We start from the raw sequence: 72,089 nt of genomic DNA, 5'->3' as shown, positions 1-72,089 counted from the left end.
TCGATAAAAAGTTAACCTTTCTACCCCATATCAAAATGTTAAAATCGAAATGTTTAAAAGCATTAAATATTTTAAAAGTTGTCGGCAGCACCGACTGGGGTGCTGATCGCAACATTTTACTTAATTTATATAGATCTCTAGTTAGATCTAAACTAGATTATGGCTCTATAGTGTATCGCTCTGCAAGGAAGTCCTACATACAGGTTCTCGATGCTGTGCATCATCAGGGTTTGCCTCTCTGTCTTGGCGCATTTAAAACCTCACCAGTTGAGAGTCTGTATGTAGAGGCTCATTAGCACTCACTCTCTAACAGACGTTTGAAGCTTGGACTTCAATATGCTGTCAAACTAAAAGCCTACTCAGATAATCCTGCCTACAGCTGTGTTTTTAATCCAATTTATGATGATATTTTTGCAAAACATGAAAATAAAATTCCTCCGTAAGGTATACGTTTAAAACCACATTTAGCTTCTTTTGATTTAAAATCTGTTGCTCAAGTTGAAACTTGAAAATGTCCTCCATGGGAACTTCCCAAACCAAAATGATATTTGATCTCCGTGAACACAATAAAAATAAAACAAATCCTCTTTTAATTCAGCAACACTATGCTGAAATCAAAGCCAATTATTCAGATTTTTCAACTGTCTATACTGATGGATCAAAAGATGGTGACAGAGTTGCATCTGCTGCTGTCTTCAGGGACAGAGCTGCAACTCTCCGTTTGCCATCTGATGCATCGATCTTTACTGCTGAAGCAGAAGCAATAATTTTGGCTTCGAAATTTATTGCTTCTTCAGATAAATCCAAATTTATTATATGTTCTGATTCACTTTCATGCTTACAAGCTATACAAAATACCAACATTAAAAACCCAACAATTCTCAAAATTTTATATGTAATGAGAAATTTAAAAATTCTTCTTAAAGAAATATTATTTCTATGGGTGCCGAGTCATGTTGGAATCCTTGGAAACACAGCCGTAGACCTTGAGGCAAAGAATGCCCTGGGTGACCCTTTATCTAACTGTGATATACCATATACCGATTTTAAATCTAATATTAGAGAATATCTTTTTAATATATTGAAAAATGAATGGAGTAAAAAAGATGGTAATAAATTACATGAAATTAAACCTAATTTATGTAAACCTTTCAATAATTTTATGTGCAGAAAAGATCAGTGTGTTATTTCTAGATGTCGTATTGGTCATACTAGAATAACACACGAATATCTTTTAAAAAATGAAGTAGAACCACAATGTATACCTTGTAACTGCAAGTATACTATTAAACATGTTTTAATCAATTGTATTGACTTTGCTGATATTCGTAAGAAGCATTTCAATGTCAATAATATGTATGATTTATTTAATAATGTTTCATTTACAAATATTGTTTCATTTTTAAAAGAAGTTGGAATATATTCTAAAATATAAAAATGTTATTATATTTAAAACGATTTTAAATTTTATCACGTTATCTTAATGTTCATTTTTATTTGTAAATAATCAATTTGCTTTAATCTAGAATTTTAGTTTATTGAAGGGCCTTTATTCTGATTTTAAGAATATGCTTTAAATTGTTAAAAATATTCGATATAGCCTTGTTGTGCTAATGCGGCGTAAAGCAACCAACAATCAATCAATCTTGTCATTGTGGGACAGATATTGAGGATGTCTACCATTACTTCTTCGTTGTAGAAAAACCTTATTCAATAATCTTAACTGGCTATCCGAAAACTTTGTTTAAGATACAAAACTATTAATTTGCGGACACTTGGAACTTTCGAATGAACAAAATATTCAAATTTTCAAACATGTTCAAAATTTCATAAAAAGGTCAAACAGATTTCTTATGCCTTGATAGAGCGTTATTGTTACTGGCACGGAACATCCTCGTCATCATCAATTCACACGTCATCGTCACTGAATTATATGACTTTTCAAACTTTCTTCTCTCTCCTCTTCTTACCTATGAAATTTAGTATTATATTCTATAAACTGTTTGCTTTAAATGCATGTCCATTATATTATACTATTATTGTAATTTTATATTGTATTATGGAGTAGACTTCATAAGTATGATTTACTTTTGTCTAATCCATTTTGCTTTTATTCAGCAAATAAAATATGTGTAAACTAAAGATAAATATACTAGAAATAGCTTGTATTGGATATTTACTATGATATCATATAACAAGAATTAATTTGTAAAAGCTTCTCAAATCTTCTTAAAGATAACAAACATTTTTCTCTTTGAATTGTATTACATTGTGATTTCGGGGCCTTTTATAGCTGACTATGCGGTATGCTCATTGTTGAAGGACTTACGGTGACATATAGTTGTTAATTTCTATGTTATTTGGTCTCTTGTGGAGAGTTGTCTCATTGACAATCTGCTTTTTTTTTTTTTTTATATAACACAACTTTAGAAGTTTATTTTCTATTATAAAATGACTTCATTTAGGGTTTAATTTGATGAGTTGCAAGGAAATCAAATGTTATTTCTGAGGGAAAATGTAAAAAAAGATTAAAAAATCATACAAATTGCATTTATCACTACTTACGACTTGGTGTAATTATCGGTAACAGATTGGAAGCAACTGCATTGAGATTTATCATATATTAATCACTAAATATTTTAACCAATTATTCCTTTCTTTATTATGATCGATCATATTCGTAACTTATCCCCTTGCCCCAACCTCCTAAAAAAGATAAAAAAACATACTGAATATAAGCAGTGGCGGACCAGAAATGTTCATAAAGGGAGCTTTTTTCCATAAAGGGAAGGAGGGGGCGCCTCCCCTCTATCCACCTTTAAGAAGAAAAATGAAAGTATATACAATGACGACATATATAGGTATAAGAAAATGTTGTAAAGTGCCAATGAGACAACTCTCCATTCATGCCAGAATTTGTAAAAGTAAACCATTATAGGTCAAAGTACGGTCTTTAACACTATATTTATAGTGAACCATATATAGTGTTAACATATTAATTTCAACCGGAATAATGACCATAACTGGACACTTCATGGATATGTTTATCCCAAAATACCTATCTATAGGTGTAATACCATCAAATCATAGTACATCACATCCGGTTGCATACGAAAATAGGTCGAAAAAAAATATTCCCTTGAATTTGACAGTTGTAGGTAATTGATCTTACATTTCATTGCAGTAAAACATTTCTGGGTCATACACATATATCTTGGGTATTTCAAAGCACCATTATTTTTTTTATTTGGGGTTTCAATAGAATATTTTGGAAACTTGAGGTTACATGGTTACTAAAGCTTGTACACAGGTTAAAAAAGGGGGGAAATTTGATTGGTTAACTTCCAGTGATGGTTATTTTCTTATATGCAATCAAATGTTATGTGAAATTTTTTTATAGTATTGGATAGATAAAACTTTACTCATGCCAAGTATTTCTTTATGTGAAACAAAGATTAATTCTGCACAATTTTTTGAAAAGTGCAAATTTAACAAAGACTAATAGGGGAAAATCAATGGTGGTATTACACCTAATATGGGAAGCTGTACATGCACCTTTCACCTTGTGAGTACTCTCATGTATTAAAATTTCTTGCTATTTAAGTGAAATATTACAAATAATGAAATATTCTGAGTGGATTGAGTCTCCAAAATACATTTTATGAGAAAATGTCCTTGAAATAGGACTTTACCATGAATATTAGTTGACAGAACAAGCCATACTTAGAGTTTTGGGGAGCTTTTTCTCCTTATTTCTTATATTCTGCTATACTAGAAAATGTTTCCTAAGAAATACTTTATTAAATAGATAGTTTTCAGTAAATGAAATTATATTTAAAGTAGTAACAACAAATTATTCACCAAAAGAGAAGCTTTTTATGTCCCTCTCTGGAACGCGTTGTAAATTTAAGTTTTACGTAAGGACTTATTGAAACCTCCTTGGAGACAGTAAACTTTTATACGGATAGTTCATTCAGCTTGAATACTTCAATTAATCATTTATTATAACACTTCTATCATAAATGAGTGCAAGTTACCCCAAAATTTTTATTTATGGGCCTAAAAAGTAGAAATTTTGAGGAAATGAGAGGTATAAATGGACCAAAAGAGACCTTTTAAGGAAGACAAAGAGGTCCATTAGTAGTATTTATCATCCTAAAGTCATCTTTTGTATCATATTCAATTGTGTGTAGGCAAATGAGATAAATATTTGATCATTTATTGGTCCACACTATATTTTATCATGATGCTGCTTGGTTTGGATTTTTCGAAGAAATTTTGCTCGAATCGCTGTAGATGTCGTCTTACATTATACTAGATTTTTCTCAAACTATTGAACTGATTATTTCAAAACTTGACAGGAATGCTTGAAATAACCAGTATTACAAAAGAAAAAAGTCACATTCAGTTTATTCAACAAAAAAGTCTTCTTTAGGTGTAATACCACCAAATCATAGTACATAACATCCGGTTGCATACGAAAATAGGTCGAAAAAAAATATTCCCTTGAATTTGACAGTTGTAGGTAATTGATCTTACATTTCATTGCAGTAAAACATTTCTGGGTCATAAACATATATCTTGGGTATTTCAAAGCACCAATATTTTTTTATTTGGGATTTCAATAGAATATTTTGGAAACTTGAGGTTACATGGTTACTAAAGCTTGAACACAGGTTAAAAAAGGGGGGAAATTTGATTGGGTAACTTCCAGTGATGGTTATTTTCTTATATGCAATGAAATGTTATGTGAAATTTTTTTCTATAGTATTGGATAGATAAAACTTGACTCATGCCAAGTATTTCTTTTTTTGAAACAAAGATAAATTCTGCACAATTTTTTGAAAAGTGCAAATTTAACAAAGACTAATAGGGGAAAATCAATGGTGGTATTACACCTATAGATGGACTGGTCTATGACGAGCGAACGGGTTAAACCCCGACCAGTCAAGTGAAATAAATAAAGTAAATTCCTTTGTGCTCTAATAAATATAAAACAGAAGATGTGTATAGGTAACCGTACGGCCTTCAACAATGAGCGAAGCCCATACCGCATAGTCAGCTATAAAAGGCCACGAAATGACAATGTAATACAATTCAAACCAGAAAACTAAGCTCCTTTGTGGTCCTTTGTACACAAAGGATTTCCATTGCAGAGTATAAATAGGGACCGCTTAATTTACGCTCTTAGAGAAACTAATATTTTTAATGAAATGTAAAGGGCGTTGCTACCTTTAAACAACAGTTACATTCTCATAGAACTACAGCTATGTTTTGACTTTTCAGATAAACAATAATATTTGGGGTTAGCAATGTACATTTTTTAGTTTATATGTATAAAATCATGTGTAAGAAATTACCTTTTACAACAACGCGTATCGCGGCATAACTTTTTTTGTTTTATTGAATTTTTAAACTCGTTGTAAAACACTTTTTTTTAAATTATGATTCCGGTATAATGGAGTAGGATTTGAAAACTTAAAGTTTGACCCTGAAACAAAAATGGACACTGTTTCAATAAGACAACTGAATGTATGACTCTTCAATTTTAGATAACCGACTTGGGGTTGTACGAGGTACAGTATGGGTCAAAGAAGCAAGTTGCTACGACAGTTGTTTTGGCCAGTGGGACCGAGATGGACATGATGGCAAACAAACTTGACAGAGAGATTTCAGAAGACAACAGATCACCAACCCCATCACCAATCCATAACCAAGATCACCAACTCCACCACCTAGTCCTCCAACGCCACCACCTAGGTCTTCATCCAACAGACCATCTGACAAAATGCCAACCCTACGTATACCAGCAAGGCGAAGGAAGAACACCAACAAACAGCAAAAGAAGGTTAGTTTTTACTTTCACAAATGGTACTTTGTACATTTACTGAGTAATAAATAAATGGCTGAACTGTAAAAATAATGTGTACGGCGAAACTGTCTACATTATCAATAATGCTGGAACTTAAAAGTTGGTAAACTAAAGATTTTTACAATGAGCAAAATCCTTGTCGTATAGAAACCCCAAGGTGACAAAATGTAAATCAACTGAATGGAGAAAGAATTAGTGATCAATGTGTTATAACCCTGTATTAACCCAACCCGTCATAAAGTTACTGTAATTTGGAGGGGGAGTGGTTAAAGTGTATTTTTTTATGATTATGACCCAGCCGTAGCGATGGGGTATAAAGTTGTATCCCTGTCTGTCCAAAAGTTGGTTTCCGTTCTCAAACTGGTTTGCTTCAACCAAATGTTATGAAACTTATACGAAATGCTTATTAAAGTGTATTTTTTATGATTATGACCCAGCCGTAGCGATAGGGCATAAAGTTTTACCCCTGTCTGTCCAAAAGTTGGTTTCCGTTCTCTAACTTAGGTTTGCTTCAACCAAATGTTATGAAACTTATACGAAATGCTTATTAAAGTGTATTTTTTATGATAATGACCCAGCCGTAGCGATGGGGCATAAAGTTTTACCCCTGTCTGTCCAAAAGTTGGTTTCCGTTCTCTAACTTAGGTTTGCTTCAACCAAATGTTATGAAACTTATAAAAAATGCTTATTACAACAAAACACAAATATTTGAATTTTGTTGTCGTCACTTTAACTGTTTAAACTGAATTTTGGTTTTAGTTCTCTAATTTTAGTTTGCCTCAACCAAAGGAATGAGTGGTTGATGTTGACGTAAGGTCACCTTTAAGCTTGGTGTAGCGTTTTTCACATGCACGAATTATATAACTACAGATGTATAACAAGATATTTTGACCATTCTTACTTAGCTCTGAGTGATTCATATTGAATGATTTCTGTTATTGGATTGTTTGTTGAGTAAGCATCCCCTTTATTAATTCTAACATAACAAGTTGAACGAAATTTGTATTGTCCAGATAAGTAAAACCATTTGGACGAAAGTGATCGGTGTATCCTTTGTCAATTGAAGAACTGAGTCTTGAAGCATGAAACTTTGTAAAGAATAACTCCTTGTCAAGATGCCAACTTAAGTTAGGATTTGAGTTAAATATCTCACTAAACAGGTCATAGAAAAATGTCTTTACCTAACCGCTATCAGGAATGCTTTTAGCATTTTGAACTATTGTGGACTCACCAAAAGTATTGTACATAGGGTCCTCTTCAATACAATGTATGCAGAGTGGAAAATCAATTCATATATAGATAAAGCTAAACTAAAACACCTCACTGATCAATTACCCTCACCATTTAAACTTATGGGCGACTTCAATGCCCACAATCCCTTGTGGGGAAGCAAGTCTCATAATGCCAAAGGTAAGATCATTGAGCACTTTGTCTCTCAAGAAGGATTATGCATTTTTAATGATGGATCTAATACTTATCTTCATCCTGGAAAAGGGTCTTATACTGCTATTCATATCACTATTTGCGATCCCTCTCTTCTGGATTATTCATGGCGTGTTCATGATGATCTATGTGGAAGTGATCACTTTCCAATAGTACTTGAACATCTTTTAACTTCTGCCCAACAGAGAGTACCACGTTGGAAACTTGACAAGGCGGACTGGCCCTTGTTTGAGAATCTCTGTCAAGCGGAACTTCAGTCAAAGATGTTTGAGACTGTACAATATCCAATTTTAACTTTTAACACAGTTTTAACGTCAATTTCTGACAGAACTATTCCTAAGACCTCGGCAAATCCGAAACATCCCAGCAAACCATGGTTTGATGACGCTTGTGATCAAGCAATAGGTGACCGTAAAAAATCTGAAAGACGGTTCAATCAACAGCCAACGACGAAAAACTTGAGTAATTTCCGTATTTTTCGCGCTAAGGCAAGGCGGACTTGCAGGCAAGCACGACGAACGTCTTGGAAGAAATTTGTCTCCGGGATAACATCTCGCACTCCTATGACAAAAGTATGGAACATGATACAAAAGATCAAAGGTAAAATTCTAAAGCCACAGTAAAACATTAAAAAAATGGCAATGATTTATCAACATCTGAAATGGATATTGCGAAATCTTCTTCTAAGAACTACAGCGAAGATTTTAAAAAAGTTAAAAAACAAAATGAAAAAATAAAGTTGAACTGCAAATAAAAAAATGGTGAAAATTATAACAAACTCTTTTCTCTTGAAGAACTTAAAACATCTCTGTCAAAAGCCCATGATACAGCTTGTGGGCCTGATAATATTCACTACCAACTCTTAAAACACTTGCCAGATTCCTCGCTGGACGCTTTTTTGCAGCTCAAGAATAACATCTGGGAATCTGGTGATTGACCATCGATCTGGAAGCTTGAAACCGTCGTGCCTATTCCAAAACCAAGTAAAGATCACACGGATCCTATTAATTATCGGCCAATTGCTCTTACCAGTTGTGTCTGTAAAACACTAGAACGGATGGTTAATGATCACCTTGTTTGGTTCCTGAAATCAAATGGGCTTTTAGCCAATATCTAGTGTGGATTCCGACAAGGTCGCAGTACTCTTGAACATCTTGTTCGATTAGAATCACCCCAAGGGTGACTGGGGAATAGAAGTATGGTCACCATTGGTCTTCCTCATACAGATCAGACATGGTTGAATTAACTCTAACATTAAATTGTCTGTTTTAACTCTAACATTAAATTGTCTGTTAGACAGAAAATTCGAAATGAAATTTGGCATATTGCCTTTCAACCCCATATCAAACAGATCTTTTAAAATACCATACTTCAATGCAGTATCATAGGCCTTTTCAAGATCGAAAAAGACCGACACCACATGTTCATTTTTCGTAAAACCATTACGGACAAATGATTCTAATCGATTGATTGATTGATTTTTTGGTTGCTTAACGTCCAGTGGCAAATATTTCATGCATATTCAGGACTAGAGCAAGTTAACAACAAATACAATAGGTAGGTTCTGTAATAGGGGCTTCCAGGATTAAGGTCGGAGAAATTTAGACTGCCACGGGAAATGTGGGTATATTGGATAGGGACAGAAATTTAGCCTTGCAACAGGTCACCTACGGACCCCTCAAAGAGTTGTTGCAAGGGTTCTTAACGTGCAAAGAGCGTGGCACTCTCTTTACACGAGGCATCGGATTTAACGTCCCCATTTTGACCGGACGTGACTGCAAATTTGTACATCCCGTACAGCCAAACGGACGCCCCACTTTGACGAGGGTTTTACCGCCGGTCGGAGGAAGACCAATGGTGATCATACTTCTATTCCCCAGTCACCCTTGGGGACAATAACTCAAGAATGCTTTCACCAACTTGCAAGAAATTGAGGTGAATTGTTTATATCTATTGACATGAGCTCCCTTTCGATTTTTATATATTTTAGATTTTACGTTTCCGAGTTACGGGGTTTAATTGATAAAAAAGGGGGATTTTCCAGTTTTCGGAAAAAAAATCAAAAATGCTTTCAGCAGTTCGTATGAAACTTTGGTGAGTTGTTTATATTTATTGATGTAAGCTCCGTTTAGAATTTTATAAATTTTACATATTAGATTTCTGAGTTATGGGGTTTTATTCATTATAAAGTGGGATTTTCCATTTTTCGGACAAAAAATCAAAAAATGCTTTCAGCAGTTCGTATGAAACTTTGGTGAATTGTTTACATCTATTGATGTAAGCTACGTTTACATTTTCATAAATTTCTAATATGACTGAGAATTAATTGAACTTTATTTGTTTATAGTCTGACAACAGATTTACTAAGTATTGCGCAACAGCACAGTGTATTGCACAACAGCAAGAAATCATTCATATAACCAATTTCAAGTTCTTTGACTACATTTATTCAGAAACCTATAATAAGTCAAATATTTAATACAATCCAAATTCAGACCTGTATTAAGCTTGAATATTGTGTCCACTTCTGCCCCAACTGTTCATGGTTGGATCTCTGTGGGCGTATATAGCTGCGCTCAGCGAAGCAGTTTATTTCATAAAGAAATGATACTAACCGGATACTATTTACTAGGACAGTTTGATCGCTAAAATATTCTGTAGACAATTTGTGGAAATGTTTTGTATTAGTAAAATTTAGTTTATCTTTAGGCTCGTGCATACGCACTGAAACGTCAGGAAACCAAAGTGTGACGGACTGGATGACGGATAAACAAGAGGATCACTATTGACTATATATTAGCAGGGATATTATAAAATATTATGTATGCATTTTACCACTATGTTCTACAGTACTTGCAACCTTAGGCGTTACTGTTTGACGTGAACTTGACTGATCGGTGACGGATGTTTGACTGATCGGTGATCGATGACCCATAGAATCCGTCAGATACGTCAAATTAGCTATGTGAGAATTACCGTGACAACGGTCAGCGATCGATCAGTAAAGTAATTATATGCACGGATCGGACGGATACGTATATAATTAAATTTCTTATGTAAACCGAACTCCACAGTATCTACATTCGATAAACGCGGACCTCTACGAAGACACCTTTACTCGTTAATTTGTAATCAACATGGTCGCAATAGCACATAAAAAATATAAATAAATTACTGTTCACGCATTACATGTATATTGTATTACTTCATATTTTCTTATTTTGAAAGAGAATGCAATCATTTCTTTATCGTTATGGAAGTTATTGACCGCCATTGGATTTTTGTACTTTTTGTAGTTCAGGATTGGTTGTTTTTTTCATAAAATTAAAAGAATATCAGAGAAAATATACTAAAATGTTGTTCGCAATTTATAAAACTACTAGTTTTTCTTCTTTTGATAAAAAAAACCAATGTTATTTGTTACTAGTTGTTTCAAAGGCCTCAAGATAATTTTTTTTTTTAGTATTTTAATAATGTAAGGAGAATAATACTGATGAACCGCCATTTGAATTCAGTACTTTCTGTACATCAGGATTTGTTGTTTTTCATAAATTATGCTGAATTTCAGGGAAAAGATACTAAATATCAGTTCACGTTGCTTAAAAATGCAAATATATCTTCTTTTATATCAGAAATAATGCAACTTCAATTGCAATCAGTCATTATAAATGCCTTTAGATAAGTAATTTTGTATAGATAGATCTTGACCTGATAAACAATATTACCCCATGTCAGATTTGCTCTAAATGCTTTGGTTTCAGAGATATAAGCCAAAATCTACATTTTACCCTTATGTTCTATTTTAGCCATGGTGGCCATCTTGGTTGGTTGGCCGGGTCATCGGACACATTTTTAAAACTAGATACCATAATGATGATTGTGGCCAAGTTTGGTTAAATTTGGCCCAGTAGTTTCAGAAGAGATTGATGATTGTTGATTGTTGGTTGCTTAACGTCCAGTGGCAAATATTTCATGCATATTCAGGACGAGAACAAGTTCACAATAAATACAATAGGTAGGTTCTGTAATAGATTAAGGGATAAAGGTCGGAGAAATTTAGACTGCCACGGGAAATGAGGGTATATTGGATAGGGACAGAAATTAAGCCTTGCAACAGGTCACCTACGGACCCCTCAAAGAGGTATTTTTTTAATAATTCTTACTTTTGCAACCAGTAAACATAGGTGTCAGTCTAAGTTTCAGATTCCCACGTTCCAAATAAACAAGAATTCTGAGAGTATTGCATGGCAATACATAGTCCCCTACCGGGTAAAAATTCATTATACTGGAACAAAATGCTAACTTGTTCTATAACTTGTCATGGTGTAAACAAAAAGAAAATATCAAGTCAATATCTTCAAGCACGACTAAAACAGCGTGGAAAACTGAATATATGAGTGATTTTTTTCAAGTCCAAGGACCATAACTCTGGACAAAATTATCAGACCGAAACAAAAAATTGAACTTGATCTGTAACTTGTCATGATTAAACTATATACCAAATGTCAATCAATATTTTCAAGCATGATGAAAAAAAGTGTGGAAAACCTATAACACTCTAACATTAGATATGATTGATAGTTCTCTAAAATTAGATATGATGTTATACAATGTATATCTATTTTCAAATTACAATCAAATATAATTAGTAGTTCCAAATATTTTTTCTTTCATTTGTCACAAACTTATATAGATTTGTAACTTATCTATAAAATGCCAACAACTTTTACCTACACAATGTAATGTAATGAAATATATACCTTAATAAAAATAGATTTATTATCTAATCAAAGAATTTCACTTAATAAAAAAAATATATATATATACATGTAGTATTCAGAAAATTAGTTTATACAAAATAACATATAAACCTGCCACAAAATTCCTCAAACTATTTATCAAAGAATGTCTTTTAAAAAATGAGTTATCTCCCTTTGTACAGATTATATGGTTTAACATAGTACTCTAACATTAGTTATGGAGTTTTTTATGGACCATAACTCTGGACTTAATCATCAGACCGGATCAAAATTGGAACTTGATCTATAACTTGTCATGATAAAACTATATACCAAATATCAAATCAATATCTTCAAGAACGAAGAACAACTGTGGAAAACTGAGTTGCCGGACGACTGACGGATGGACAGACGGACGGACAGAGTGCAAACCTAAAGTCCACTTCGACTTCGTCGGTAGGGGACTAAAAAGAAACTATGGTTGGTTGTGAGAACCATGATAACGGAGTTTAACTAAGACAGATATAATTTTAACTGCAAGACTGAGCCCTCTTATAGCATACCCTTATCTATATAAAGTTACAATTAATGGGAAAATTATACATTGGTTCTCTGGTCCATAAAAATCATATGGTTGCTCACTTATTAACAATAATGTGAGCAACAGTCAGGTCTTATTAAAAAGCTTCGCATACGTACTCCGTCAGCACTAATTCTGAAAAAGACATGAGGTCCAAATTTTACTTAATTGGTGTATATGTCAAGTATAAGTGAATGTATGTTGATTTCAAAGGGGAAATGCCAATACGCAGATGGTTCTGTCAAGATTGAGGATGTGCTACAAATCGTCACAGGCTGTAGCATTGTACCACCTGATGGATTTGATACCAACTTTACTATTCATTTTACAAATGCTAAATGCTATCCAAGTGTGTCGACTTGTTCTTTGATCTCACCTTGCCAATACACTTAAGGGATTATAACAAATTTAAAGAGGTTATGATGGGGCAAGGGATTATAACAAATTTAAAGAGGTTATGATTGAGGCTATTATATCTGTACCTGGATTTGGGTTGATTTAATTTGTACAAAGTAATGAAGATGAAGATACGAATGAAGTAGCAATCACATCAACTTAAAACTTAGTATTAACTTGCATTAAAACTTTACATTAATGAATTCTAAAATATGGTTGTGAATCTAAATTCATGGTTCACCGAGAATATAAATAGTTAAGGATGTTTATTATGAAGACTAAGTAACATTAACTTGAAACTTTGTATACATGTTCAGTCTGATACAAACGTTTTTAATATGGGTGCTTATGAGACAACTCTCCATCCAAAACAGTATGGTGATAAAATAAGATTGATTGATTGATTGATTGTTGGTTGCCTAACGTCCAGTGGCAAATATTTCATGCATATTCAGCACGAGAACAAATTAACAATGAATACAATAGGTAGGTTCTGTAATATAGGCGTCCGGGATTAAGGTCGGAGAAATTTAGACTGCCACGGGAAATGAGGGTATATTGCCTTAGGACAGAAATTTAGCCTTGCAACAGGTCACCTACGGACCCCTCAAAGAGTTGTTGATTGATTGATTGTTGGTTGCTTTACGCCGCATTAGCACAATAAGGCTATATCGCGGCGAGAGCTAATTCGAATATTTTTTACAATTTAAAGCATATTCTTAAAATCAGACAAAAGACCCTTCAATAAACTAAAATTCTAGATTAAAGCAAATTGATTATTTACAAATAAAAATGAACATTAAGATAACGTGATAAAATTTAAAATCGTTTTAAATATAATAACATTTTTATATTTTAGAATATATTCCAACTTCTTTTAAGAATGAAACAATATTTGTAAATGGAACATTATTAAATTGATTGATTGATTGATTGTTGAGGTCTTAGGAATAGTTCTGTCAGCAATTGATCAGTGAGGTTTTTGAGTTTAGCTTTATCGATAATTGAATTGGGTGGAATATATATATAGAACATAATGTAATTGTTTTATCTAATGATAAACGAATTGCAACTGCCTGCAGATCCGTGGTGACTTGGACTGTGCTATGAATGACGTTGTCCTTCACAAAAATGGATGATCCGCCTGCAGCACGTTCATCTGCCTTAGAAAATGTGCTATACATGTTGTATCCTTTTAAAGATACATTGTCACTTTCTTTTAAATGAGTTTCTTGAAGACAAAATGCAGTAGGTAAAAAAGACTGAACTAGAAGCGTTAACTCGAGAAGATTTATTTTAAGACCTCGGCAATTCCATTGGATGATATTAGTCATGATTTGTTAATAGACGGGCGAATGCTATCGAGTTTGCCAGCATTCTTATTTCGCTCACCCTGAGATTGTAATCTTTCGGGTGGCGGAACACTTTCGATTTCCATTTCTGATTCGTCGTTGAGTGTTGAAAATCTGTTGTGTGAGGAGAGTCGTCGATCTCCAAGACCATGCGCAGCTGGTTTTACTCCGCCTCGACCCCTACCCCGCGACCTCGAATCAGAAGACTTCTGAGAGGATGTATTTGCTGGCTTCTTTGGGACATCCTTCTGTTCTGGAGAACGAAGAGGAGACGGGGCTTTAGAAGACTTTGTACTAGATGCAGAAGATAAACTAGTTTTATTAGATGCAGATGAAGGAGGACTATTGGAGATGGAAGAATCATCTAGGTCACTGGGAAGATCCCAAACAGATTCACCGCCCCAACTGTCTGATTTAACTGTATCTTTTTTATTTGATTTCTTTTTTTCATTTTTTTTAGATGATGACATTGAGCTCTGTAAGGAAGATTGAGTTGACTGAGTACTGGTTTTAGAAGGTGTTGGTTTTCTCGGAATTAATATTTTATCGTTAGGTTCTGTTTCAACAGGCAGCATTGTAAATGTCTCAGCATCAATTGGCCAGGTCATGCGAGTTTGTGTATTCTCGTGACTGAATGAGCGGACAACTTTGCTGGCGTACGATGGCCTGTTCGAAACAAGGAGATCATTCGAAACAGAAGCTATCTGGTTAGCTTCTGGGTTACTGATGTTTCTTTCTGTTTTAATTTTGATAATATTTTTTTCCTTAAGGTAAACAGGGCAGTCCCTAGATGATGAAAAATGGGATTCACCACAGTTTACGCATTTAGAAGATTCAGAGCTACAGGTTGTTCCCTCGTGTCCTTCGTCAGAACACTTGAAGCATCTCTGCGTACCACGACATTGTTTGCTTCCATGACCAAACTTTTGACAAGTGAAGCATCGAATTGGGTTAGGGATAAACCTGTCAACTCTGATTCCGAAGCAACCTAAAGTAATAGATGGAGGAGGAGTTGGAGTTCTAAATGTCAAAAGATATGTATTTAATTTGATTATATTTCCATTCTTTTTTATTTGAAATCTAACAACATCAGTTACACCTTGGCTTGAAAGTTCCTCACAGATTTCTTCCACGGTAAGGTCACCAAGGTATTGACTTCTGTCTCGAATGATCCCCTTACAGCTGTTCAAACTGTTGTGAGGAGAGGCAGAAACAGGAAAGTTTGTAATTGTTGTCAGTGTAAGCAAACTTGTTGATTGACTTTTGTTGGAACATTCAACCAACAAATTGCCTGATCTCATTTTTGAAACTTTTTTTACAGTACCAGCAACGCTTTGAATTTGTTTGTGAATCACAAAGGGAGATATTTTGGAAATTGGTTTTTCATCTGTTCCTTTTATTACAATAAATCTGGGCCAACTGTCATCTTCCTGACAGGGCACTGAATCATCACATTTTCTTTTTTTATGTATTAAAGCTGATTTAGAGGGTTGGTTTTGTTGTGCCATAGGAAATGAGAAAGATTCACCATTCTTGTCATCCACCCACCTCGGAGTGCCTACAAGGGCGATGCTGTGTTTCCGTGGCGAGCCGGGGTCAAGTGCTAATGCTGAAAACGAGCTCCAAGTATAACATGTATAACGTAGCTGGTCCCCAAAATTAGCACCCAAGATCCACTGCGGAAAGCACCAGATGTTCCAAGAATGGTATACTCAAGCAGAGCGTATCCATCAAGCGAAATAGAAAGCGTACCACTTGATTGACCCATGAGCCATCGCCTTCTTCAGTTATCCGAAATATAAATAGCTTTATTTAAAACACATGTGTATATCATGAAAATTGTTACAAGAAAGCTTATTGTTGAGGATTAACTGAAGGGCTCGACATGACCAGCCGATTGATCGAACCGGGTCCATCCGACCTCCCGTTTAGATGATATTGGAGCCAAAGCAGCTTATTGAACTATAGTCTTGTCCGTCCGGGTATTTTCTGACCGTAAGGAGTCTGGCTACAGCCCTCATCCGCAAGGATCTCGTCAACCACCGACACGGGTAGCAACCCACGGCCAACGGGTTGGAGAGCCTATTTTATTCAAAACATCGGGCAACTCGTACGATGTTCGGATCACTTTAGTCTGGTCTCTACCCTTCGACCTGTCCAGCATGGGTAACCCTACCAGGAGACGAAGCTCCAACTGGCATAGCTCTTGGGGTCACTGAGACACGCAAGCCCCCCGACCACGACAAGGATAGCGATCCACCGGGGGGCAAAGAGTTGTTGCAATGGTTCTTAACGTGCAAAGAGCGTGGCACTTTCTTTACACGAGGCATCGGATTTAACGTCCCCATTCTGACCGGACGTGGCTGCAAATTTGTACATCCCGCACAGCCAAACAGACGCCCCACTTTAGCAAGGGTTTTACTGCCGGTCGGAGGAAGACCAATGGTGACCATACATCTATTCCCTAGTCACCCTTGGGGGTGTTAAAATAAGAAATTACGTGAAACTTGTATGTTGGCCTGGTTGGTTAAAAAAACCATTGAGACGTCTCAAGCCATTCATATTGGGTCATTTCCTGAATTTGTTGTTTTCGCAAAACACATATTTTAGCAAGAAAAAAATAGCTGATGGGCAAAACTATAATTGACATAAATTTGAAATAATTTTAAGAAAACAAATTCAAACATTTCCTCATTGCGGCTTACATTGAAAACCTACTGAAAAGAGCGATAATTTTTACCAAACCTCCAACCTGCAATTGAACTTTCTATGCAAAGTGATAACAGTATTTACTAGATTGATTGATTGATAGATTATTGGTTGCTTAACGTACAGTCTCAAATAATATTTCATGCAAGTTCAGGACGAGAACAAGTTAACAATAAATACAATAGGTAGGACTTGTAATAGAGGCCATATGGGATGATGGTTGGGGAAATTTGGACTGCCACTGGGAAATTAGGGTATATTGGATAGGGACAGACATTTTGCCTAGTAAAGGGCCACCTACGGACCATCTAAATAGTTGTTGCAAGTGTTCTAAACGTGCAATGAGCGTGGCACTCTCTTTACATGATACATCAGATTTAACGTCCCCATTCTGATCGGACGTGGCTCCAAACTTGATACATTCCACATTTTCAAACGGACGACCCACTTTGACAAGCCTTTTACTGACGGAGAGAAGAAAACCATGTGACCATATTTCTATTCCCCAGTTACCCTTAGGGGTTGCTATATACGAGTATAGACGGTCTTTACGCAAGATTGGTACACAAGTTTATTGTGTTTCAGTTCTTACAGCAACACTTTATGTACAGTATTAATATCACACAAAACAGAGAGAAAAAAACCAGAACGTTTAAATTTAACATTTGGAAATATAAGGATTTTAATTTAGTGTTGTTTTATTTTTAGGAGTAAGCCAAAGCAAATGACGATAGTGTGGAGAAAACTGCAATGGAAGAAAGGCAGAGAAGTAGTTATTCAATCAAAACCCCGAGTTTCCATTGATCAAAGAAATGTTCTGTAAAATGAGTTCTTCATCTACGTCACCCGTGATTTCTACTTCAACTTCTCCAGTAACTACTGCAAATTGTCAAGTAAACTTCTGTTGAATCACCAGTAAGTAAAGCACAGCTACCACAGACAAACACATCAATTCTATTCGATGATGGAGACGTTTGTTCAGCAAGTGGTGGCAATTATGTGATTTTTCAACTATACCAGGCAGGAATCGATGAACAGGAGATAATGGGCAGAACGGGGCACAGAAAATGTGCATTTTTTTGTTCGGTTCTATCTTGAAATTAATGAGTAGACATTTTATTTTTTGTTCTCTGTCTGGCGGAGAAAACCTGCAGAGATATAAAGATTTGTACTATATAAATGAAACCTTATTAATTGACATTCGTATGTGTGCTTTTTAGGGGCGTAATCTAAGAGACGGAGCTGACCGATGCAATATTGGTTTTAGTGTTATTGGTTATTTCATGGCTGTTTTCTCATTAGTGAATCATTACCTTTCATGCAATTTTATTTGGTTGCTTTACTTAACAGCATACATTTTGGTACATGCTTGTCGTCTTTATGTTATTCCAGAATAAACTCAAAACAATACAGAAGATTCATGTTATAATGTCATTTGAATTTGCAAAGTTGTGTTGACCGTTCATGTACTATAAGAATAAGAATAGAATAAGAATAAGAACATTTTATTTCCAATTAAAGGGCCCTATAAAGAGCTTTCATCACATTACATACAAGTACATAAGATTAGACATAAATTAGAGACATATAAGAAAACAACATCGTTTAATACTATTAAAAAATGCTATAACTATACTTTCAGCAGCACAAACGACAAAATTATTTCGTAATTACGATGTGTCACGTGGCATTTGGCTGCAAAAAAAATATAAATTTAATTACTTGACGCCATCCGCTTTCTCTCAACATGAGATACGATTACTCTCAAATAAATATCAATGCGAGTTCGTTTATTTGAGATGAAAAATGTCGTTTTCCTTGTGAAATAAATGTCTAATCTCAAAGAGATAACGGGAAGAGAGCAGAATTGAGGTGGTAACCTTATTTCTTATAGTGCTCTCTCAATACGAGACGAGTTGTCCCGTTATTCAATCTGGAACTCTCATTTGAACAACTAAAGCGAAGCCAAATTTTATTTCCTCATTAAATCGTGACATGAAACGTTTATCGGGGTGATTTTTTCTTTAATTCCAGTGAATTTTATAATTTGTATGTGATTCAAGATTATGGGTCATTTAACACTCACCTGTGAACTACACAAGAAGATAATCATTGAAAATACTTGAATAACGTGAACATTTCACAAGGCTTACGATATGGCATGAGGCAACACAGACGTTCGAAAGTTATCTTTCATATCCATTCAAAGAAATACCTTGGTGGGGTAAATTTAAACAATATTAATACAGAAAATACTGGCGAAAAAAAAATTTGGTCATTATTTGTCTCTGACCGGCAGTAAAACCCTCGCAATAGTGAGGATGTGCGGCATTTACAAGAACTCGGCAATGTCCGGTCAGATTAGGGACGTTAACTCCTATGCCCACGTGTTTAGAAAGACAGTGCCACGCCTTTTGCACTTAAAGAACCCTTGCTTAAGAAAGATGGCTTTTTGTTAGTGTAAATATCTGTCTATATCCTAAAAGTTTAATAACCCCGAGGAAAATTCAATATGGGAAGTCCACCATTGAAAGACGAAGCCTCTCACTTGTATGGCAGTCGCACAAAATTCCTTAATATTGACAATGTGTGAATAAAACATAGAGAACTGAGTTTTACTGTGCGTATTGTCGTGCGTTTGCTTTTTCTACATTGGCTAGAGGTATCGGGGGAGGGTTGAGATCTTCAAAAAATGTTTAACCCCCCCCCCCCCCCCCCGCATTGTTGCGCTTGTCCCAAGTCAGGAGCCTCTGGCCTTTATTAGTCTTGTATGATTTTAAATTTTAGTTTCTTGTGTATATTTCGGAGTTTTGTATGACTGTCACTATCACTGAACTAGTATACATTTTTGTAAAGGGACCAACTGAAAAACGCCTCCGGGTGCGGAAGTTTCTCGCTGTATTGAAGACCCATTGATGGCCTTCGGCTGTTGTTTGCTCGAGTTGTTGTCTCTTTAACATATTTCCCATTTCCAATCTCAATTTTATGGGTATACATGTCAAACATAGAAGATACAGCAGTCACCACAGCAAATACAAATATATAAATAAAGAGAAACATAAAGGCATATAAACGAAGCACACCAGCAAAAACGAATGAAAAGAACACTTAAATTGTACCAAAGCACTAACACAGAATGACAGGATGTATAAGTACCATACCACGTGAAATGGACATCACCATAAAGAGACTAAACAGTGCAAGTATTAAAGTACACTATAAGATGATCAACAGTGTCAATATAAAAGTACACTATAAGATGATCAACAGTGTCAATATTTAGTATCCAAACGTCAAGACCGCTGTGTATGAATGGTAAGGTTAATATGAAATGAACCCGTATTTTCCCGTGGCAGACTAAATTTCATTGTGCTTTATGTGAACAAAATTTTGTGGAATTCGAAGGAAACGTCTCAAAGATGCTGCGTAAAACAAACACCAATTAATCAATCAATCAAACTAAAAGTATTTAACTTCTCAATTGGGTGAACAAGAGATGATATCACTGGCTCTCTTTTAGGTGTCAATTTAAAACGTAGTTCTGAAGCCGGTGTTGAGGCCATTCATATCATACCATTTTGAGTTGGGAGTTTTTTCATCGTTCAGTTCACTAACAGAATTTCTTATGACATGCGTAAATCTCTGTCTCGATCGTGTCATGTGATATCATGTCAAATATCGTCATGTGATTTATAAAATAGTGCAATTTAACCGCCTAATACATACGAGTTTATTTCTTCGTTGAACAGAAAAGGCCGAGTAGTTCCGATTGGAGACGTTTTCAAGCTTACTTTCGTCAAGCGTAAAACTGTCTTAGGGAGGGGGAAAAGACCAGTTATAGAACGATAAACAGATAATATATAATCATCATACTGGCATACCTGAATTTTTTACAGTTAAAAAGATAGAGGACAATGTATCAACGAACAAGTCAGCTCGAGTCTGAAAAGACGCAACATCAAGTGGTTCCTGAATGTCATGAAAACCTTACACAAAATCAACAGGTGCATGTTAGGCCACAGCTGTTGGTAAAAAAGAGTGCTCTTCATCTTCATACCTTTGACAGCATCCTCGGAAGATTTTAAGCAAATCTCTTATGTCCAAGTTTGTTTCCAGTTGATGACTGTGATACATACCGTATGAAAGCTTACATTGAAGAAAAAAAGGAGAAATACTTGTGAAAGAGAACAAATCTAAAATTAAAGAACAATATAAAAACACAATTTAGGAACACTGTTGGTCAATGAACTATAAAATGTACTGTTAAAAGGATGAGGCAACAAAACAATAAAGCTGACTTACTAATTTGAGTAGATAAGGGGCATAAGAAGAGAAATGTAATTAGTTGGATTAAATTGGTTGAACATATATAAACATCAGTAAATTTCTTTGGCAATAAACCGGATTCAGTTAAAATTATTCTTTTGTCATTGGAATTCAATGTGTTGATATCATTTACATCGTCAGAACACTCGCCTTTAGTGCAGTTTGTGCTAAAATTGCAAACCATTTCGTGTGTCTGCTGTTAAAAGATACTTTCAGTTTCAAGTTTAACACTAAAGACTTGTTCTTGTTATAGTCGAATTTTACACTCATGATAACAAATTTCTACATGATCAAGGGTAATTATTTGTCGTATTTGAATTACTGGTAGCACATATTTTATTTTTGACATATAAATGCTATTAGGTGGGAATTGTGTTCTCTGTAAATTTTTAGGGATTTCATCGGTGCAATTTGACGAAACACCAAGTTGGATTTTAAAGGGTTCTACTGAAAATGAAGTGTATGGTTACCATGGCAGTGAGCATATATAACAGTTGTGTTTCTACATGGCTAAGCATTCATTCTATATATGAACGAGATAAGAAGCAGAATGGGTAGACGGAATACAGAAATTATATAGTCTAGTATATAAAATAAATATGTTCGTTTGAACGATGAAAATTTTGAACAAGATCTAAACCTTATGTATACATTTTGCAGGTATATTGAGAGTGTACACTTCTCCCCGTTGAATACTGTCCTTTATATGATGGACATGTTTTCATATTAAATATTGCCCTTTCTTTTAAGGATACTATTTCACATATATTGACAACATATCGTGGGTAAATATCGTCCGGATATTAATAATAACATTAAGACCAAAGACACAATTAGCTGTAAGCGGACAATATTTCAGGATGTACTAAGGTGAGGTTTTGGAATTTGTGTCAGATGTTCGGACTCCTTGGTGTTTTTCCATACGATACAATGTAAAATATTTTGCCCCATAACACCTATTTATTTTTTAATACAAGACTTAATAGCTCATGAAAGGTCATTTGACAAAATATAATAAGATTCTTGATTTTCTTTCTTTTGATTTGAGACCCAAATAATACCAATGCAAATATAAGGTAAAAGTCCGAGTCAGCCTTTTCCCGCCATATTTTATAAATCAAATATCTCGAAAAGGAGCTCCATGACCTATCAATATTTTTAGCGTATTTTGATCCTCAACTAATACTCTTGCAGCTTATAGTTGCAATTTTAAATTCTTGATTTATTTAATTTCACCTAAGATCACCTAAGTACATCCTTAATCCTACACACAAACGACAAAATTATTTTGCAATAATTATATGTCACATTGTGATGAAATATTTCTTCCTATATATTATGTCTTCCTTGGAAATTTAAAAATGTGATATTTTTTCCATATTGAAATATTTTAATGTAATATTTTATCCATTACCATAATAAAAATAACATGGTAATGGAAAATGTATTACATAAAAGTATTTCCGTAATAAGGAAAAATTATCAGATAATAAATTTTCCCAGAAATAATATTATGGTTGATTATAGTAAAATGGACACCAGCTGAACCACAAACAAAAATCATTTATTATCTATTTACATTTTTGAATTTTTTATCGTAAAGATGTTCGTTTAATACATAAGATCACTTTTTCAAAACAGGAAAATACTCATAAATACTATTCCTTCTGTTTTTGAGGGTACATTGTCTCTTTGGTCAGGTAGCCTCTTCGGTTTCAAAGTTAACTTCACCTAGAGGTGGCGGTGTAAAATTTAACATTTCATTGAAATCAATATCAAAATCAATGGCCTCATCTTGATGTACTATTAATATTATACGGAAGAAATATACATTCACAACGTGACATAAGCTGCACAAACATTTATTGGATTTGATAACATGATTATCCGCTTCCCTCCCGACATATAAAACAATTTCTTTCTATCAAATTAATCAACAGAAGACAAAGTGAGACTTGATTCTGAAAGAAAATAGCATTTTCAATAAGTAACACATGTCTACTCGTAGAGATTTAACGGATCATAGTCGGTGTCGGAATCCTTTGTCTTCTCGTATTAATACGATTTGGTCCGATTACTTACTATGGAACAATCATTTAAGCAACTAAAGCAAAGCGAAAGTTTCTTTCATATAAAATACCGTGGCGTCAAATCAACCACTTTTAAAGCTGAAACAACTTTTAAATCCTGAATCAAAGGTTTTGACAGTAGTTGATGACTAAACAAATAACATCTACAAGGAGAAGTTGTGACACAAAATGTTCCTCTTTTATCTTGATTGTATGGACACCAAAATCAATAGTTCCATTTGGTTCTTTACAGTCATGTCTGCATATTTCTTTATTTCCATTGAGGTGTTGATCAGGTCCACCTTATGATAATAACTGATTTGACAAATGAGCTAGTGTCCTCATTCCGGCTTATATCAATCATTCTATCAATGAATAGACACGATTTTGGCGACAATCTATTTTATTTCATCATTTTGATCTGTTTGTTGAGGTCTTGGGCTTATTATGTGATCAGATACACTTTATTATATTCACTAATATGACAAACGAGCTGGTGTCCTCATTTCGACTTGTACCAAGAAACAGTGCCTGATATTCAGTCAGCTGACGATATATATTTACGCCTTTAAATCTAAATGTTGGGTCGTTATTTTTCTGTAAGCTGCTTTTTGAGCCTTTAAGCTATTCTCATCAATGACATGAATTCTAGAAATTGATAATTTTTCAATACTAAAATTTTGTAAATCTACATCTACAAAGCCTATAATATTTGGTGCATTTGGCAGGTGTGATAAAAAATGAAAACAACACGTTATGATTTTCATGCGTCTGAAGCGCAAGCCAATATTATTACTTTTATTTGGATCATACAAACAGACCATCAGGACATCATCCACATTTTGTTGATAGAAGCCAGTTTATAGCACTTTTAATACCTGTGAACTGTTAAGCATGACATTTTTGTAATCATTTCCTGCACGGTCTTCATTTTCAATGTCATAAGCTTTGTCGATGTTGTAAATGGATGAAGGTCCCAAACATGAAATGAGAAATATTTATAATGTTTTCTGTATTTGGAGTTTATGTGTGTGCTGTTTCAGTCAATACTATGGGCCGAATTTGCGGTAGGTGCTGTTATGCGAAATCATCCACTGGATTTCAATTGGTCTGGTCAATCTGATGCTCTGTACCAGGTATCATGTAGGCATTTGTGTTAAAGTTAGATCCATTACTGCTATCATTGGTAAAGAAATACCAGGTTAAGTTTTTTAGCATCACTTTGTGTTCCTCGTCAAGACCGTAATTGTCATATGTTATGATTAATCAGATCAACTATCTTCCTAGATTTATACTTTGACTGATTGACAACCATTCTCTCCTCCGCGAATGTTGACAACATTAATCATTCTATCAACGAATAGAAACGATTTTGCCGACAATCTTTTTTTATTTCATCATTTTGATCTGTTTGTTGAGGTCTTGGGCTTGATATGTGATCAGATCCACTTTATGATATTAACTTATTTGACAAACGAGTTTGTGTCCTCATTTCGACTTGTATCGAGAATCAGTGCCTGATATACAGTCAGCTGACGATATATATTTACGCCTTTAAATCTAAATGTTGGGTCGTTTTTTTTCTGTAAGCTGCCTTTTGAGCCTTTAAGCTATTCTCATCAATGACATGAATTCTAGAAATTGATAATTTTTCAATGCTAAAATTTTGTAAATCTACATCTAAAAAGCCTATAACATTTGGTGCATTTGGCAGGTGTGATAAAAAATGAAAACAACACGTTATGAATTTCATGCGTCCGAAGCGCAAGCCATTATTATTATTTTGATTTTGGATCATACAAACAGACCACCAGGACTACATCCACATTTTGTTGACCGAAGCCAGTTTTTAGCACTTTTAATGCCTGTGAACTGTTAAGCATGACATTTTTGTAATCATTTTCAATGCCACAAGCTGTGTCGATGTTGTAAATGGATGAAGGTCCTCAACATGATATAAAAACTTGTACAGTTTCTTTATGAGGAGTCTATGTGTGTAGTTGTTTCAGTCCAAAAACGTCTAATTTATTATGCTCCCAAACAGTTTTTTATTTGTATCTATGAAAAGGATTTCATATTTCATTTTTTAATGTTTAAATGACATATTAACCAGACCAGACAGAAATGTCATTTTATGTTCTATTTTATTTCTTCATGAAGGTCAACGAATACATGTTTTTTTTTTTAATATTTTAATGACGTACTTACCAGACGAAAAAGACAGCAATGACACTTATTTTTTTTTTTTAATTTTTATTCGCCAAGTAGGTAAAGGAATGCCGGTCTTGATATTTTAGTAATATACTAACCAGACCATAAGATGATAACGACAACCTGTCGTCATGTAAACGGAACTATTCAAGAAGTTTGAAATCCCGTCTTTCTACTGCGTCCACTTTCTGTGATGACGGAAGTTAATTTTATAATATCCCCGACACTCCTCATCCAGTACATTTGCTTAACATCAAGGTCCGGAAACGTGATCATCTGTTTCAACATTTGATGTGTACACAGCTCTTTTTCTCCTCAATAAAGCGTTTTCTCAAGTATATCTCTGATATGAATGATTGATGCAAGTCAAAATGCATGTTTTCTGTTTAGCTATTCGGTCTTCAAGCATTACAACACAAATATTTAAAATGCCTTCATTCTATAAATCTTTAACGTAATGCGAAAATTTTAAATTCTCAATAAAGAAATTATATTGCTAAGGTTGCAGAGATATACTGGAATCTACGGAAAGACGGTTGTTGATTTTGTCTATAAGCAGGAACATTGTTTTACTTATAAAGTTAATGTTTTATTTAATTTTCATAATTGTCAATGTTGACCATACTCCGCCTACTATTTTATATGTATTATAATAGTATACCCAGACTATCATTAAGATGTTACTGTCGTACTACAGCAACAGTACTGGTTAGTTGCATTGAACAAGGGGGATTACTGGTATAACCAATCCTTGTCGCCGATATCTTGAAACTATGCAGACACATGCAGTATTGCTCATCATTGGTTGTAGATTCAAACTGATACATGTATGTTAATGGTATATTTAATTTTTAAAATTGTTTATGTCGACCATCGGCCGCATTTCATATAAATGTTACTAGGATTGGATACCCAGATACTATCATTAAGACGTAACTGTAGTGCGACACCAACACTACCGGTATGGGTCACGTCAGAAGGACTACTGGTATAACCAATCTCTGTCATCGATATCACATTAACATCAGGTAAATGTAGAAGTGAGCACCATTGGTACAAGCGTACATTAACATTGAAGTCATGCAAAGTTCTTCCTTCTCAACCACAAACTTCCCTGTACTTTTATAGTTTGACAGATTATTGATTCCAACACTGAAGTTGACGTCATCAAACTTTGTTATACCTCTCTACGTTCCACTGAATGAACGTCGAGCTGTCATGGGCACTGAAAAAAAAAAATTTGAATGGTTTATAAATTTTATTTCAAATCATGCAACAAATTATCAAAAAACAATAATGTAAAATTTATTTGACATGTGTTTTTTCCTGAAAAAAACCTATTGAATTCATCTACAACAATAATTATGCGTACCAACGGAGTACTGGTATGTTTCTTTTGTCTCTCAAGTAATTGCAGTTTGTGAAAATCGTTCAATTTGGTTGTCAATACCAGCATAGGATAAACAGTAAAATATAATATTAGACTATAGAACATACCATTTTAGTATGTATATTAAATTATATTATTGTTTAATAACTACTACAGTATCTACACATCTGACACTTATATACATCACTTTCATTCAATTCGCATACAGAAGGTGTTTGGTGGTCAGCCATGTCGTTGAAAATTAAAAGGCCTAAAAATTGTTTGAGAAATCACCCCTTTTCTTTAACAATGACCTGGGTTTTTTACCGGAGCATAGTGACAAACTCCTTGAATAAGGATAAGTGTAAGTAAAACCGTCACATCCATTTCTTCAGTATCGGCCTAGTTCTTGCCAAAATGCCATAGCTGAAGTTTAGACATCCAAGCTGTCAAAAATAATTATGTATGGATAGCAATCACTAATCCAAAAGCTACTGTTGCAATTATTCATTTTATTGTACTTTCAGAAGTTTAAAATCACTAAGAACTGTATGCATACTTTTGTTGTCTGTATATCCCCGGACGATGGAACATTGTAAGCACAGGGTCCCGTATGTATACCTCACATCGTTATACAAGACTTAACTATATTCTGTTGATTTAAAAAAAAAGTATTTCAAGTCTACAAAAATGGCATCCTATAGTGCTTGTCATTTCCTTTAGTATACTAAGTCTTCTCGGTGTCCATTTTGTACCAGTTTTTGTCGAATATTTTAGCTTGCTCTGAAGTAGCATACCCTTCTCATATTCATTTTCTTCCTCATTTTTGGAGTGTTATTAAATTTTGCTTTAGCTTTTTGTTTCCTATTTCATATATTTAGCTTTTTTTCATATTGTTTGTTCTTGGTATCGGTGTGTGTACTTTTGAGCTAGCTGTGACCGGAACACGATCCGACAAGCATTAAGCCATCATGGATTCACCCTGGGCCATAGTTTGATGACGATACAGTGCTTTTGGCTCTGCCTTTGACACTTTTTACTGAAGGTATTACTTCTTGGAAATGAACGCCTTATAATTCTGTTGACACTTTAAGGTTTTTGGGGATCAGTTCCAAGTTTAGTGCGCTCTAACTCGTTTTCTTAATTCTGTCTGCTATTCGAAAGTTAGATTAAACTTGAAATCTTTAAGCAAATAGATGCTTTTGATAACCAAGGATCTTCTATCTCCTTGCAAACAAAGAAATGTATCTTACAGATACAATGTACACTTTGACAGTGGTGTCAGTAAGGTTTGAAGAAGCAGGCTAAATTTCTAAAGTTGCCGGCAAGTAAATGCGGAAGGCCGGGGGTCTGGGGACACATACATTTTTTTTTTAAATGTTGCATAATCCTGCATTCTGAGTGTCTACTGAACCCTTTTTTCAAACCACTGCAAACATGATTTGTAAATAAAGATAATGTAAATGATTAATTAAAATTAGTAGCATGATTACTGATTTAATTAATGAGGATAGATGAATAATCAGTTACTTGTTTTAAATATAAATTTCCTGTTGAACACCTATTACATAAGACGCTAACTTGTTTCCACCTTTCACAAATCTCCAGTCGTTTTTCTCAACTAGCGTCTTTAAAGTGCGGAATCTTTCCTCTATAGTTTAAGAGATCAGTTGCTTCAAATGGCCTTGTTTAAGTAATCCACTCGGCTGGTAATTCAACTCTCGTATAAAAGCGTTCAAACAAAATGTGCTTAGCTGTATCCCAACATCCTCAGTTGACTTTGCTAAAGATAAAATGATTTTGTACCTGTTATGCAGGTCTCGCGGAATTGTATTTTTAACCAAATATATGACACAAATTGTTATAAATTTTTGGTGGGACAATTGTCTATTGTTGTCCTGGCAAATATTGATTTAATTCTTTCCTGCATATCTTTTGAAGGTCCTCTGCAAAAGTATGTTTTCCACACTCATTTGACAAGTTTTGATCAAATCCGAGCATCAATGCATCTATCTTATGGTGGTTTCCAAAGTTTACATTGGATAATGCTATCATGTCTAGAATGGATTGCTTTCTTCGTATGATTACCACCTAAGGTGTCAATCTTGAATTTATTAGGTTAGGCTAAATCATCTATATCAATTTCTTTCACTGATTCACATGTAGTTAATTTTCCTAGCAGTATCTTAAAACAATCTTTTCTGTGTGTTAAATATGCTTTAAGCTGATCAACGTGATCTTCGTCAATAGCACGGAAGAGCCTTTTGTCATCTGGTGAAACAATATTAGAAATATGAACTGATAAGCATTCGACTGTAATTTAGCTAATAATATAATCAACTAAGTTTTTTTTTATTCTATATTATTAAAGTACCATGCTTATGCGTGTTTCGTGCTATTTTTGGCCTGCAAATTATAGTAAAAGGATGTTTAAAGACTATAAAAGTGATAAGAATTTTTATTCCAGGGGTATTTACTAAATGTGTTGGTTTTAGTAAAGCTCTAATGTTAACACTTGCACCGTTTAAAATGACAATTACGATGGGTTTTTTTTTTAGATAAATAACTAGAATGTGGACTCCATGATCATTATACGTTTCGGGTGTTCTCTGGTAAACAGGTTGTTCAGTTCATGATATCAACATCTGTTGTATCTGGCAAACGTATGATACCCCAACTTGCAGTTGAATCCCATTTACGGCCTCTGTTGATCATTTCCTTATACCATTGATTTCAACTTTATTTTGGCATCCATATCATGGATGATTGGTACATTTTTCTTTGATGAGTTTATTCACAACTTGAAACTGATTTCGGTTTGAAATAAGTTTGATAATGCCAATAATAAAGTGGGTCCTTTTATAGATTTTCGGACCCGTCTGGATATGTCGGATTTAATGAAGGACGTTTTGGTTGAGAAGGAATACATTTATTACAATTTTATTGGTTTTCGCATTCATAACAATTAATTTGTCGATCAATCATGGTCTATTTTCTAGTCTAGTGTAACGGGGCTTTATTCTTTACGTTTTGAGACTACTCATTATTTTGGATCTATGTATCCGGGATCGTAATCCATGTTGCCCGTTAACATAGGGAACCAGGTATTGAATATTTCACTGTAAGTTCACTGCTGTCTATAACAGTACATGTATAATATGATTTCAAAATTACAATTTCTAATTAACGTTCGTACTTACAATTTAGTACTTCAAGCTACTACTCCAATATAATATTTCTCACAAGATCGTGCTATAAACATCTATTATTAAATTAGATTAAACATTGTTTCATGGTCTAAGAGTATTTTGATAAACTCATACATGTTATTCCGATTCTACTGCGCAACTCATTAAACTGTTTAAGTGTTGAACATCAACACTTTGATGTAAATGACCACGCTACAAAACTCCCGGCTAAACAAAATTCGTTTTCACTCATAATAAATGAAATAGTCAGATAAAAAACTATTACACAAGTAAAATAATAAAATAAAATATAAACTTTTTCATATACTTAAACTTCGTTAAAAAAATCTAAACTAAAAATAATAAAAATAATGATAATTGTTATGCCATATAATTTATCAATTTACGTCGTGAATAGTCGTGGAAAACATACAAAAAGACTTTAAATCTAAATTAACAACTATCCCTTCATTTTCAAACTCTTGATATTTGTAACTACAGAATGAGACACTAAACAAAAATCATAAAAATATACAACACATAAGTTTGACAATCATTAATCATACATTCTGTCGTCAAATTCGTTTCAGTTGCTTGGCACAATTTATTAGTCATGTTATATCTTGAACTATGTGTGGCAATATAAATCATCACTATTATTTCCTTAACCAGTACATGGAGAAGATATCTGGGAACCAATCTGTAAAAAAAGTTCTTTCAGTATTATTTTTTTACTTATAAATTTCTATACGAAGAATAATCGTTCAATCCTTCCTTTTATATATGATAGACAGGTTGGCAATCACAATCAGCTATACACAACATGGTGAAGATTTTTTTTTAAATATCCCTTTAACCTCCAACACATCAGAACCAAAGCAAGAACACTCTACCATACCATCTGGACTTAAACTTAAATAGCCCTTTTAGGTGTCATTGTACAGTCCAGTTTTTTCGACTTTTAAATTTTGGTGTTCCCATTGTAATAGTATACTCTTTTACTTTCCTCTGGCTACATGTTCCATGGTCCTGTCATACTTTAATGCTGGGATATTACTTGTTTTATCTTTGAAGCCAAGGATCTCACTAACTAATGATTCTGTGTACGGCAATATTTTTCTTCAATGTTTGTAATTTAGTAAAAAAAGTAACATTCTAGAACATGTTATTTCCTTTCCTTTTGTCAAACCATTCTGTATTTTCACTTTGACACGTGTTTCCTGCAAATGTTCTTCCTTTCGGCATCTGTGTACTAAAGTTTTCCAAGAAGGTCATTATTATCGTGACAGTTTTCAGCAGTCTCTGGTAATGATAAAGACACAACTGTCCCCTCAGTAGTAGTGAAAGTTTCAGAAAACAGAAACTCAAAAGCAGTGGATGTCCAACAGAACATGTCGGGTAATGTAATGGAAACACCTGCTTCCTCAGTAGATTTGAATCCAATAAAAAATGTGTGGTCAACTTTAAAACAATGTCTTCAGAGTAAAGTGAAGCCAACCACAAAAGAAATATTGATATCTGGTATCAGACAGTTTTGGGGAGCTCTGACTGTAGAGCAATGTATGAAATATATAGACCACAATCGTATAGTTATTCCAGTGGTAATTTTAAATGATGGTGCGACTTCTGGATACTGAAGAGGACTTGTTTAATGGATGAATTTATTTCATAGATTTATGAAAAGGGCAATAATGTAACTCCATTGGCTTGTTTCATTGTGAAAAACAGTCATCTCTTTATAATGTTTATTTCTATTCAAGATTAAAGTTGTGATTTGAAATATAAGGAAATTGGACATTAAAAACGTATTTTTAATTTACATATTTAATAATATAAAAAAATGCACTAGGATTTCATGTTGATTGATACTTTTGATTGCATGCTATTAGTTTTAAAAAAAAGTACTAGGATTTCATCCCAGATTGTTTAATAATATGTTAAACCGGACGTTCTTTTGAATATAACGTTTAATATTCTTAAAATTATCAGCCCCTCACAGGTTTTGAGTGACTAAAAACTATTTTCCGTTTTCTTAGTGCCCATCCACAATCTATTCATCTCATTGTTCATTTATCTCATTTAATGATTCTTGTGACTTTTCTAAATTTCTCAGACTGATATCAAACTTCTGCCCATTTTAATTTGATTTCATCATATGTTGATTTTCGTTTCAATTTGTACAAATTACGACCGAACTCTTATTTGATTTTGTAGTTTAGAGCAGTTTAGGTATTGTTTGGTGCAGCCGATTTCAGAACAATTAAAAACTGAAGAACTTGAGTTAAATAAATTTTCTGAATCCTCATTCCTTGTGACTTCCTGTTCTAATTCTACATTTTCTTCTGATTCAACTAGATTGGGTATTTTCCTTGGTAAAGTAACACTGCCTGTTTGTGTACTTTCATTTAATTCATGTGTGATTATCAAATCTGTTTGTTCTTGATCACAATATATTTTTTAATCTCAATAGAAAAGAGACATTTCATTGCAATCAGCCATTTTTGTCAGCCGTTTCGGCATTATGTTGTATATATACAATGCAAAACAGTGAAAGTTGGACCAAAACCCAGATTTGTCATACTTTTTAGAAAGTCCCAATCATAATAATAAGGGGTAGAGGCAGAGTTAGGCAGACAAGAGGAAGAGGGCAGGGCCCTGGAAGGCATACAGAAAAAGGGTCAGCTCCACCCATTAGTGATGACACAGCTGAACGATAGAGGCATGAGAAGGATGCACAACTGGGGTAATTGCTTTTATTCACATCAATTATCTGACAGTACGAACTTACAATCTTTATCATCATTTCAAAACCACAGCATTTTATTTTAAAGATGTTGTTGCATTTGTAATGTCAAAAAATAAATAAATATTTGTGCATACATAATATCTTGTATACATGGTTTCCTCAAAATAGGATTTTTTTGCGAATATAATTAAAATTTAATATAATTGTATACATTTTTTATCGTTGTGCACAATCCTTTTCATGCATTTTGTGGGGCAGACTATAGATTTTTATACTTTTTTTGTGTATTCTATGCAGTTCTCCTCAAGTCAGATATTGTTTTTAGATAAACTGCCACAACTCACTACCTTTTTATGTCCAATCATAGGGTGTGTAATTAGGAAACAATGACTTATTTTTATATTTTTGCACTTATTTATAGGAACGTGTCAGTCAGTTGACGGATGAGGCTCGTCAGGAGTTGATTAGAAAGATGGTTGAGAAACATCCCCAATTTGTATTCGACATCCTGACGGTCTCCGCCATTCAACACTAGAAAAGATACCATCACCACCAAAATATGACTATATGTTGAAAACTTCGATCAGAAATATGGAAAAAATAATGTACTACCTTTCTTTTCAGGACTCTGATTGTCCTGGATCAGGTGTGTTGGCGGTACCCCAACGATACCGCCAAGATGTCTTTTGAGTCGGGGACGATGAAGATTACAGCAGAGGGAAAAGGCATACGGCATAAAGGCAGTTCAGCTTGTGGCACCATGGATACTTGAGGGCTGGCAACAGGAGAGTAATACCATCGTGTTGAGTTAGGAAGATGAGGGACAAATACCCAGATCCATTCGGCCAATACAGGGGTTTCCTGGGTGGGCGACTTGGGTAGAAAATATATATAAAATTATTAACTGAATGTATGTGTTCCCTTTTAATCATCCCAAATACCTGTTGAAATTCTTGGTCAGCGCCAATACAAATTAAAAATATCGAACAAAACATTTAAGGATTCACCATAAAAATTCCAAATACAAAAATGCGACACAGAACATACCAAAGACCAATTAATTTATGACCTGACTTCGGTATATATGTAAGCTTATTTTGATTGCTATAAAATTGCTATCTAGTTACCATTCTAGTACCCAACCGGTAGCCCGTTAAACCCTGTACATTGGGGACATAAGTTTCATTAAGCTTTTAAACTTGACTTTTCAAGATCATGAACCAAACCTATATACAACAAGCAGTCTAATACAAAACAACAGCGCTGCCAAAGTTATGAACAGAACATGAATCTGCACAGACAGAGGGACAAATAAAGTGTCATTCCTATGTACCCCACCCCTTTTTGAACTTTGTTCGCTGAAAGCTACAAAACAGGACTTAGCGCCTTGTTCCGTGATAATTTGAATTTTTTAAATGTATTGGGTGTGATATTGTCCCATGTACATTAACTTCAAATCCCTATTTTCTATGTACATGATGTAGGAGCATATTTCATATGAAACTACTATACAAAATGTACATGTACTGATTTAGTACAATGTATTTTTAAAAGATTTTAGGTTGCATTTAAAAGTATACAGATTGTCTACTTATAAAGCATGACTATAATAGTCACCAGCATGCATTATATGTGTATAAAACCATTGAACCTTACATGTGTGTATTAGCTGGAAACAGAAATACTGATAATGTTTGGCCCAAACAAACTTTCAATGTTTGTGTCAACATCCTATTGTTGCCTGTGAGGCTCAACACAGGACTTCAATAAGTTCACGTGTATTTTGTTTCTGTAGGAACTTGTAAACATGTTAATGGTTTGGTAAATAAATGATTTACATTTACAAGACGAGTCAAAGGGTTAATTTGATATGAACATCAGGTAAATATAATTTAAAAAAAAAAATACAATGTACCAAAAAACTCCGTCAACAAAGACTAAGATTTCTTCGCTTTTTCCTGGGCATCCAGTGAATCCACGGAATGATATGGGGCAGGATTGTGACAAATATAGCAGGTCCACCTTAATTTCTTGCTATCAACATGTTCAACATCCATCTACAAAAGAAATCATAATTCATATCCACTATTGATCAGCTTTTTAAAGCAAGGAGGATGGATGAGATAATTATAAAAGGAATGTAACTAACATCTGAAAAAATTACTTTGTATAGACGACTTTGATTCTATTTACGCTTCATAAACCAAGAAAGAGTTTATGTCCCGTGGACACAGGCGTCAACAGAATAACCTCAACCTCCGGTAACACCACCAAATGTAATACGGACCGAAACCGCCCTTACTACAAAAAGAACTCAATTTAACGGCAATTAAATAGAAGATAAAGGAAGACGGAAATTATGTAACAGATCATGGACTAGAAATGACCGAATTTAGAGGAAAACTTGAGGCGAATTCAACATCGACAATAATCATCTCTAAATATATTCACTGAATTTTCTCGGAACGAAAACACAAGCCAAACAAGTAAAAAGTTGAAGAGCATTGAGGACCAAAAATTCCAAAACGTTGTGCCAAATACGGCTTAGGTAATCTATTCCTGATTCAGGACACTAGTATACATCTCTATTGATGTCCTCACTATGCCCCTTGTGTAAATAAAATAATCGGTGTTCTTTTTTCTGGGATGTCCGTTGCAGCATATACAGATACATCCCTGTGTCAAATATCAGTTGCAGTGATGTTCTAGCTAAGTTTGGCTTTTTTGTAACATTTTTGTAACACAACTCCACCCAATTACGTGTTCATCTTTACCTGCAGTTGTGGGAAATCAAAAAAAAAAATTTCCTTTCCCAATCCCTGCATCATTTCGAACCTTTTCATCTGCAAGGATTCTTATGGCATCCAAACAATCCTGAGGTATCAACAGCGACACGAGCTTTCTTTTTCCTGCTTGGTATACAATCTTTTAATTCGCATAATTTTTGCTCAATATGGTCGTCCACCTTTTCCACTGAATCTTGAGAAAACCACACCCAATTGTTTGCATCATCCCATTCTGATAGCAAAGGCCTAGCAGGTTCCCCTCCTCTTCGAGCATTAAATAGTGTTAACCTGCATACAAGTACATCTCTAATCTCAGCATATTCATTTGAAGTTATAAATTGAAATTTGGATTTCACGTCTTTAATTTTATTTTCTAGCTATTCTTTCAACACCTTTACATCAACCTCATCTGGAAGTCGAGCTAGCATCCTCAATTCTTTCTGTCTAAGCACAGTTATTTTATATTATGCATCCCCAAATATACCTGGCCTGCAAAATTCCAGTAGATTGCCGAAGCACTTAATCTCATCAACTTCTGCATCTTTTTTTTTTTTTGGATGAGAAATTCTCCAATAGGATATTTAACAACTCTCTTTACAAGTTAGCCATATCCAATTTTGATCCCTGCTTTTGGATGCCCAGTTTCTTCATTTATTGTCTGGGCTAAAATTGGCAACTCCGATGAATGAAAATTGCCTCTGTCATATCTGACATGATTGATTTTCTTTTTTCTTCTTTTTTACTTTTCTTTGCCTCCACATTTCTATACATCTGCAGCCCAAATGAAGTTATAAGATTGTCTGTTTTACAATAACTTCCTACTTCAGAATTATAGAATTTTGTTAGAATATCAAAGTTAAATGAAGAGGTAAATTTTGGGGATACAATATGCACTGATCTTGGTATACAACGGTTGTATTTCTTGTGTTTTCCTCTTTGCTAAAATATGTGTCATTGCCTCTCCATTTACAATAATACTATGCTTATATATTTGTACAATTTGTCCTGGATGAGGAGATAAATCGAAATTGTCAGAATCATATGTTCCTTCGTTATTGCACCAATAAGATAAAATATAGGATGATCTAACACTTCTGCTCGTTTTGCAACCAAACAATGTTCCATTTGAGAAGTGATCTAATTGAAACCATTGTTTCGAAGGATGATAACATCTAATTGAAACCATTGTTGCGAAGGATGATAACAAACTAAAGCTGAAATTACTAAAACAAAAAATATGTTGCAATTGCCCAAAATAATAATAATAAGCTTCATGAAATAAACAAAGATACACAAGGAGAAAATATTCTGACTCAAAATCAACCCATAAGTGAAACTGATTCTTAGTTTTTTCTTTCAGTTTTACATTTCTGATTCAATGGATGTGAACGTTTGTCCTGTCCTAATACTTTCAACTAAAATAAGATTGTTTTGTATGTAATTACTGAATTCTATTTGGATACATGTTTGAATTCAGGCTGGCTACTGAGAATTGTCAACAAGGTTAATACAATATACCTAGATCGATAAGGTAACAGAAACATATTATTCATATATATATATCACAATAAGTTAGGCCAAAGATTTCTAATGAATTAAAAAAAATATATGATAAATGAAACCAATTTTACCTGAAAAGAACACATTAAAATTCTGTTCAATTTCATAATAATCAAAAAATGAACCGCATCTTTAGTACCAAAGATAGTGCACTGTCCAGTTCCCTATTGCAGCCTACCCCACAGACTGAACACACTATGGAATCTACGGTCTCACATTGTAATAATTCAGTAGAGGTAGGGAGCATGTAGAAACAGAAACAATTCATAAATCATTTTTTTTACTTAGGCAACTGAATGTTATTTTCTATATCAAAACAACACAAGTAGTTTGAACATGTGTCCTTTCAAGCAAACGATCTTGAAGGAAGAGTATACTGTAATAAAAAAAATAATTGTAATATCCATTGTTCATTATCAAAATCAATACCAGTATTTGTTACAAAACATTTTGATTTTGAATAATCTAGCATATTGTTATAATCTGTCTAAATAAACAATTACAGACTGATTGATAATTTTTAGTTGTGATGATATCACAGCATCCCTAGGCTTTCCTTTAGAGGGATCCTGTCTAATCTTTTGTGCGCCTTCCCTGAAGACAATCTCGTCATCCTTCTTCAGTTTTCCCCACTCACTGGACAAATGCTTCATATACGAAGGTCCATCCATTGTACCTAGAATAATTAATTAACAAAAGGTTCCAGAAGATATCAAAGTCTAAAATGTTTTGCTTTTTGTTTTGTTTTTTTTTTGGGGGGGGGGGGATGTCTTGTATGCAATAATTGCATTTGCGGTCATTAAATCAGTTATCATTAAATTAAAGCTGTTAAATGTCTAAAAGTAATCAAACTACAAACTGTATGGCAATGTTCTGTGCACAACATAAGACTCCACAGTAAAAACCTAAACAAAATGTTTATATCAAAAACTTTATATAAGGTATTCTACATCCTGACAAAGCTTCTGTTGCAGGTTATAAAATATATGAAGTAATAACAACAATTATAGTTGCTACATAATCAATAAAATTCTTTAAGCACTTATGCATAACAGTATAATGATTCATAATATACTAAAACAGATCATACTTATGTATAGCAGTATAATAATTCACAATATACTAAAACAGAGAAACTATAAACAAATCCCGTTTGATAGTCTTTCCAAACAAGGCATAGGCATTTGTATCACAAGCCATCACAGCCTTCTTCTGCTTGGCTTCTCCATTTATTCTCCTTTATTTGGCATTTCTGTTGCTTATCCACTACTGAAATATTTTTTCTTCTTCAAAATTTACATTGATAGACAGCAGGAAGGTAGATGGAATATTTCAAATAGTGAAGAAACTAATTTCAAAATAATATATAAAGTATAAATAGCATTCAGAATCAAATAATGTTCAAGAGACCATATGTGTAAAAGTTTTACATGGAATACCAATTTAACATACATTGCTAAAGGTAAAAATATCTCGTATATATTATATATCTTATAACAGTATAAACTGTATGATATCATATACACTTTACAAGATATCTTATGAACTATATGAGATATCTTATCAAGTTTATTAAAATACTTCCAGTTAACATAAATAGTAAAATGGAATGTAAGAATAGGTAAATGATCGAGGTGAAAATAGCAACCCTTTTTGTACATCAATATCTGCACCCCCAAGGGTGACTGGGGAATAGAAGTATGGTCACCACTGGTCTTCCTCCGACCGGCAGTAAAACCCGTGCTAAAGTGGGGCGTCCGTTTGGCTGTGCGGTATGTACAAATTTGCAGCCACGTCCGGTCAGAATGGGGACGTTAAATCCGATGCCTCGTGTAAAGAAAGTGCCACGTTCTTTGCACGTTAAGAACCCTTGCAACAACTCTTTGAGGGGTCCGTAGGTGACCTGTTGCAAGGCTAAATTTCTGTCCCTATCCAATATACCCTCATTTCCCGTGGCAGTCTAAATTTCTCCGACCTTAATCCCTTAATCTATTACAGAACCTACCTACTGTATTTATTGTGAACTTGTTCTCGTCCTGAATATGCATGAAATATTTGCCACTGGACGTTAAGCAACCAACAATCAATCAATCAATATCTGCATCTGTTTGGTCAGTTGAGCCTGAAGGAACATGAAAATGATAAAGATAAATTCAATGGTATTTTTTAGCAATCTTTAGAAAAGTCTTTTGATAAAATTACTGGGCAAAAATATTAAACCAATTTGATTTCCAAAACTAAAGTAGACTCAGGAGAGCGACATAGGCTCTTGAGAGCAACTAGTTCTTGTAGCCTGTGGATTCTTTCGTTCCTTGCGGTAGTATGTCCTCCTGGTCTTGAAAATATCAATTTGTTCAGTTGCTTCGTTCTAAAAAATTTGCATGACATCGGTAAAAAATTTTGAACAGTTCTTAAGTCGCTTCATTCATTGTTGTACGAAGTGTCTGGTGCCGCTTTTTTAGTGTGAATGCAGTCATCATTTGTTTGTAAAATGCAGAGGCTTCTTCTGATCCAAATTATGGAGCAAATGGTGCTGCACTTATTCTAGCATATATCGGGAGGTTGTCACCTTCGTTTTCCCTTAGTTCTCTCAACAGGATAGTAATATAGTTCCTTTTTTCCCAAAATTTTCTGTTTTCCCAGAGGACGGAACATCTAGTGGTTGCAGTCTTTCCAAACTGGTTGTACAAGTTAAGAGAACTCTGAAAAGTCCGATTATTGTCGTCTGAAAGTGGTGCTCTACTTGAAATGTCACAGAGAGAGGTCACAGAGGTGGAAGTAGATGTACATCATATATTAATTTATTGCAGGATTTTGTTTTACCATGTTTATAAACAAAAATGCAGTTATTTTCTATTATACACCTGTCTTAAATGAAAATAATATCAAGAATGCAGGAGTCTCTTTTTATATTTCTTTGTTTTTCTATATCTTTTTTTATTTTAACAAAATTGAACTCAAAGGGCTTAACTATATTACAATGAAACCTGTCAAAACCATCATTCCTACATGTCATGCTATCATTAGTTTTTTTTTCTCCATACACACTTGTCATAAACTACATGAAACATTAATAAAATTTATATACCTCTGTCCTGATTTTTCGACAACACTTTCTCCGCACACACTGTGCATAGCACTTCTTTCCATCCCTATGTTATTGAGAATTCTATTTCAACTGGCATGAAAGCACAAATGGCAACTGTGACACCTCTGATAGACACTATTAAAAAAAACATATGCATGCATTCAATTATTCTCATAAAAAAAAAAATCTGAAAATGAAGCAAGTCATTTTTTTTTACCAGAGAACAATGTTGGGTAAAATTTTACTCTACATTGTTCTCTGGTACAAAAAAAAATGACTGGCCCTCAATATAACAGGACTAATACTAGTATCATTGAAAGATTTCTACTTCTTTTAAATTATAATAAAGTTCAATACTTTCAATTACCTCCTGTCTCCATTTGATCATCAGGAGGTAGAGTAGCGTTCGGTTTATGTGATTTGTTATTTACTTCTTTACTTCCCATGGTTCTACAAACTTTTATTGGAACATTGACCCCATATTAGCAGTAATTACAAATCACGAGAGTTTTCTACATCAAATGATTCCAGATCCTACTCCTTTGACCACTTGAGGTTTACTTGATCCTTTTAAAGTTTGTAGTTGTGGTGTCTCAGTACAGTGTGCGCTTACCTCACTTGATGAACAAAAAAGAAATAAAATGATCTTCGAAAGTTTTCATCTTTGTCTGATTTGTCATTTTCTAAGACAAAAAGTTAAAACACATCTTTGGCAGAGTTTAGAACTACTAAGAGTGCTCCTGTGACTGATGCCTTTACAACGCATGAACATCCGTCTGCCCACTTCCAAAAAGTGTCTAGCGGTGCTAACTTAGCTTCACTGATATCTAGAAAATGTAGTTTTGATTTATATTGACTGATACGGCATTCAGTAAATTGTATTATTTTTGTTATATTTTGGCCCCCAAGGGTAACTGGGGAATAGAAATATGGTCACTTGGTCTTCTTCTGACCAGCAGTATAACGCTTGCTAAAGTTGGGCGTCCGTTTGGCTGTGCGAGATGTAAACAGTTTGCAGCCAAGTCTTGTCAGATTGGGGACGTTAAATCCGTTGTCTCTCATAAAGAGAGTATCACGCTCTTTGAACGTTAAGAACCCTTGCAACTACTCTTTGGGGGTTCGTAGGTGGCCTGTTGAAAGGCTAAATTGCTGTCCCTATCCAATATACCCTATTTTCCGGTCCAAATTTCTCCGACCATCATCCCGGATGGCCTCTATTACAAGACCTACCTATTGTATTTATTGTTAACCTCTTCTCGTCCTTAACATGCAATATTTGACTAGACGTAAAGCAACTAGCAATCAATCAATCTTTATATATAATAACACTGTACAGCTTATTTGAGGTACATTAATTTATAAGGTTTAATAATGAATGTACCAAATAGTTTTACATATAGTTATTAGTGAAAAATTATCAAATTGAACAACAGTTATAACAAAATTTTGACAGGACGTATGATGGGACCTTGATAATGAGAGAATAAAATAATTTAAGACAATCCAAGGTTACTCTCCCTATATTTTATTCCTTTGATGGATTTGATTTAATTGACGTTTTATGTTAGCTTGATTTGAAGAAGAATACTTCTTCACCCTATCATATGTATAAGATTGTTTTTTTTTAGAAAATGACACCTGCTGCAAACTGTATTTCCACATCTGTATTTTGTGCTCAAATGTATAGCATTCTAAAAGAAAAAAACTGGAATCCACCGACTTCCTTTTCTTTTCGTAAATAAACACGAAATGTACGGGTTAAAAAGATGCTTCAAGTATACGTGACTTCACTATTTCCCATACATTGTCTATTCAACTTCACAGGACTGAATTTAATGCAAATTGTGAGTTTCGTGCGCTACTAACGACAACATTTGACAGTTTGTTCAACAAAATCTTGTATCGACTTCAACCTATCCCGGACTGTTTGCCTCACTTGGATTAGGTCTGTTGAGAAGGTCTTTATCAGAAGTCCTGGAAAAAAAGATATGTAATTAAATAAAACAGAAGAGAATGTATCTATATATATATTAAAGGAATAACAGTATTGTATTTGAAGATTTGCTGGTGTCAATTTGGGTTTGATAGTCTTTAAAACTAAACAAAAAACTGAGCTATGGAAAGCAGTCAGTGAAATACATTAGCAACATGTACGCTTCAGTTTTGAATAATATGGTTTTGAAGGTTTTTTGTTAATCATATAGTGTTAATTTACATGTTGGATTTCAAGAAGTCAACAGTGTTCACCAAAAAAAAAAACATCAAATGAACCAATAAGTCATAGAATTTGACAGTTACTTATCACATGCTGCTTGATTAGGTTTAATGCAGTCTTCACAATCACAGACCAAAAAGTTCAAATAAGGGTTCTTCCATTAAAATTTTCAAAACATGAATAGGTTATTGAGGTGACCGCTACATAAATTCACAGGACAATAAGTGACAATTATTTTTCGCGTTACACAGGTAATGGAAAATAAATTTGTCGGTTAAAGTATGAATCGGTGCAGTTATACGATTTATACATGTAAGCTTTTTAACAACTTACCGTGACGATAACCTGTACTTCTGTAATATCTCACAGATCGAATCGGCTGGACTTAAAATTCTTGCCGTCAGCTTGGTGTTCCAGTTTTCGATTGACAGATCCGGAACGAGGCTCTCTGTCTTCCGGATCTGTCTCCCTCTCCAGTGGAGCACCACCGACCCTACCCCGAGGTACTACACTCCCTCTGACTTTATAAAAAAGGAATGAATCAAAAGAGGGGAAAAGGGGGGGGGGGAAGGGGTCAATTCCGGTGGCGATCACACATTGTGGATAAAAAAGGGTTGGGGGTGGGGTACAATAAACATGGGGACCCTTAAATTACTACAAACGGAAACCCCCCCGGTAACACTAGGACCATAGAACCCCCTAGTAATTTTCCCCTGGAGCAGACTATATACAAACTCAATTTAAATTCAATTTTAAATTCATTACAGATAGCCAACGGGCTAATAATTCATTAACTGTAGCCAACGGGCTCTTCTTGTCCTTACTATATACACAGGGGGACAGAGGCCAGCCTACGTGGTCACTCCGTACAGACGGCAACCATTGAGGCGTGCCAACCGCAGTATCTCCCGTGGAGATTCTGCCCTCACCTCCCTCACTGCCTTAGCCACCTCAAACAAGTGATGAGGGTGGCCATGTCGTGCGTTAGGCGGGGGAAAGTAAGGTGCGTCACTCTCCAGGAGGATTCGATGCGGTGGTACCATCCTCATGGCGTCCTTCTGCTCGGTGTTTAAGGAATGGACGCCCATTCCAAAACCAAAATATGCATTGCAGAAGGAGCTCTGCCACTCCCTCACCTGGTCTATCCCCCCTGGAAGCAATGAAGGTGGACGAGTTGCACCGGATTGATTACCAGGCCCGTCATCACCTTCAAGACCTCACGATGAGCCCGGGCGTGAACCCGGTCCAGTCGGTCGTCTCTTATGTGCAAAACCACAGGCTTGTTAAAGCGACACGACTGGAGCGCCCACCTCAAGGTCGAGATCTGGCGGGCCTGTAATCTTTCCTCAACCGTGAAATCCACCCCCACCTCTCCAAGGGCGGACACACTGGGGTGAGCTACCAGCTGGTGAAACCGGTGCTGAGTGGCATCTTCAAACTGCCCGGCACTCTTTGGGTGGATCCCCACTGCCCCCACCCATCCCGGTTCCAGCCTAAGCGGCACACGGGGACAGGTCAACCTTAGCCGTAAGAAATCCCCCAAGGGTGTCCGAGTAGGCATTCCCAACTTGATTAGGTATCTATCTAGGTGCATGTGGCTATCGAAGGCCTCTGGCAGATCCCTGCACAATCGGGACTCCACTCCCCTACTCCCTGATGAATTCCCCGTCGGCGGCGATCCCCGTGCCCCCACAGACAGAGATGAACTTCTAGACCCTAGACCTGATAGTGCCCGGGTAGGACTGGGACACGGAAGGGACATGAGGGAGGGAACGGACCTTGGAGGAAAACCTCTGGAGCTAAACACCCCTACCTGCCCCATGGGCCTGGGAGACTCTGGTGTGCAAACTGGAGCCCCCAACCTACAGAAAACTCCTGCTTTGGCTGGGGGACTCCCCTGCTCACTGGAGGAGCTCTCCTGGGATGGCTCACTAGAGCTTAGGTGAACCTCCCCCAGAAAGGCCCGGCGCTGACCATCCTGTAACAGAGCCATCAACTCGACCTGCGCCCTCCAGTGCATGAGCACTGCAGGTGAGTTTATTGGCGACAAACAGAAGGTCCGAGGGACCTCCAACTGTGCCAATCGGCACACCGCTGCCATGGCTACCCACTCAGCACTCAGGTCCTCTGGGGTCAGGCCCACAGTCTCTAGCTGTCCAATCACCCACTGGATGGGGTTCCCCACAGCAGAACCCCCTAAGGTCCGGAAAAGTCCGCTCAGGGAGGTGAGACGCACCCTAGCTAACCCTGGGTCAGACACCCCCAGGTCCCGGAACACTTCGGTCACATGTTCCGTCAGAATGTGCCCTTCCAGGCCTGGCCCCTGGGCTTCACAGCCGGAAACTGGACAAGACAGTTCAGCTCCGACCGCTCCACTCTGCCCCACAAAGCGAGTGTTTCCACCTCACTGAGGGCTGGGAAACCAGGCTGGCCCCGACACACACCACCCTGACCTGAAGCCTCCACCCTGTCCCCCTGGGGTGAGGCTGCCTGCATTGGAAGTGAGGAGTTTGCCTCGGACTCTCTCATCTTGCAATAGTATTAAAACATTTGACTTTTCTACACTTTACACAAGTATTCCCCATTCCAAACTAAAAGACAAATTGAAAGAGTTGGTATTAATTTGTTTCATTAATAAGAATGGCGTACGTATATACAAGTATCTTGTCTTGGGGAGGAATAAATCCTACTTTGTAAAGAATCACTCTGATTCAAACAAAAAATTCTCTGAAACTGACATTATCAACATGCTTGATTTCTTGATTGACAACATATGTGTTACGTTTGGAGGACGTGTTTTTCATCAGACTATCGGAATTCCAATGGGAACCAATTGTGCCCCTCTTCTTGCCGACTTGTTTCTGTATTATTATGAGGCTGACTTCATACAGGAACTTCTTAGCAAAAAAGTTAGTAGTTAGCAATATCCTTTAACTCTACGTTCCGCTATATAGATGATGTTCTCTCACTAAATAATACAAAATTTGGTGACTATGTTGAACGAATCTATCCTATCGAAGTAGAGATAAAGGATACTACAGATACAGTCAAGTCTGCCTCATATCTTGACTTACATCTAGAAATTGACAATGAGGGTTGGTTGAAAACAAAACTTTACGACAAAAGAGATGATTTCAGCTTCCCAATTGTGAACTTTCCGTTTCTCTGTAGCAACATTCCAGCAGCGCCTGCATACGGAGTATATATCTCCCAATTGATACGATATTCCCGGGCTTGTGTTTCCTATCATGATTTCCTTGATAGAGGATTGCTGCTCACAAGGAAGCTATTAAACCAAGAGTTCCAAATGGTGAAGTTGAAGTCATCCCTTCGTAAATTTTACGGACGCCATCACGAGTTGGTTGACCGTTATGGAATAACCGTTTCACGGATGATATCGGATATGTTCCTTATGTCGTAACTACAATACCCTTCCCTTTTCACTAATGTGACTTACCGAATTAGACTATTTACCGGATTTGTAATAACACAAGTAACACGACGGGTGCCACATGTGGAGCAGGATCTGCTTACCCTTCCGCAGCACCTGAGATCACCCCCAGTTTTGGTGGTGTTCGTGTTGCTTAGTCTTTGGTTTTCTATGTTGTGTCATCTGTACTATTATTTGTCTGTTTGTCTTTTTATTTTTGGCCATGGCGTTGTCAGTTTGTTTTCGATCTATGAGCTTGACTGTCCCTCTGGTATCTTTCGTCCCTCTGGTATCTTTCGTCCCTCTGGTATCTTTCGTCCCTCTTTTACATTGTATGGAAAAACAATGATGACCCATGAAAGATATATTCCATTTTTGCTAATTCTACATCCAAATCTCAGACATAAAAGAGTAGAATAGTAATTATATTTGGTGGATGATGTAGTGTCTTCTGTTCTGTTCATTTGTATTTTTGTGTCATCTTTACCTATTATGGCGGGGTTTGACATTTTTACTGGATTCGGGTCCTAATTATTTTATCAATAGATCTAGTTCCTCACTGGTAGTTACACTAAGCTCTTTCTTAATACTAAAAAATGTAGAATTCCATAGTGTGTAAAATTCTGGTCTGTCGTTAAAACTAGTGAGACGGGTCAGTAGTAGATCCTTCTTGAGTAAGAATCTGGTTAACTCTGATGTGAGAGACTGCCAAATACATGCAAAAGCACCGTTATCGACTGTTTTATCTTCCATTTCAAGGTTAAATGGTGTAGAGTTGACATTTTCAGTGAATGAACTCAAAAGAGGTCCTCGTGGAGTAGGCTTAAAATTGGGAAATTTATATGAATATGGAATGCGAGTAGATTCCTGTTTATCTGTCATTTGTCCAACCTCGTTTTGTGTTTCCTTGATCTGATTTTCTGCATTAGGAAGTGACTTCCTTCGCTTTTTTTTCCAATTTTTTAAGTGTTGATGATTAAAAGCTATATAGGATTTTTATAAAATAGAACGTTTTTGGTAGTTTCCTCTAAAAAGTAAAATCACAAAAATACTGAACTCCGAGGAAAATTCAAAATGGAAAGTCCCTAATCAAATGGCAAAATCAAATGATAAAACACATCAAACGAATGGACAACAACTGTCATATTCCTGACTTGATATTTCTAAGCCATACTATCTATAAACCATCACATAAAAATGAATGTTTTTTACACGACAAATGATTTCCGGTGTAACAGTTGACGATTGCGTCAACGACATGTGATATTTTACATTTTTGAAAGTTTCCACGGTAAATTTTCCTTCCCTGGGCCAGCTCGGCTTTACACCTTTCTGTATAATCCATTGAAAAACAATTCAGTAGGTAGTCTCTTCACTTGTGTTCTTGCACACTTCTGGACTTCCCTGAACGGCCTGAAGACATTGTGGTGTTGTTTTTCCTGCCATGCACAACTGAAGATTTTGATATTGATCTACCTGATAACACAGTCCCAAAAGTTTCTATATGAGATCTTGATCTGGCAGAAGTCTTATAAGATTTGGCTGAGGATGAAGTCCTTTGAGAACTTGATTTCCACAAAGTCCTTGACGAGACATTGGGACGACTTCTCAATATCGACTCGTCATCACTGGAGACTACTTTTCCTAGGAAAAAATGTTATATTAATATCCTGATAAATCTGGTTAAAAATGTATAAATTATCCAAGGTGAACACTCTTTTGTTCAATATATAGGGACGAATAATATTTTATTCTCCAGTTGCAAGTTTAACACAAGTTCAGTACGAAAACATTATAATAAGACATGAATATTGACCCTGCTTTGTATTCGACTGACACACAGTTCACAAGGAAGACATGTCACCTGACTGTCCCCGTCATATTATTCTATATCAGAGCCAACCTTGTATAACCTGATTTGTGATAGGTGTGAACTTATTAAGTTAACCCTATGAAAATTAAATCTGCACCATGTGGATTGAGTTTATGACACTCACTGCCTGTAATTTTCATACTTTGAATCAGTTTGATATATTACCTTGTTTCCTCTCATAAGCATTGGATGGTTGTGATGGTGGTGGTGTTGGATCTCTCAGTGTAAACTAACATATAGACGGTGTTTAATAATTTCATAAATAATCTCTTTTTTCCTTGATATCTTGGATTCTTCTGTGTCACAGGTTGGTCATTATTATCTACATTGAAATAACGAATGTAGTTAATTATGAAGTCAGTGTTTACTTAAATCCACTATAACCTATTGTTAAGGTCAATTATTTATAGTGAGCTACATGTACAGAGCTACTACTCTCAGGACAAAAATATAAGGTTCAGACAAACTGTTATATTGTTTTTATACATTTAAAAGTGAAGACAATTATCAGACATAAAAATTAAGCTGTAGAACAGTCATATACTTGCTTTATTATATCCTGTTAACAAAAATAAAATGCAAATTTTGCACCATAGATTTTAAATACACACCCACTACAAAATCAGCATACTCCTTTTTTTTACACTCTTTTTGTAACCTCCTGAGTATCATCATCATCATCATCAGACATTGCCGCTGTTGTTGTATCATCAAGAAATTCACACTCTCTTTTGCTATCTACAAAGCACAATAAATTCATACAATATAAAATAAAACAAGATGTGATGCGACAACTTTCTACCATAGACTTCTGGACCTTAGAAGCTAGCAACATTAGGTTTCTATGCAGCACTTTACAATCAGCAAAACCAATACATGTACCACACTGCAAGTTATAAAAGGCCCCAAAAGGATTACTGTAGTTCAGAGTGTTGAAACATATATGTATAAATAACTTGAACTAAAGAAATGACAAATGTACATGCTATAATAAATTCTAATGAATCTAACCAGATTCAAATTTAATATTTTGCAGCTTGAACTCTTCCCATCTATCGTCTGGTTTCCGACCTTCTTTCATTACTTTGGATACGTTTTTGGCTCATGATGGCCACATTATTTTGTCTCCAGTTATCCAAATTAAAGGAATTACACCTTCTTCTTCTTGTTCGTCTTCTATCCAAACAGCCCTGCACCACTTTTCCCCATCTCAACTGTTTCTTGTATTGGCTGTAATAAAATTTAGTCATCAAAACAAGGTCAAAAACACACTTGAATAATACAGTGCAACTTCAAGATAAACCTCTGGATATTCAGGGTACATGTAAATGAAATATATTGAGTTTGTAGAAATGTATGTGTAGTTAAATTTTGCATTACCTATCACATGTACAAAAAATGTATCAATTCTATGATTTTGTTTTTAAATTCAAAACTATGAATAAAATATTTTTGTTAAAATATTTATTTAATTTTCTTATCAAGTTAAAAAAATACAGGTCATTTGCTTTATCTTCATGATCTTGACTCAAATTCATGTGTAAAGTGTACCAATATGTTTTTTAAATGCTGACATGGGTTTGAGCCTGTAAGTCCAATTTTTTACAGAAAAATAAGTTTACTTCATCTCTTGGTATCTTTGATTACTTTATATGTACATCATGCACTACCTACCAATACATGCAATTCTGGACAAGTTTCCATGTATTAAAGTGAGATCTAACATTTTTTAGCTATTGCAATCAAAAACTATAAGGAATCAATACATTCATGAATGAGCATGCAGTGATGCATTAAAACACACTTACCCAAGCTGACAATTACATTTCTACATGTGCTAGAAGTGTTTAGAAACGTTCCATGATGTGCAGCATTGGTATTGGAAGGTAACCTCTGTCAAAAGGTAGACAAACAACCTTTCTCTGGAAATCATTACGGTCCAATGAAATCCTTTTTGAACCTCTCCTATTATCTTTTGGTAATAAAATGTCCAATATCTTAAAGTCACATGGTTTAGAAAAAAACTTACTAAATTATGGCGTTCAAAAACATCACACATAAATTTGTCATTTCGCTTCTCCTTTATGAAGGCAAACTTATTGTTTTTCAATAAAAAGCAACTGTCCTTCTTTCTTGTTGATACATATATATGGATTTTTTGTGGTATTTGTCTACACTTAGCTTTTTCCAATTCATGCAATCGTTTTGCTACTTGTGCAATAGGATTTTGAGCTTTCTTTACCTTCTTTTTTAGTTTTGCAAATGGTTTTCAAATGGAAAAGCACATAAATCATTCATTGATTTGTTGGTTGTAGTTCATTATGTCATCAGTCAAGTGTATTAATGAGTGGACATTGTAAGACACAAATGTCTCTATAAACCAAGTGACAGTTCCGCACAAAATATATAAGTAGTTCTCTTGCATATTCAACTAGTGAATTTCTACGCTCATCTTTAGATTCCAAGAGTATTGAAATAGCAACTGTTAATGACAGGAAGTGGTTATATAGTTGGTTTGAGACAAGTGAGCGCACAGCGGTAATTATAAATCTCACTTACTTGTTAATAAACACGGGTAACAATGACAAGTGACATGGTATTAAGAGAGAAAAAGAGAAAAGATTACAAATTGATGAATCAGGGTGAAAAGATTATGATGGAAGGAAAGTCAAAAAAGACCACCGGGAACTCCACGGAAAGAGGCAGTGTCCTTCATGAAGTTTTTGATGTTCACCGCTGCCTGGAAAGTCTGGGTAGGAAGAGAACCACCACCAGTTTGTGACCTTTCCCTCTGCAGATTGGTAAACTTTTGCCCCACGACTAAGGTATCTCCATCGATTCCTCACCTCTGTTTCTATCCTGAGGCAGACCCCAAGGCATGAACCTTGCTGGTGATGTCTACCCACATTTCTTGCTTTTTGTCATTGGTCACTTCTTGGAAATGCTTCCCCTGCAGAAGGTCTAGGTGTGTTGTAACCAGATCATTAATGAGGTTGCTCTCAGTAGCAGTGAAATTTAATTTCCTCTCCCTTGTATTTTTACAGACATATGTTCGGCCATGTTGAATAATACAGGAAGTTGATTTTTTTCTAAAAATTGTGGGTATAATTTTTTTAATTACATCGTCAAAGTTAAACACTGCGTTAGGTAACATTGTCGTTAACATTTTTTGAACAACATTATTTAACGCATTGATTAGTTAGCGACTGCGTTCAGATTTGAAGACTTCTTTAGGTTTAATCGTCGTTAAATTTAACAACACTTTTGAACAACTGGACCCTGGTGTACCCCAACTGGTACAATAGCCTAATCATCAATGCAAACAAATGTTACAAATTAACTTAATCCTGTACTTTATTTTGAGCTTGAATTTTACAACCAGTTAAGTCAGAAAACTCGTTTTGGAGATATAATGAACTGTGAATACTTGGTGAAATTTTTGAACATATATTACATTATTAGAATAAGTCTAAATAAAAATGTCAATTTCCTGATTGACTTTTTACATTTTTCCTAATCAGGATTTATGGTCCTTGATGGATTGGAATATCGAATCCAATTTACATTTCAATAGGTAGATTCACGGAAAAAACGAAGGTAAAGACTACCCCATACCATTATGCAAGGTTATACATATATCATGTCTTTTTAAAGCAAGACTAAAAGACATAGATGCAGAAGAGTATGTGTTGAATGGAAATGTTTTGATAGGTCGCCTTGTTTGAGACGGGGATGGATTTCAGATAATAATGATAAACAGTTTATTATACCACATCTTCTATTATTATATATTCTTTAAATAAACAGTTTTATTTATTATGATTTCCAGACCTTTACGAAATAATCCCGTAATTGTCAAATGTTTTTCTCTTAAATTATTTTTATCAGGAAAAGGTGATCAATGTATTATGTCTTGATCCAAATCCAACTACTTGAAGATAACATGCAGTAGAAATAAATTCAATGAAATGATGAATTTTCTGTTTTGAAAGGCGAAGGGGTGATCTTTGGTGATACAACCAAATAGTCCATCTCTTTACCGTTATTCGTCATTTAGGTACACCCATTATCGAGGCTCGAGTACGGAACCAGTTTGAAATGCTAATAAGTGCCCAAACAATTCTTGGCCTGACACATATCTGCATTAGATATATTTATAATTTTTCAATATATATTTATAATGAAAACCATAGTTTAAGCAAACTAAAATCTTGATAGCCAGCTTTTTTAAGGTCAACTATCTACCTTTGTAAATTGACAGAAAACTTTCAAGTGAAACCAAATCAATTACTGTTATAATTGCTTGGCGAAGTTGCATTGCATCAAGTTGACTGTATGGAATCTAGTTGGAAAATTTAATTTGTATCAACAGTATTTGCAGATTTTTATGTTACGTATAGCGAGTTTTGATTGAGTTATGAGTCTTACTATTTTTTTAAGAAAAAAATACGCCAAAAGCAATATTGGGACAAAGCCGGCTGGGTTGGTGGGGCTGCTTTTATGGTAATTCAAGTTACCTTTTATGCATCTTCTTCCACCTCAGAGCAATCAGCTCTTTGATTATATCCTGTTCCTCCAGTTGTGTGATCTGTAACTTTATATACCTATATGGAGTAATTTTCCTTCAGAACGATAGGTCATTCTTTCGAAGAATCAACCCGGACGATACCATGTTTCAATGAAATATACTCCAACGCATAAAATAATGACCTGTGTGAGGTCATTATTTTCTTTGATAAAATGCAAACTATAAAAATTACTTCAAAGTTATAACCCCCCAAGGGTGACTGGGGAATAGAAGTATGGTCACCATTGGTCTTCCTTCGACCGGCAGTAAAACCCGTGCTAAAGTGGGGCGTCCGTTTGGCTGTGCGGGATGTACAAATTTGCAGCCACGTCCAGTCAGAATGGGGACGTTAAATCCGATGCCTCGTGTAAAGAGAGTGCCGCGCTCTTTGCACGTTAAGAACCCTTGCAACAACTCTTTGAGGGGTCCGTAGGTGACCTGTTGCAAGGCTAAATTTCTGTCCCTATCCAATATACCCTCATTTCCCGTGGCAGTCTAAATTTCTCCGACCTTAATCCCTTAATCTATTACAGAACCTACCTATTGTATTTATTGTGAACTTGTTCTCGTCCTGAATATGCATGAAATATTTGCCACTGGACGTTAAGCAACCAACAATCAATCAATCAATCAATCAAAGTTATAAGCGTCTGATAGTTTTTTTGTTGCCGACTGGGAATTTATATCATATTTGTGAGATGAATTTCAATTTAAAACTTTCCATAACACTTTTAAAACCAGATTTAAAATATTCGTGTGTAAGATTTTGAAAATCTTCTTGATTCACACTGAATAGGAAATCATACTGTGTTCTACATGTATTGACATTCGTTTTCGTGTTACATGTCCCCCAAGGGTGACTGGGGAATAGAAGTATGGTCACCATTGGTCTTCCTCCGACCGGCAGTAAAACCCTTGCTAAAGTGGGGCGTCCGTTTGGCTGTGCGGGATGTACAAATTTGCAGCCACGTCCGGTCAGAATGGGGACGTTAAATCCGATGCCTCGTGTAAAGAGAGTGCCACGCTCTTTGCACTTTAAGAACCCTTGCAACAACTCTTTGAGGGGTCCGTTGACCTGTTGCAAGGCTAAATTTCTGTCCCTATCCAATATACCCTCATTTCCCGTAGCAGTCTAAATTTCTCCGACCTTAATCCCTTAATCTATTACAGAACCTACCTATTGTATTTATTGTGAACTTGTTTTCGTCCTGAATATGCATGAAATATTTGCCACTGGACGTTAAGCAACCAACAATCAATCAATCGTGTAACATGTACATGCATCACGAGTACGTGCTCCCTTCGTGTCAGTTCTTAACTTGTTCACATTTCTGTTTACCTTTTACTCTACCAAATAATCAACTAATAAATTATTCTTATATTCTATTGAATAACATCCACGTACCTCAAAATGGGGTTGGGTGGGGTGGGGGTATAGAATTATATCCTGATTATCTGTTAAAAAATGTATTGCTATTCAAAGAAAAATTATTCTGAATATTTCATTTGATTCAATTAAAATTGTTGAAAAAAAAATCACTCTGCGATAGAAATGTAATTACAAAAAGGGGAAAAAAACGACAACATAGCACCCCATTTTCCATACACTAAGTTGGTACAATAAATTACTTACAAAATGTCTTGTATGTTTCATACACCGTTATCAGATGGTAACAACAATTCATTTGTGTCTTACTTCCTGCAGTTACAGTCATATTTTTATTGCGCATGGATAATAATTTCTAAAGTGTATATCTAGATGAATTCTTGAGTTTTATTTCACATTCTAAATAAACCGTAGGGCGTATTCAAACCAGAACGCATTGGAAAGTAATATCCCAATGTAGTGATTGATTGATTGTTGGTTGCTTAACGTCCAGTGGCAAATATTTCATGCATATTCAGGACGAGAACAAGTTCACAATAAATACAATAGGTAGGTTCTGTAATAGATAAAGGGATTAAGGTCGGAGAAATTTAGACTACCACGGGAAATGAGGGTATATTGGATAGGGACAGAAATTTAGCCTTGCAACAGGTCACCTACGGACCCCTCAAAGAGTTGTTGCAAGGGTTCTTAACGTGCAAAGAGCGTGGCACTCTCTTTACACGAGGCATCGGATTTAACGTCCCCATTCTGACCGGACGTGGCTGCAAATTTGTACATCCCGCACAGCCAAAACGGACGCCCCACTTTAGCACGGGTTTTACTGCCGGTCGGAGGAAGACCAATGGTGACCATACTTCTATTCCCCAGTCACCCTTGGGGGTCCAATGTAGTGTGGTCGGTATAATAGGATGCATAATTTTGCAAATTTTTATAAAAAATTATATTTGTTTGACGGTATATAATTCAGATGATGCATATTTTAAGTTTTTCTTGCCGTAGAACACACCCAGGTGTGTCAGAATCGATCAAATGAAAGACCGACCGTCGGGAGGTCTTTCTTTGGGCAATCCTGACACCCCGACATGCTTAAAACAGGCATTATCTATGACAGATGCTGCCTTTAATTGATGCCTGTTAAAAAGCCTTGGTCAATATTAACAATAAAGTTTTGAATGTTAAATGTGAAAAAAGCTGAGTATGTATAGTGATGACTTTCCGAAAAGGGGGCTGGGGGAGGGGCAGGCTCTCTACATTTATTAACCTTAAGTTGGAAAACAGAACAAAATTTTACCCCAAAATCCTGATTCTAAACATATTTCCAAGATAAAGACCCCACACTTACAGATTAAAAGAATAAAGCAGGCTACCCTCCTTTCGAAAAAAATGGACCCGCCTCTGAAAAGCTATCCCCATTTGATATTCTCTTTAACTATGTATTTGTAAATATGATAGAACTTGTAGATAACAAATATGTATATACGAAATTTGTATCAATTCAATTCAATATTTTATTTAAGCCTCATCTCTCTCAACAAGTTATAAAAATTACAATGCAGCATCAAATTGTGAGTACCTAGGAAGAGGTCCTCGACAATTCATGTATAAAATCATCAAAACTATTCATGTTTATTGAATTCAATAAAAAATGCTGTAAATAAACTACTTTTAGGAGAGAATGAGGTAAAAGATTTTTAAATTTATCCTTGGAAGATTCTGTATGGTTTCTAAGTTTAGAAATGATCCGTCGTGTTGGTAAGAATACTGAAGTAAAACAGTATCATCATGAAGAAAACCAATTTCCAGAAGAACAAATATTTTTTGTCTGCATGGATATTTCTTTTGTCTTATATAAAATTTCCAGCGATTTTGAGTATGGACAGGAGCATGTCGTTGTTTGGTTGAACTTAACACTGTAGAAATCTTTTGATTTCACCGTAACACAAGCTTCAGTAGGTGAATATTGCTCAACGTCAACAATTTTGAACTGACCGTATCTGATGTTTTTAAGAGAATTATTGAAACTACTACTTTTAACTGTTCTCTTTCGACCCCCATATCGTTTGTAATGATTTTCCCCTTTGTCTGCTCTTTTTGAGGATGATTCATTTAGCTGAAATGATGCGATTGATACTCTACTAAGGCGTTGCTCTTCAGAGTGGTATTGTCCATCTAATTCAGACATTAGTTCATCAAAATTTTAAAAGTCCTTTCTCCATTCGAGATGTTTTTAAAGCTTTGGATGGTCCGGTTCCGGATTTGACAAACCCAAGGCAATATCCATATATGCTCTTTTCAAACTTAAAGCATTCACTTATATCATATATGTCAGACTAAACACCCCCCACGGGTGACTGGGGAATAGAAGTATGGTCACCATTGGTCTTCCTCCGACCGGCAGTAAAACCCGTGCTAAAGTGGGGCATCCGTTTGGCTGTGCGGGATGTACAAATTTGCAGTCACGTCCGGTCAGAATGGGGACGTTAAATCCGATGCCTCGTGTAAAGAGAGTGCCATGCTCTTTGCACGTTAAGAACCCTTGCAACAACTCTTTGAGGGGTCCGTAGGTGACCTGTTGCAAGGCTAAATTTCTGTCCCTATCCAATATACCCTCATTTCCCGTAGCATTCTAAATTTCTCCGACCTTAATCCCTTAATCCATTACAGAACCTACCTATTGTATTTATTGTGAACTTGTTCTCGTCCTGAATATGCATGAAATATTTGCCACTGGACGTTAAGCAACCAACAATCAATCAATCAATCAGACTAAACAATATTCAAACCAGCCCCTCCAGATAGCTTCATCGAGGCATGGGATGCTTCAGCTAGATTTGTTGAAGGTGCAGAGACAGATTGAAATGCTTCCATAATATGATTACTTCTGTTATCCCACCAATTGAGCCATTTAGTCAAATGCGTTTTTCTTGAGCATAAAAATAAATTCTTCCATCGCTGAAAATACTCTATTGTATTTGTTAACAGTTTCTGGATATACCAATTTTTTTTCTCTTTTTAAAACGTTGAACCATGTCATTTTTATCTTGTTTACCCGTGTATGCACTACTTCCATGACGTATTGCACACTGTTTTAGGTGAAATTGACATGTGACAACATTTGTGTTGTAATTTTTGTCATCATACTTGTTTTTTTTTTTTTAAAGATGACTGCATTTCACCGCCCACATGAAACCAGCTTTAGGTTTAAAAATGGTGTGCCCTAATGTACAAAAAATGTCATTTAACTTTATCCTCTAAGTCAACATACAACACGCAACATGCAAAATAGCAGTACCCGTGTCACACGACATTGGATGTAAAAAAAAACGTAACGATATCTGCTTTTCTTTTACCAATAAATCAGGGCCGTAACTTCATGGAGACATTCATGTTGGAAATATCAAAAACAAAAATTGAAACAAAAGCTTTAAAATTCGAAATAGTGATGATCTGCTTAATGGTTGTGAGTCAGTTTTATCACAATGTTTTCGTACTCCAGAGTTTTGTCTTCGTTTATTTGTCCGTTAAACTTTTTAATAATTGAACTGTTCCGTCGGGAAATGTTCCCTTCATTGTTCTTTAAAGTAAGTCGAGATCCTTCTCTCTTGATAACATAATACGGGTCGTGTTCATATAATGTTGACAGTTTCTTGGATTTGATGAAAAATTCTGTATAATACACATATAACACAAACATTTCTCAGCAAATTTTATGAGCAGTATAGTATAGGATATCATGTTCTGTTAAGAATCATGTTATTAGAGTACAGTTACAATAATAAACCCCCAAGGGTGACTGTGGAATAGAAGTATGGTCACCATTGGTCTTCCTCCGACCGGCAGTAAAACCCTTGCTAAAGTGGGGCGTCCGTTTGGCTGTGCCGGATGTACAAATTTGCAGCCACGTCCGGTCAGAATGGGGACGTTAAATCCAATGCCTCGTGTAAAAGAGGGACGAAAGATACCAGAGGGACAGTCAAACTCATAGATCGAAAACAAACTGACAACGTCATGGCCAAAAATAAAAAGACAAACAGACAAATAATAGTACAGATGACACAACATAGAAAACTAAAGACTAAGCAACACGAACCCCACCAAAAACTGGGGGTGATCTCAGGTGCTCCGGAAGGGTAAGCAGATCCTGCTCCACATGTGGCACCCGTCGAGTTGCTTATGTTATTACAAATCCGGTAAATAGTCTAATTCGGTAAGTCACATTCGTGAAAAGGGAAGGGTATTGTAGTTACGACATAAGGAACATATCCGATATCATCTGTGAAACGGTTATTCCATAACGGTCAACCAACTGGTGATGGCGTCCATAAAATTTACGAAGGGATGACTTCAACTTCACCATTTGGAACTCTTGGTTTAATAGCTTCCTTGTGAGCAGCAATCCTCTATCAAGGAAATCATGATAGGAAACACAAGCCCGGGAATATCGTATCAATTGGGAGATATATACTCCGTATGCAGGCGCTGCTTGAATGTTGCTACATAGAAATGGAAAGTTCACAATTGGAAAGCTGAAATCATCTCTTTTGTCGTAAAGTTTTGTATTCAACCGACCCTCATTGTCAATTTCTAGATGTAAGTCAAGATATGAGAAGAGTGCCACGCTCTTTGCACGTTAAGAACCCTTGCAACAACTCTTTAAGGGGTCCGTAGATGACCTGTTGCATAGCTAAATTTCTGTCCCTATCCAATATACCCTCATTTCCCGTGGCAGTCTAAATTTCTCCGACCTTATTCCCGGAAGCCCCTCTTGCAGAACCTACCTTTTGTATTTATTGTTAATTTGTTCTCGTCCTGAATATTTATGAAATATTTGCCACTGGACGTTAAGCAACCAACAATCAATCAATCTCTTTTTAAAACGTTGAACCATTTCATTTTTATCTTGTTAACCCATGTATGCACTACTTCCATGACGTATTGAACCCCAAGGGTGACTGGGGAATATAAGTATGGTCACCATTGGTCTTCCTCCGACCGGCGGTAAAACCCTCGTCAAAGTTGGGCGTCCGTTTGGCTGTGCGGGATGTACAAATTTGCAGCCACGTCAGAATGGGGACGTTAAATCCGATGCCTCGTGTAAAGAGAGTGCCACGCTCTTTGCACGTTAAGAACCCTTGCAACAACTCTTTGAGGGGTCCGTAGGTGATCTGTTGCAAGGCTAAATTTATGTCCCTATCCAATATATCCTCATTTCCCGTGGCAGTCTAAATTTCTCCGACCTTAATCCCGGACGCCCCTCTTACAGAACCTACCTATTGTATTTATTGTTAATTTGTTCTCGTCCTGAATATGCATGAAATATTTGCCACTGGACGTTAAGCAACCAACAATCAATAAATCAATCGTGTAAAGAGAGTGCCACACTTTTTGAGGGGTCCGTAGGTGACCTGTTGCAAGGCTAAATTTCTGTCCCTATCCAATATACCCTCATTTCCCGTGGCAGTCTAAATTTCTCCGACCTCAACCCCAGACGCCTCTATTACAGAACCTACCTATTGTATTTATGTTAATTTGTTCTTGTCATGAATATGCATGAGATATTTGCCACTGGACGTTAAGCAACCAACAATCAATCAATCAGTCCATGACGTATTGCACACTGTTATAGGTGAAATTGACATGTGACAACATTTGTGTTGTAATTTTTGTCATCAAATTTTTTTTTTTTAAGATGACTGCATTTCACCGCCTTCATCTAACATAGACCAGCTGTAGGTTTAAAAATGGTGTGCCCTGATGTACAAATAAATGTCATTTAACTTATCCTCTAAGTCAACATACAACACGCAACATGGAAAATAGCAGTACCCGTGTCACACGACATTGGATGTAAAAAAAAAACGTAACGATATCTGCTTTTCTTTCACCAATAAATCAGGGCCGTAACTTCATGGAGACATTCATGTTGGAAATATCAAAAACAAAAATTGAAACAAAAGCTTTAAAATTCGAAATAGTGATGATCTGCTTAATGGTTGTGAGTCAGTTTTATCACAATGTTTTCGTACTCCAGAGTTTTGTCTTCGTTTATTTGTCCGTTAAACTTTTTAATAATTGAACTGTTCCGTCGGGAAATGTTCCCTTCATTGTTCTTTAAAGTAAGTCGAGATCCTTCTCTCTTGATAACATAATACGGGTCGTGTTCATATAATGTTGACAGTTTCTTGGATTTGATGAAAAATTCTGTATAATACACATATAACACAAACATTTCTCAGCAAATTTTATGAGCAGTATAGTATAGGATATCATGTTCTGTTAAGAATCATGTTATTAGAGTACAGTTACAATAATAAACCCCCAAGGGTGACTGGGGAATAGAAGTATGGTCACCATTGGTCTTCCTCCGACCGGCAGTAAAACCCTTGCTAAAGTGGGGCGTCCGTTTGGCTGTGCCGGATGTACAAATTTGCAGCCACGTCCGGTCAGAATGGGGACGTTAAATCCAATGCCTCGTGTAAAAGAGGGACGAAAGATACCAGAGGGACAGTCAAACTCATAGATCGAAAACAAACTGACAACGTCATGGCCAAAAATAAAAAGACAAACAGACAAATAATAGTACAGATGACACAACATAGAAAACTAAAGACTAAGCAACACGAACCCCACCAAAAACGGGGGGTGATCTCAGGTGCTACGGAAGGGTAAGCAGATCCTGCTCCACATGTGGCACCCGTCGAGTTGCTTATGTTATTACAAATCCGGTAAATAGTCTAATTCGGTAAGTCACATTCGTGAAAAGGGAAGGGTATTGTAGTTACGACATAAGGAACATATCCGATATCATCTGTGAAACGGTTATTCCATAACGGTCAACCAACTGGTGATGGCGTCCATAAAATTTACGAAGGGATGACTTCAACTTCACCATTTGGAACTCTTGGTTTAATAGCTTCTTTGTGAGCAGCAATCCTCTATCAAGGAAATCATGATAGGAAACACAAGCCCGGGAATATCGTATCAATTGGGAGATATATACTCCGTATGCAGGCGCTGCTGGAATGTTGCTACATAGAAATGGAAAGTTCACAATTGGAAAGCTGAAATCATCTCTTTTGTCGTAAAGTTTTGTATTCAACCGACCCTCATTGTCAATTTCTAGATGTAAGTCAAGATATGAGAAGAGTGCCACGCTCTTTGCACGTTAAGAACCCTTGCAACAACTCTTTAAGGGGTCCGTAGGTGACCTGTTGCATAGCTAAATTTCTGTCCCTATCCAATATACCCTCATTTCCCGTGGCAGTCTAAATTTCTCCGACCTTATTCCCGGAAGCCCCTCTTGCAGAACCTACCTTTTGTATTTATTGTTAATTTGTTCTCGTCCTGAATATTTATGAAATATTTGCCACTGGACGTTAAGCAACAAACAATCAATCAATCTCTTTTTAAAACGTTGAACCATTTCATTTTTATCTTGTTAACCCATGTATGCACTACTTCCATGACGTATTGAACCCCAAGGGTGACTGGGGAATATAAGTATGGTCACCATTGGTCTTCCTCCGACCGGCGGTAAAACCCTCGTCAAAGTTGGGCGTCCGTTTGGCTGTGCGGGATGTACAAATTTGCAGCCACGTCAGAATGGGGACGTTAAATCCGATGCCTCGTGTAAAGAGAGTGCCACGCTCTTTTCACGTTAAGAACCCTTGCAACAACTCTTTGAGGGGTCCGTAGGTGATCTGTTGCAAGGCTAAATTTATGTCCCTATCCAATATATCCTCATTTCCCGTGGCAGTCTAAATTTCTCCGACCTTAATCCCGGACGCCCCTCTTACAGAACCTACCTATTGTATTTATTGTTAATTTGTTCTCGTCCTGAATATGCATGAAATATTTGCCACTAGACGTTAAGCAACCAACAATCAATCAATCAATCGTGTAAAGAGAGTGCCACACTTTTTGAGGGGTCCGTAGGTGACCTGTTGCAAGGCTAAATTTCTGTCCCTATCCAATATACCCTCATTTCCCGTGGCAGTCTAAATTTCTCCGACCTCAACCCCAGACGCCTCTATTACAGAACCTACCTATTGTATTTATGTTAATTTGTTCTCGTCATGAATATGCATGAGATATTTGCCACTGGACGTTAAGCAACCAACAATCAATCAATCAATCCATGACGTATTGCACACTGTTATAGGTGAAATTGACATGTGACAACATTTGTGTTGTAATTTTTGTCATCAAATTATTTTTTTTTAAGATGACTGCATTTCACCGCCTTCATCTAACATAGACCAGCTGTAGGTTTAAAAATGGTGTGCCCTGATGTACAAATAAATGTCATTTAACTTATCCTCTTAAGTCAACATACAACACGCAACATGGAAAATAGCAGTACCCGTGTCACACGACATTGGATGTAAAAAAAAAACGTAACGATATCTGCTTTTCTTTCACCAATAAATCAGGGCCGTAACTTCATGGAGGCATTCATGTTGGAAATATCAAAAACAAAAATTGAAACAAAAGCTTTAAAATTCCAAATATTGATGATCTGCTTAATGGTTGTGAGTCAGTTTTATCACAATGTTTTCGTACTCCAGAGTTTTGTCTTCGTTTATTTGTCCGTTAAACTTTTTTAATAAACGAACTGTTCCGTCGGGAAATGTTCCCTTCATTGTTCTTTAAAGTAAGTCGAGATCCTTCTCTCTTGATAACATAATACGGGTCGTGTTCATATAATGTTGACAGTTTCTTGGATTTGATGAAAAATTCTGTGTAATACACATATAACACAAACATTTCTCAGCAAATTTTATGAGCAGTATAGTATAGGATATCATGTTCTGTTAAGAATCATGTTATTAAAGTACAGTTACAATTATAAACCCCCAAGGGTGACTGGGGAATAGAAGTATGGTCACTATTGGTCTTCCTCCGACCGGCAGTAAAACCCTTGCTAAAGTGGGGCGTCCGTTTGGCTGTGCCGGATGTACAAATTTGCAGCCACGTCCGGTCAGAATGGGGACGTTAAATCCGATGCCTCGTGTAAGGAGAGTGCCACACTCTTTGCACGTTAAGAACCCTTGCAACAACTCTTTTAGGGGTCCGTAGGTGACCTGTTGCAAGGCTAAATTTCTGTCCCTATCCAATATATCCTCATTTCCCGTGGCAGTCTAAATTTCTCCGACCTTAATCCCGGACGCCCCTCTTACAGAACCTACCTATTGTATTTATTGTTAATTTGTTCTCGTCCTGAATATTTATGAAATATTTGCCACTGGACGTTAAGCAACCAACAATCAATCAATCTCTTTTTAAGACGTTGAACCATTTCATTTTTATCTTGTTAACCCAAGTATGCACTACTTCCATGACGTATTGAACCCCAAAGGTGACTGGGGAATATAAGGATGGTCACCATTGGTCTTCCTCCGACCGGCGGTAAAACCCTCGTCAAAGTGGGGCGTCCGTTTGGCTGTGCGGGATGTACAAATTTGCAGCCACGTCCGGTCAGAATGGGGCCGTTAAATCCGATGCCTCGTGTAAAGAGAGTGCCACACTCTTTGAGGGGTCCGTAGGTGACCTGTTGTAAGGCTAAATTTCTGTCCCTATCCAATATACCCTCATTTCTAAATGGCAGTCTAAATTTCTCCGACCTCAACCCCAGACGCCTCTATTACAGAACCTACCTATTGTATTTATTGTTAATTTGTTCTCGTCCTGAATATGCATGAAATATTTACCACTGGACGTTAAGCAACCAACAATGAATCAATCAATCCATGACGTATTGCACACTGTTTTAGGTGAAATTGACATGTGACAACATTTGTGTTGTAGTTTTTGTCATCAAATTTTTTTTTTAAAGATGACTGCATTTCACCGCCTTCATCTAACATGAAACCAGCTGTAGGTTTAAAAATGGTGTGCCCTGGTGTACAAATAAATATCATTTAACTTATCCTCTAAGTCAACATGCAACACGCAACATGGAAAATAGCAGTACCGTGTCACACGACATTGGATGTAAAAAAAAAACGTAACGATATCTGCTTTTCTTTCACCAATAAATCAGGGCCGTAACTTCATGGAGGCATTCATGTTGGGAATATAAAAAAAAAATTGAAACAAAAGCTTTAAAATACCAAATATCGATGATCTGCTTAATGGTTGTGAGTCAGTTTTATATCAATGTTTTCGTACTCCAGAGTTTTGTCTTCGTTTATTTGTCCGTTAAACTTTTTAATAAATGAACTGTTCCGCCGGGAAATGTTCCCTTCATTGTTCTTTAAAGTAAGTCGAGATCCTTCTCTCTTGATAACATAATACGGGTCGTGTTCATATAATGTTGACAGTTTCTTGGATTTGATGAAAAATTCTGTGTAATACACATATAACACAAACATTTGTCAGCAAATTTTATGAGCAGTATAGTATAGGATATCATGTTCTGTTAAGAATCATGTTATGATAGTACAGTTACAATAATAAACCCCCAAGGGTGACTGGGGAATAGAAGTATGGTCACCATTGGTCTTCCTCCGACCGGCAGTAAAACCCTTGCTAAAGTAGGGCGTCCGTTTGGCTGTGCCGGATGTACAAATTTGCAGCCACGTCCGGTCAGAATGGGGACGTTAAATCCGATGCCTCGTGTAAAGAGAGTGCCACGCTCTTTGCACGTTAAGAACCCTTGCAACAACACTTTGAGGGGTCCGTAGGTGATCTGTTGCAAGGCTAAATTTATGTCCCTATCCAATATATCCTCATTTCCCGTGGCAGTCTAAATTTCTCCGACCTTAATCCCGGACGCCCCTCTTACAGAACCTACCTATTGTATTTATTGTTAATTTGTTCTCGTCCTGAATATGCATGAAATATTTGCCACAGGACGTTAAGCAACCAACAATCAATCAATCAATCGTGTAAAGAGAGTGCCACACTTTTTGAGGGGTCCGTAGGTGACCTGTTGCAAGGCTAAATTTCTGTCCTTATCCAATATACCCTCATTTCCCGTGGCAGTCTAAATTTCTCCGACCTCAACCCCAGACGCCTCTATTACAGAACCTACCTATTGTATTTATTGTTAATTTGTTCTCGTCATGAATATGCATGAGATATTTGCCACTGGACGTTAAGCAACCAACAATCAATCAATCAATCCATGACGTATTGCACACTGTTTTAGGTGAAATTGACATGCGACAACATTTGTGTTGTAATTTTTGTCATCAAATTTTTTTTTCTTAAAGATGACTGCATTTCACCGCCTTCATCTAACATGAAACCAGCTGTAGGTTTAAAAATGGTGTGCCCTGATGTACAAATAAATGTCATTTAACTTATCCTCTAAGTCAACATACAACACGCAACATGGAAAATAGCAGTACCCGTGTCACACGACATTGGATGTAAAAAAAAAAACGTAACGATATCTGCTTTTCTTTCACCAATAAATCAGGGCCGTAACTTCATGGAGGCATTCATGTTTGAAATATCAAAAAAAAATTTGAAACAAAAGCTTTAAAATTCCAAATATTGATGATCTGCTTAATGGTTGTGAGTCAGTTTTATCACAATGTTTTCGTACTCCAGAGTTTTGTCTTCGTTTATTTGTCCGTTAAACTTTTTTAATAAATGAACTATTCCGTCGGGAAATGTTCCCTTCATTGTTCTTTAAAGTAAGTCGAGATCCTTCTCTCTTGATAACATAATACGGGTCGTGTTCATATAATGTTGACAGTTTCTTGGATTTGATGAAAAATTCTGTGTAATACACATATAACACAAACATTTGTCAGCAAATTGTATGAGCAGTATAGTATAGGATATCATGTTCTGTTAAGAATCATGTTATTAAAATACAGTTACAATAATAAACCCCCAAGGGTGACTGGGGAATAGAAGTATGGTCACCATTGGTCTTCCTCCGACCGGCAGTAAAACCCTTGCTAAAGTGGGGCGTCCGTTTGGCTGTGCCGGATGTACAAATTTGCAGCCACGCTCTTTGCACGTTAAGAACCCTTGCAACAACTCTTTGAAGGGTCCGTAGGTGATCTGTTGCAAGGCTAAATTTCTGTCCCTATCCAATATACCCTCATTTCCCGTGGCAGTCTAAATTTCTCCGACCTTAATCCCGGACGCCCCTCTTACAGAACCTACCTATTGTATTTATTGTTAATTTGTTCTCGTCCTGAATATGCATGAAATATTTGCCACTGGACGTTAAGCAACCCACAATCAATCAATCAATCGTGTAAAGAGAGTGCCACACTTTTTGAGGGGTCCGTAGGTGACCTGTTGCAAGGCTAAATTTCTGTCCTTATCCAATATACCCTCATTTCCCGTGGCAGTCTAAATTTCTCCGACCTCAACCCCAGACGCCTCTATTACAGAACCTACCTATTGTATTTATTGTTAATTTGTTCTCGTCATGAATATGCATGAGATATTTGCCACTGGACGTTAAGCAACCAACAATCAATCAATCAATCCATGACGTATTGCACACTGGTTTAGGTGAAATTGACATGCGACAACATTTGTGTTGTAATTTTTGTCATCAAATTTTTTTTTCTTAAAGATGACTGCATTTCACCGCCTTCATCTAACATGAAACCAGCTGTAGGTTTAAAAATGGTGTGCCCTGATGTACAAATAAATGTCATTTAACTTATCCTCTAAGTCAACATACAACACGCAACATGGAAAATAGCAGTACCCGTGTCACACGACATTGGATGTAAAAAAAAAAACGTAACGATATCTGCTTTTCTTTCACCAATAAATCAGGGCCGTAACTTCATGGAGGCATTCATGTTTGAAATATCAAAAAAAAATTTGAAACAAAAGCTTTAAAATTCCAAATATTGATGATCTGCTTAATGGTTGTGAGTCAGTTTTATCACAATGTTTTCGTACTCCAGAGTTTTGTCTTCGTTTATTTGTCCGTTAAACTTTTTAATAAATGAACTGATCCAACGGGAAATGTTCCCTTCAATGTTCTTTAAAGTAAGTCGAGATCCTTCTCTCTTGATAACATAATACGGGTCGTGTTCATATAATGTTGACAGTTTCTTGGACTTGATGAAAAATTCTGTGTAATACACATATAACACAAACATTTGTCAGCAAATAGTATAGTAAAGGATATCATGTTCTGTTAAGAATCATGTTATTAAAGTACAGTTACAATAATAAACCCCCAAGGGTGACTGGGGAATAGAAGTATGGTCACCATTGGTCTTACAGAACCTACCTATTGTATTTATTGTTAATTTGTTCTTGTCCTGAATATGCGTGAAATATTTGCCACTGGACGTTAAGCAACCAACAATCAATCATCAAAAGAGGGCGAACGATACCACAGGGACAATCAAACTCATAGAAAGTGCACAAAGTGGGGCGTCCGTTTTGCTGTGCGGGATGTACAAATTTGCAGCCACGTCCGGTCAGAATGGGGACGTTAAATCCGATGCCTCGTGTAAAGAGAGTGCCACGCTCTTTGCACGTTAAGAACCTTTGCAACAACTCATTGAGGGGTCCGTAGGTGACCTGTTGCAAGGCTAAATTTCTGTCCCTATCCAATATACCCTCATTTCCACTGGCAGTCTAAATTTCTCCGACCTTAATCCCGGACGCCCCTATCACAGAACCTACCTATTGTATTTATTGTTAATTTGTTCTCGTCCTGAATATGCATGAAACATTTGCCACTGGACGTTAAGCAACCAACCAACAATCAATCAATCAATCATCAAAAGAGGGCGAACGATACCACAGGGACAATCAAACTCATAGAACGAAAAAAAAAAATACTAACAACGCCATGCTTTGATGTCCTACGAAACCACTAATCATAATTTAATGAAACTTTCTGAGATTCTAAATCATATAATGCTTTTGTGTACCTCATATTGGATTTTTAGGGCTTGCAATACAGAACATGAACTTTGGATGGAGCGGGGTATATTTTTGTGAGCGTTGATCACAGTACCTCTAGTTTTAAAAGGAGTAGTTGCAATTACAAGACATTTAGACAGACAGAGGGATGCAAAGGTTGTCCTTGGTTCATGTCATATGTGTTTCTCAAAAATTGTTTTGTCTTAAATTATGTTGTTAGTTTCTTTTAATTAAATTGTTTCATATTTTTTCATTTCAGAGCCCTTTATAGCCAACTATATGGTATTGGTTTTTCTCATTGTGGAAGACTTATTACAGTTGCCTTTTAATGTTTACATGTACATCCATTTCATTTGAACTAGGGTGGATAATTGTCTCATTGACAAGCATGGGCCCTCAGCATGCAAGATACATAAACATCATAATACAATGATTACTATGAAACATGCCTATAATGCATTAATAATAAAGATGCCGGAAAAAGAACTTTATTTTTATTGGCATTTCATGTATGCATGATATAAAAATAACAACACATATTTCTAAAGAATATTTTAATATTTAATACTTAATCAAAACCGTTTCGCCCTATTAGGGCTCATCAGGTTGCCTAGCCGACAACGACGGTTTTTTTTTACATTTTTCAGTTTTGTTATCAGTTATTTACAGGTACAATGTATATACAATATTTTCAGTTCTGAAAACACATTTCAGTCGAACGGCACAACAGAGTCGCACAGATTTGTCAGGGAACAACATACTGTAGTAATTTTATCCATTGTTGGAACATTTTCAGACTGGCAATGCAAATAGTCAATTGGAATTGTACTCTGCAAAATAGTGTACTTGTTACGTACAAGACCTATTACCCTTTATACATGAATTCTGGTGTGCGCAATTTTTCTTGTTGCTTCCAACTCTAATGGTGACAGTTTCTTCCCTTTAGTGAAAGCTGGGATTTTCACTTCAGCACACTGTAATCCAACACTTTCGGTAATGTTAAACCCCCGATCAGCTAAAACTATATCACCAGGCAAAAGTTTTTGTAGCATGCCACAGTCTTCAGTCAAATGTTTATCAGAAACTCGACCGCCGTATCCATTTGAAAGATAAGATACTACTCCTTGTGGAGCTATCCCTATCAGATATTTTACGGTATTGTGATGTTTGTAATTACTCCAGGTTTCAGCTCGTGCTAACAGGTTAGATGGTCTGTCAATAAATACCTCGAAGCAGTCAATAATTATGGACACTTTTACCCCAAAGTATTTACGGAACTCCATAGGCATTGACGTCTGCAACTCTTCTCTTTCTGGCCACAAAATTAAACATTTCATGCGAATGTACATAACATGTATCATGTCCAAAAACACTTTTGAAACACAACTAGGGGTTACTTTAAACCTATACCTTAAGTCCTGAATTTCAAGGTTAAGTGTCAGTTTCATAAGCACTAACACCAGCTTCTGGAATCTTGAAAGAGAACTTTTTGATGTCTGGCTAATATGTGGCTCAAGGAACGTGAACACTTATAATTGTATTAGATGAAACCTTAAATCGGCCATATTTTATAGATATTTATATATAAATATAAAATTTGACAACTTTTTTGATACATATATTTAATGTTACCTTTAATCGGTCATTTGATCAAGCTTATTTTCTAATATGTATTGACAATTGAATTAGAAGTCAATTTGAACAAACCACAGCTTTATAAAAAAAATTACATTTTTCAGTAAATTTTACCATTTTTTGGATAATTTATTCAGACGTTACCTTAAGTCGACCATATTCTGAAGATAATTGTATAGAATGCAACACCAAACCTGCCATCGGTGTATTGATAGTTTTTCCACATTTTGCTGTAAATTTGACAACTTTTTTGATAATTGTATTTTGATTTTACCTTAAATCGGTCATTTGATCAAGATCATTTTCTAATATGTATTAACAATTGTATTAAAAGTAAAGTTGAACCGACCAAAGCTGTATTAACAAAAATACAACATTTTTCAGTGAATTTTACCACGTTTCGGATAATTCATTCAGATGTTACCTTAAATCGACAATATTCTAAAAATAATTTTATAGATTGTAATATCTAACCTGCCATCGGATTATTGATATTTTTTCTACATTTCACTGTTAATCGACCATATTTTATAGATATTTGTACAGAATGTACACCTAACCCACCATCTGTGTATTAATAATTTATCCACATTTTACTGTAAATTTGACAACTTTTTTTGAAAATTGTAATTGATATTACCTTAAATCGGTCATTTGATCAAGATAATTTTCTAATATGTATTGACAATTGTATTAGAAGTAAACTTGAAACAACCACAGCTTTATTGAAAATTTTACAACATTTTTCAGTAAATTTTACCACTTTTCGGATAATTCATTCAGATGTTACCTTAAATCGACCATATTCTAAAAAAAATTGCATAGAATGTAACACCTAACCTGCCATCGGATTATTGATAATTTTTCTACATTTCACTGTAAATTTGACCACAATTTTGATGATTGTATTAGATGAAAACTTAAATCGACCATATTTTATAAATATTTGTATAGAATGTACACTGAACCTGCCATCGGTGTAATGACAAGTTTCCCAACATTTTACTGTAAATTTGACAACTTTTTTGATAATTGTATCTTGATTTTACCTTAAATCGGTCATTTGATCAAGATCATTTTCTAACATGTATTGACAATTGTATTTGAAGTAAACTTGAACTAACCACACCATAATTATGAAATGGCAACATTTTTCAGTAAATTTTACCACTTTTTGGATAATTCATTCAGATGTTACCTTAAATCGACCATATTCTAAAGTTAATTGTATAGAATGTAAAATTGAACCTGTATTGATAATTTTTGAACATTTAACTGTAAATTTGACAACATTTTTTGATAATTGTATTGGGTATACATCCTTCAATGAAAGTAAGTTTGATTATTATATATTTAAAGTTAGATGTAAATGTCATTTAAGCATTCTACAAATATCTTTATAGTTGCTGTGCTTGAAAAGCCATTGCCTTAGATTTATGGCAGTGTAATGTATGTGCCAGAGGATGGGAAAGTTCATTTTAATTGAAAATAAGCCGTAAAATCTGATGAAATTTTAGTAAAAGAATGGTGTGACTTGTTGAATGAAACACATGGGGTTGGTGAGTCTGAATCTGAGGTTATTTAGATTTATTTGATATTATTACTGATTATTTAATCAAAGTTGCACTTTCTAATGGTTTGAAAAGGTTTAAGTCAACCATACCTAAAACATAGAAACAAGCTGTTCATAATAACACTGAGTCGAAAGATAAAAAGAGAAAATATGATGCTGCATGCAGTTCTGAAATTGTCGATTTGGTGCCCAGTTTGCCAAAGCACAATATTAGAAAACCCATAAAGATCAAGGCATTGGTTTTGTTTTTGCAATGAGTTGTGTATCTTGAAAATGATAACTGCATAACAAAAAAATACTCTAAATTGAAATGTCCTAACTGTAAAGAAAGAACCAGGACAAAAAAAAAAAAAAAAACAAGTGAAATGAGCATAATTAATTGGGTTGTTTTTACCTATGTTCAATGTTACCAATACAATAAAACTGTATTTTCAATCTTTTTTTATGAAGTTGTCATACAATATAAACTATACTACATGTATCATGAAATAATAAAGGATATTTATTCATAATTGGACTTCATCTTTTTTGATGATATTTTCACATTTGTGATGAACCCACTGATACGGACACTCTGATGATTCTGCACATAAACACTCTACGTCTCTTTTTTGAAGAAAAAAAACAATGAAGATATTGGATATGTATATATCATGACATCACAGACAATACTAAATTGATAATATATGTTGGACTCAATTGACAACTTATAATGTTTGACCGGCATGTACCATAGTTCATTCGACTTTCTGTTGTAAAAAGTGTGAGGTATCTACACATACACTATGGGCGTATTAAAGGACTTTTGACTGGTAAGCCAATCACACAACAGATAACCATCACAGTTTTGGATGTTGCTACTGATTGGCTAATCAATCAAAAATGAGTACGAAAGTTTCGACAAATACATAAACTTCGTTAGTCTCGGGCAGATAGTTGTCTCATAGGCATTTATACCACATCATCTTATCTTTATACATATTTGATTTCAAGCCATACTGCATCAGTAAAACATAAAATTTTATTTTAATTAATAACTTTTAATAACTCAAAATTTATATTCCCACATATCAACTACAGCGTAGTATTTCCCAAAAACACTTCAT

The sequence above is a fragment of the Mytilus californianus genome, unplaced genomic scaffold, assembly GCF_021869535.1.
Source record: "Mytilus californianus isolate M0D057914Y unplaced genomic scaffold, xbMytCali1.0.p SCAF_81, whole genome shotgun sequence".
NCBI classification, from domain to species: domain Eukaryota; kingdom Metazoa; phylum Mollusca; class Bivalvia; order Mytilida; family Mytilidae; genus Mytilus; species Mytilus californianus.
The sequence above is the reverse complement of the archived record's forward strand: the minus strand, read 5'-3'. Positions refer to the sequence as shown.